Source organism: Chroicocephalus ridibundus, chromosome 5, assembly GCF_963924245.1.
Source record: "Chroicocephalus ridibundus chromosome 5, bChrRid1.1, whole genome shotgun sequence".
In the NCBI taxonomy this organism is placed as follows: Eukaryota; Metazoa; Chordata; class Aves; order Charadriiformes; family Laridae; genus Chroicocephalus; species Chroicocephalus ridibundus.
In genome coordinates this window covers 38,368,034-38,440,122 of record NC_086288.1, presented here as the reverse complement: position 1 = coordinate 38,440,122, position 72,089 = coordinate 38,368,034, and positions in this window count along the sequence as shown.

Sequence of the window (72,089 nt, the reverse complement as noted above, 5' to 3'; positions counted from 1 at the left end):
AAACTATTGAGAAACCTCTGAATTATTGCCAAATTCATATCAAACTCAGTGTTGCTTAATTATATTTTATTGTACTATGAAAACTGTTTTAATGTTACAGAAAGTACCCGTTGTATAGTGCCTGGGAAGGGTTTAGAGTTTAATGGCGTTTTAGCAAACATGGGGCAATCTATCAGTACTATGGTTACTTACATCTGATTGCGTTAGCCCTTCTGTGTGTACAGAAGTTCTCTCACTCTGCTTGGCTTCTCAAATGTCCCACGAAAGGATCTGAAGTGATAGCAACTTCTACATTCATGTCTGATGCTCTCAACGGCTGGAAAAAACAGCAATTCCACCTACGAATTTTGAATGACGAAGAGCACGTAGTGAGAATAGCTACTCCCTCACTGTAGCTCCCTTTGGAGAACAAATGCTCTGGACCTGTCCCTAGGTCGAACAGCATTACTACCTGTATCTAAATATTGCTAAGCCAGTCCACTTCACCTTTTCTCAGTTATTATACCTGGCTTCCTGAAGAAACCACAAGCATTCCTTTATAGCACAATTGAAGTTTTGTCAGTGCTGGCACTAAAACTAAGGAAAGTTCTATATTGCTGAGTGGCTTCTTGCTTTTGAGAACAAGTTCCTGCATTTACTGTTGCTCTGGCTCACCTCTCATCTGAGGAACATGAAGGTGCAGAAGTCCATGGGACCAGATGAAACCCATCCACAGGTCTTGAGGGAGCTGGCAGATGAAGTCGCCAAGCCACTTTCCATTATATTTGAAAAGTCATGGCAGTCTGGTGAAGTTCTGGCTGAGTGGAAAAGGGGAAACGTAACCCCCAGTTTCGAAAAGGGAAATCGGGATGACCCAGGGAACTACAGACTGGTCAGTATCACCTCTGTGCCTGGCAAGATCATGGAGCAGATCCTCCTGGAAACTCTGCTAAGGCACATGGAAAATAAGGAGGTGATTGGCGATAGCCAACATGGCTTCACCAAAGGCAAATCATGCCTGACAAATTTGGTGGCCTTCTATGATGTTGCCACAGCATTGGCAGATAAGGGGAGAGCAACTGACGTCATCTACGCTTATCCAAAGCGTTTGACAATGTCCCGCACGACATCCTGGTCTCTAAATTGGAAAAGCATGGATTTGATGGATGGACCACTCGGTGGATAAGGAACTGTCTAGATGACCACACTCAAAGGGTTGCAGTCAATAGCTCAATGTACACATGGAAACCGGTGACGAGGGGTCAGTACTGGGACCAGTGCTGTTTAACATCTTTGTTGGTGACATGGATAGTGGGATTGAGTGCACCCTCAGCAAATTTACTGACAACACCAAGCTGTGTGGAACAGTCGACACACTGGAGGGAAGGGATGCCATCCAGAGGGACCTTGACAGGCTTGAGAGGTGAGCCTGTGCGAACCTCATGAAGTTCAACCAGGCCAAGTGCAAGGTCCTGCACCTGGGTCATGGCAATCCCAGGCACAAATACAGGTTGGGCAGAGAAAGGCTTAAGAGCAGCCCTGAGGAGAAGGACTTGGGAGTGTTGGTGGATGAGAAGCTCAACATGAGCAGGCAATGCACACTTGCAGCCCAGAAAGCCAACCGCATCCTGGGCTGCATCAAAAGAAGCGTGGCCAGTAGGTCGAGGCAGGCGATTCTGCCCCTCTACTCTGCTCTGGTGAGAACCCACCTGGAGTACCGTATCCAGCTCTGGAGTCCTCACCACAAGAAGGACACGGACCTGTTGGAACGTGTCCAGCAGAGGGCCACAAAGATGATCAGAGGGCTGGAGCATCTGTCCTATGAGGACAGGCTGAGAGAGTTGGGGTTGTTCAGCCTGGAGAAGGAAAGGCTCTGAGGATACCTTATAGTGGCCTTTCAGTACCTAAAAGGGGCCTACAGGAAGGATGGGGAGGGTCTCTATCAGGGAGTGTAATGATAGGACACTTGGTAACGACCTCAAACTGATAGAGGGTAGATTTAGATAGGATATCATGAAGAAATTCTTTACTGTGAGGGTGGCGAGGCACTGGAACAGGTTGCCCAGGGAAGCTGTGGATGCCCCATCCCTGGAAGTGTTCAAGGCCAAGCTGGATGGGGCTTTGAGCAACCTGGTCTAGTGGGAAGTGTCCCTGCCCATGGCAGAGGGGTTGGAACTAGATGGTCTTTAAGGTCCCTTCCAACCCGAACCATTCTGTGATTCTGTGATAATGCACCAGTATATTGTATTATTTAAACAACAACATATTCCCTTCACGTGTCCAGAAGAGATGATAAAGTAAACTTACGATATACTAAGGTGGTTCCGCATAAATTTTCAGTATTTGTCATGAACACCAGACTCACGGACTTCAGTACAATTTATCTTTCCTGTTCTCTGAAGTCTGTCTTTTAACAATGAAGTAATTGGTTCGAAGTCTTGTTGCAATGAAAATCTGGAGGGGGAAAAAAGAAATCACAAAAAACCTCAAAGGTCATAAAATCTATAAAATCAGACCATTATGATGGTCACCTTTAGGTCACAGTTCTACACAGTGCTCAGGTGAACAACTAAATATAGAGGCTCGCTTTTCATTACTTTGTCAGGAGCACAAATACTGAACCTACCAGAAACTCTAATGGCAAGAGCTATGCTGCACCAGATACAGCAGCATACTTGGTATCAACATCTTATTTTACTGCAAAGTCAATACAGTGCCCACTATATTAAAATGTTGTCCCAGCCATCTACTTTTGGGCAATCAGTATTCATGGTGAGGAGTGAAGTTTTACACAATATTTCAACTACTTAGTGTCAAGGAGTGCTTCTATTAGCATCAATGTCTAAGTTCGAATCTACTTCAAAGACAGATGGAGCCACGATATGTTAACAAGAATAAAGGAACCTAAATATATATATTGGGGGGGGGGGGGCACTTCGAGCTTCATTCCTTGTTTTCTGTCACTCTGGTAGCACTCAAGGCCACAAGACATGTAAAATGATGTTACATTCATGGAATTTTGTCTCCCCACCACCTGCATGGCATGAACAGATTTTTCCATTTTTTTTCCATTTTTTAATGAAATGTTAACATTTAAAATAATGAGTTAGAATAGAATAAAGTTTTTAATATAGTGGTACTGTATGTTACCAGTAGAGAACGTACTCAGTATGAAAAAATCAGGGTAGCTCTCTATTCCTCAGTGATAACCACTTTGGGTTTTGGTGGGGTTTATTTGAACATTTCCTCATTTGGGAGCAATCCAGATACCCACTTTGTTATATTCAGATATTATTTATTATGAAGTTGCTAAAAATACAGTAGAGAACAATGACAGCAGGGTCTACTACAATGACAAATAACATCCCATTTCTCATTAAAAAGACAGCGGCTGCTAATCAGTGTGTATAAATACTTCTTGGTGCCTGTGGCAAAATGACATTTTAAAGGCTATTCCCCTTTCTCCACTTGTAAGCGAGGTCTTTGCCACTCCATCTCAAATTACAGCAAAGGAAAACTCCCTAGACACTAGAATGTGAGTCTGTATGGCCTAAGAAAAGTGAAAGTGCTTTTTTTTAAAAAAAGAAAAAAAAAAAGTTTTATTTGCTTTTGCTATCCCCCTTTCGATTATTCTCTGCCCAGGTCACACCTTCCTTGGTACAGAACGGGTTAATACACCTCTCTGGTTTTGATCAGGTATCTTGAAAGTCTGACATTCTGCTCATATTTGAGATTATGTGTACCCATTCCTGCCCTCAGCCCTTTCCTTCTCCAGACCTAACCTGTTGCTGAATAAACAATACAGTTCCCTTCTGTTTAACCACAAAGAGTTATTTTGACGCTGTAATAAGGCAGGGAGAAGAGAACCACTGCAGAGTTACAAAGAACATCTAGGAATTTGCTAGGTGAAGCTAGCAGTTCACTTACTCTGGTGATGGGTTGCTGCATATAACAGAGGCAGCAGTTCATGCAGAGGGGCACACAGAGGGGGCCAGAAACCCTGCTGAGGACAGCGTATGAGCTGCCCGGCAGTGGTGGAGACACGCTCCAGGGCACAGTCCCCAGCAGCCACCGGAGCATTTCCCACAGTACATCTGAGGTCTCGGCTCAAGTGCATACGCGTCTCTTCAAGTCTGGGACTGCAGGGACGCCTGGGCTCTCTCGCTGAGGCCAGGGTAGCAGGATGTGGGCTCCTTGCCTGCCGGAGGAGTGCACCGGTGGTGTGAACTCATCACAGAGGCATGGTAAGATAACTCACACAACTGAAGTGCTGCAATGGATGGATTTCAATGTAGAACTGACAGGCCACGATGGCACGAAGGGAGAGTCATTCTTTATGAGGGAGGAGCTAGAATGCACAGAGCTCTGCCGTCAGATGGATGATGAGCTAGCTGAGACCTTATGGGTCAGAATTAGAGGGCGGACCAAAGTAGGTGATATTGGTGGATGTGTGTCTGCTGCAGAACACCTGATCTAAAAAGCAGATGAAGTCTTCAGATAACTTCACTTTTGCAGGCCATGATCCTCACGGGGAACTTGAACAACCCCAGTATCTCCTGGAGAAACAACACAGAAGGACACCAGCAATCCAAGACACACCAGTGGTGTACCCCAAGGGTCAATACGGGGACAAATACCATTTAACGTCTTTATTAATGACGTGGGTGATGGGACAGAGTGCACCCTCAGCAAATTTAGACATGACACAAAAACTGGGAGAAGTGAATGATAAATCATATCACTGTGCTATTATTCCAAGGGACCTCAACAGGCTGGAAAAATGGTCTGAAAGGAATCTCATGAAGTACAGCAAAGAGAAAAACAAACTCCTGCACATGCATGGGAATAAATTTATGCACCAGTACAGGCTGCAAACTGGTTGAAAACAGCTTTTCCAAAAAGGACTTGGGGGTCCTGGTAGACAAGCTGAACATCAGCTGAGGCCCAAGTGCTCTTGTGGCACAAGAAGGCCAAGAACCTCCTGGACTGTATTTGGAAGAACATTGCAGGAAGGTTGAGGAAGATGATACTTCCCCTCTGCTCAGTCCTGGTGAGACACCTCTGGAGGATTGTGTCTCACTTTGGTCTCTCCAGTACAAGATAGGGACATACTGCAGTGGGTCCAGCAAAGGGCCACAAAGATGATTAAGGGACTGGAGCATCTGTCATACAAGGAGAGGCTGAAAGTGCTGGGACTTTATCCTGAAAAAGAAATGGCTCAGGGGAGATATTTTCAGTGTTTATAAATATCTGATGGGGGAAGTAAAGAAGAGGGACCCAGACTTTTTTCCATGGGACCCAATGACTAGAGAAGACAGCACAAACTATAATACTGCTTAACAGTATAATAGGAAATATAGAACAGGAAATTCTGTTTAAACACAAGAAAAATCTTTTTTTTTTACTGTGAGGGTGACAGCACTGCACAGATTGCACAGAGAGCTTGTGGAGTTTCCTTCCTTGGCAATATTCAAAACCTGACGAGACACAACCCTAAGCATCCTGCTCTAGGTGACCCTGCTTTGAGTGGGAGTTTAGACTAGATCTTCAGAGGTGCCTGTCGGCCTCAACTGTTCTGTGATTCTGTGATACAGTAGCAATGGTGATATACATAGGCTGCCACATCTGTGAATCTATAGGTATGAATAGAATATATCTGAAAATAAACATGGTGAGAAATTGTCACATGGATTGTAGCAGTAATCTGTTTAAATTATTCTTAGAGGCGGGGGGAAAAGGGAAAGGGAAGAGCAAGGCGAAGAAAGAGAAACAGTTACAGGTTGTCATTGAACCAGACGCAATCAGCAGTTTGAGTTTATCAGGTGTCATGACAGCAATAAAAATGAAAGGTTATAATAGGCTATATTTCCCTTGTATAAGCTATGCTATGTAGAAGAGATGCTGACTGCCAAAAAAAGATGCTGATTTCTCCCTTTGTCCTTCAGCATGCCTCTATTTTATGAATTTTCAGTTGTTGTGTCACCAGTCCCAAGGCTTCTCTTATGCTCCTTATTACTATGCATAGTTCAAGGAAGATGCCAAAAAACTCTCAGGGTTTTTTGTGAGGGAATATATATGAGTATGTATATCTATCTGCGTGTGTGCACACGGGCATGTATATATATATGACAAGTGTCATCATAAATCTTATTAGTCAGTAGCTAGCTAAATTTCTACAAGATACAGACATATATTTTCATATACAAAAATAAAAAAAAATCTATAGATAAAGATAATATATATTTATATAACATCTAACAGACTTCTGGATGTTTTCACCATCAGACTAAGCATCTGATTCTTTTCTGAATCTTTTTCTGAACTCTCCTGACTGTAGAAATACTTAATGACAGAAAGTTCCACAGGATAATTGCAATGTGTACAAAGTAGAGTTTTCCCTAATTTTAAATATATCCCTTTTGTCTTACTGAACTATAGCCTGGTACTGTAAAACAAAAGGTACATGAAAACAGCCTTTTCCTTCTCCTTATCCTTTTGCAGCCTCTACCGTATAGTCATTACTGAAGCTTCTCCCTGTCTCTTTTTCCATATAGTTAACTTTTTAATATCTCTGTCATATTCTTATGGTATTTCATCATACAGCACTCATCATCTTACTTAATCTTTTTAGAGACAGAAAAATCAGAACTGAACATGGTATTCAAAACAACTGGGTAGCATTATATGTTGGCATTGTACCCCTTTTCTCAGGAACACTAGCAGGATATGAGTTTGGGATCACTGTTACGCATTGTGTCAATATTTAACGAGCTGCCCAGGTGGTTTTTATGCATAGATCCAGTGTTAAAGCTAGGAATTTCTATGATCTGGGATCAGCAACTGTAAGCCTGCCAGTGGCCTTAGAGTCACATCACATGCAACCAGCTCGCTGTGTACAGGCACTGCTAATTTACTTTGGAAAGTGGAAACCTCAGCAGAGTGACACTTGTCCTCCCTTTGTCCTTTGTATCTCTAATCTGTGAATTTGCAGTTGTCACGCTAGCAACGCCAAAGCTCCCCTTAAACTCTTTACCTTGTTCAGACTTGGAGAAACTCACATAAAGATGTCCACGGCTTTCCTCCAGGTTCCTGAGCCTCCATTTTGTTGCTTGCACATCCTAGGAGCACTCTGCTTGAATAGAGAAGCGCACACATATTTATGCTTAGAGGGTGCGTATGAGCACTCATAAGTTGGCTGAAATTGCACATCTTGGATCTGCATATGTGTTGCCTACCTTATCATTAATGGACAAAGCTACAGCATTGATCAACACACAAGGAAATTAATGCTTTCACATTTCCAACAATCTAGGAAATCATCACATAATAATATATTCTCTCAGCAATAAGTGGATGTTTGATGGAAAGCTATGAACAGAGACAGAAAATGTTGCAGGAATAGGAAACTAATTAAGTAAGGTCCATATGGATTACACCGTGAGCACAGTGGGATGCAGAGCAGAGGGACTGAGCGCCATATGGAGTGTAGATGGGGAGCCCATCTGGGTGTTTTCTCTACAAAGGAGACCCACAATGTTATTATACCCATTCTGATCTTCAAATTACAAACATCTTAAAAATGTTTGAATAATTTTTATTTTTACTCTGATTCATTTACGGGTACACACAATACATGTCAGTTGGAAGTATGTGGTTTTCAGTTACAAAGAATAAATCTCTGTTACCGAGATTCACTAATGTAGGGTCAGATTTGAAAGTTCCCTGGCAATCAGTAGCAAGAGACAGCAAAAAGCTGTACTGCCATGGGAATGGAACAGGAAGAAAATGATATAAGGGCACAGTTATGCCCCTGGTTCTTTTTAAACTCCAGGGTGGGGGTGGGGGATTGCGGGGGGGGGGAATTAATCTGCAATTTTCCTCAACTTGTTACCATTTTTTACTCTATTACTTTTCTAGTTCCAGTATTTCAGCTTGGTTTGTTGGAATTAATTCTCCATTCAGGTGTGTAGTAAGGGGGAGAAGAAGATTTGATGACTCGATCATCAAATTCCCTGCAATGTCTCTCTTAGGTTGCCTGCCCAGAGGAATAATGAATCTCCTTACACCTGTTTACACAGGAGAAGCCACATTCTTTATCAGGGACTGTAGTGATAGGATGTGGGGCAACCATTGTAGACTGAAAGAAGGTAGATTTAGATTAGATATTAGGAAGAAATTCTTTACTGTGAGGGTGGTGAGACACTGGAACAGGTTGCCCAGGGAAGCTGTGGATGCCCCATCCCTGGAAGTGTTCAAGGCCAGGCTGGATGGGGCTTTGAGAAACCTGGTCTAGGGTCTGGGGGTCGGAACTAGATGATCTTCAAGGTCCCTTCCAACCCAAACCATTCTATCATTCTATGATAACCTTAAATAAAGAAGAGGAATCCTGTGTCTCCAAAATCTGGAACGTACTTTTTGTACATAGAGGACATTTGTTGTGAGCCCATGTCATTTTGCACTGCAGCAGAATCACGTAATCAATTACATGTCTCAGTTGAACTTTTAAAATCAGCATATCACACTCTCAAGCACTTACCTGCTTGTGCAGAGTCTTCTTTTCTTATTTGTTGCTTTTCTTATTGTGGAGCTGGATGTTTTTTCAATTATAAATAGGTGTATTGCCTTTAGACAGTTCATTAATATAGGGTCTGAAAAACATACATTTTCTCTTTCAGCCCAGAATGTATACAGCCTGTTTTAGAACATTCAGTGCTTTTAGCTTTATCTGTTTTTACATGCCCGATCCATCATCAAAAGGAACACAGACACTGAAACAACCTGGCAAGGATCATACTTATTTGCTTCTATGGCTAACCACAGAAACCTCTTCCCATACCTGACTAGCTCACCTTCAAGGAATTAGTCAGTGATTGCTCAGAGACCCAAAGACATGACAAAAAGAGATAAAGTGGTATTTGTGGAGTTTTCACCACTAACGATACTTGTGTCTGATTGATAGATACAGTGTGCTGAATTAAACACGTTTATCTTCATTCAGAATATATTAGGACCTTTCTTCATTTTCCAGCATAAGTCTGGTTTCTCTGCTTATGGATCAAAATAGATGCAAAACAATTCACTGCTTAAAAACAACATCACCAAATGAAACTCTATTATCCAGCTACAAACCTTAGTTTGAAATTCAGATGACCGGACCAGTTTTTGCCAGCTCAAGGGCAACAAGAACTTTTTGTCTTGCACTTGTCATTTCAGTGTGCTTGATAAATTGGACTGGACAGTAATAAGAAACTAGAGCCTTTGGAATCTGGCACCATGATAACTTCAAATACGGTAGGAGAGGCAAGTACTGGGCACTTTTGCAGATATGTATCAGAAGGAAAAAATCTGTCTAGGTTCAACACGACACCAACTGCATCAGTGTTGCTTTGTATAAACACAACTGCAAGAACAGTGATATGACTGCAAGCTTGAGGCATTATAAGTTTTGCTTATACAAAAAACCAAAACACTTACTTTCAGTTCCATAGAAGAAATAATGAGTTTCTAAATGGAAAATAAATTTGTATTGCATTAAGAATATGGAGACCATTCTTTAGTATATATTTTATGTACCAGAAAAGAGACATGAAGCAATTTAGGAGATGTATGTGGGAATGTGCATGTTATTTTTATTCTGTTACAAGAGTGACCGGAATACCACCGTAAATCATTTATAGATGTGTGAACCCATCGGAAACGTCTGTCATTCTCAAAACGTGGAAAGAAAATTATTTTTAACATCTTTAAGTATTGTGACTGTTTTTGAAGAACACTTGGTATTCATCTTTTTTAGGCTTTCAGCAGGTTTCATTGGGCCAGGATGTCTCTCTCATCTGTGTCTTTATCCTCAAGAAGTGATCTACCTAGGATAAGTTTTTCCTTTACCAGTGTAGGTCTGATGTAGACCAGAGGCCTCCAGATTAGCCTGAATCCTTTGAAGTAACCAGAAATAAACTCTCACAGGATTTGCATCAAACACTAAGCATATCCTCCCTACTACTATTAATAAGCCCCGATGACACAGAACACATTTATATGGTACTGTATTTGTACTTCAAGTTAAAATCTGCATGTTTTATATTCTCCTATAATTTTCATTTCAACTACATTATTTAATAATTTCTCATATAAAATCTCTTCCAGAAGGCCTCTTCCAGTTTTATTAGTTTTCTTTACCATTTGAAATGTCAAGTGATTCCATCTTTTTCTAAAATTTATTGTCATATATAAAATTTTATTTATGAATTTCCAAGAAAAAGTAGCAAATGTAGTTACCATACATCAGTGTAGTATTCCCAACAGGGTAACAAATATTTTCTATGAAAACATCCCATTCTTTGTTCTGTATGCTATTTTTTCTGCTACTTCAATCCAGTATTTTATGCTTGCTATTGATTGTTCTATTTATTTCATATTCCCTGAGTCTGGCTGCCTGGTTGCTTTTTGATTTTGGAAACTACAAAATAAAAAGAAAGTTCACTCTTTAGCAAGTACAGCCAAACAAGAAATCAGCTGGAGCATTTTTATATCAACTCTATGATTATGGAAAGCCAAGCCTACAAAGAAACTGGAGCACTGCCTTCAGAGCCAAAGCTAGAGGAGGAGAAGAAACACTCAAAACAGAGGGAACAGAAATTTTAAAATGTACAAGCTCTTTATCAGTGACTATGAACAAAGATTCCTATCATAATTTGGAAAGTAGAAATGACTCAACTAAACTAAAAGAAAGGCATTTTCGCTCTGGAAAAGAGTATATGCTCAGAAATAAACCATGATTTAATAATTAATTTCAAAATTAATAAGGATTGAATTTCTGGTGGACAAGCTCTGTAAGTATCGTTCCTCAGAATGACCTCTCTCAATGACAGACATTTTTTCTGTCACTTTAAATAGTTATAGTAAGGGGGTTTTATTCACCTGTACTAATTATAAAATATCTATTAAAATCTGAGTACCAGACTGTATGCAATACTTCACTCTTGATTTTACCAGTGTTGCAGACAGATGGATAATGGCTTCTCAGTCCTACTCACTGATAACATGTAAAAATGATATTAACCCTCTTAGCCACAGACCTGTATTGTGGTTTTCTTTCATTCACTTACCTTTATAGTTCCTAGAGTTTTCTTAGAGTTACAGCATTCCTTATTCTAAACTCTTCAGCGATTCTTATTCTTAAATGTTTTGCTTCCTATTTGTGCCTATTACAACTTTTTTTTTTTTTTAATGGGTCGAAGTGGATCTAGAGTGAGGCAACTTCACAGGATCCAGCTCATCTTCAAAGTATTGTTTTCAAAAATTATCACTGAAATTTCCTTGGTATTCCAAGAGTTTCTGAAAAGACTATTAGGATGATAAATATAACTTCATTAAGTTAGGAAGTCACAGAATCACAGAGTAGCAGGGTTTGGAAGGGACCTCTGGAGATCATCTAATGCAATCCTGTTGCTAAAGCAGGTTCACCTAAAGCAGGTTGCACAGGATCATGTCCAGGTGGATTTTGAGTATCTCCAGAGAAGGAAACTCCACAACCTCTCTGGGCAGCCTATTCCAGTGCTCTGTCACTTTCAAGGTAAAGGAGTTTTTCCTCATGGTCAGATGGAACTTCCTGTGTTCCAGTTTATGCCCGTTGCCCCTTTTTCTGTTGCTGGGCACCACTGAAAAGACCCTGATCCCATGCTCTTGACACCCGCCCTTTAGATATTTATAAGCATCGGTGAGATCCCCTCTCTGTCTCTTCTCCAGGCTAAACAGACCCAGGTCTCCCAGCCTTTCCTCATAAGAGAGATGCTCCAGTCTCCTGATCACCTTTGTAGCCCTCTGCTGGACTCTCTCCAGTAGTTCCTTGTCTTTCTTGAACTGGGAAGCCTAGAACTGGACACAGGACTCCAGATGTGGCCTCACCAGGGCAGAGTGGAGGGGGAGGACAACCTCCCTCGACCTGCTGGCCACGCTCTTTTAAATGCACTCTGGGATACCATTGGCCTTGTTGGCCACAAGGACATATTCAAGGGCTCATGGTCAACTTATTGTCCACCAGGATTCATGGCTCCCTCTCTGCAGAGCTGCTTTCCAGCAGGTCAACCCCTAACCTGTACCAGTACATGGGGTTATTCTTCCCTAGGTGCAGGACCCTACACTTGCCCTTGTTGAACTTCATTAGGTTCCTCTCCACCCAACTCTCTACACCGTCCAGCTCTTGTTGAATGGCAGCACAGCCTTCTGCTGTGTCAGCCACTCCTCCCAGTTTTGTGTCATCAGCAAATTTGCTCAAAGTACACTCTGTCCCCTCATCTAGGTTGTTGATGAATATATTGATCAAGACTGGATCCAGTACTGACCCCTGGGGAACACCGGTATTTACAGGCCTCCAACTGGTCTCCGCGCTGCTGATCACAACCCTCTGCCATTCAGCCAGTTCTCAATCCACCTCACTGTCCACTCATCGAACCTACACTTCCTAAGCTTACCTATGAGGATGTTATGGGAGGCAGTGTCAAAAGCCTTGCTGAATTGGAGGTAGACAACATCCACTGCTCTCCCTTCATCTACCACGCGAGTCAGGCCATCACAGAAGGCTATTAGATTGGTCAAGGATGATTTCCGCTTGGTGAATCCATGTTGACCACTCCTGATAACCTTCTTTTCCACCACATGCTTAGAGATGACATCCAGAATGAGCTGTTCCGTCACCTTTCCAGGGATGGAGGTGAGGCTGACTGGCCTCAAGTAATGTAATTTTCTGAGGAGAAGGCCTGAAAGACCCGCACAATACTTCAATTCATCATTTCAGACTGCTTCCAATAACTTGTTTTCTGCTGGGCAGATGGCATATGAGTCAGCTGTGTTGTCCTTTCAATTTTGAGCACTTGTGTTCCATGCACTACTGAGACAAAGAAAATAAGTTTTCAACCCCATTCCTCTCCCAAATACACAGTGTCTTTCTCCTCCTTCCTCAGGGTGTATTCCTTCTGCTCTCTGTTATTCAAGTCTTCTGCATGTTGAGGAACTGGTTGTCTGGGTTTTGATTTTTTGTTTGGAGTTTCTTTCCCAAATTTGCTTTTGTTTATTTAGCACAGATCTCATTTGTCTCTCTCCATGCATTGTTAGGTGTATTTACTGTCAGAGCCAAATTAACCTTAACATGAATCTGATCCTACCACCTGGAATAAACATCAGCTTGAATTTATGAAGACTTCACATCTTTTCATATTACTTTAAGAAAAAAGTTATCTTGGAATCTCTTTTGAAGGAAAGGATTTTGCTCAAAAGATTGAATGCCAAGAACTTCTACTAAGACTACTTCAATCAAATCACAGAGATCTAAATGTGAATGCCATGAAAGCTTCTTTAGAGTAGACACAGCTTCAACACTGTAGCCATTCTCCCTAAAATAAGAATAACCATTAGTTACCTTCTAAAGTTGTTGCACTATTAAATCAATAACTACAAGTTAGACAAAGTATTCATTAAATAACTGTTCTACAACAAAGGTGAGTTGATTAAAATATATATGTCGTAATTGGAACGAATAGCAGTCTTTTCCTTCCTAGACTAAATGCAACTTTCAGGCTTTTCTATCTGCACTTTCTTGAACTTCATAATGCTGGGTTATTTATGAAGTGAAAAACAGATAACTGAAGAAAAGAAGGGAAAAAAAAATCCAAAAGAATGTGGACTTTGAAATTTGACTTGATTTCTTGGCTACCCTTCACCATCCACACTCCAAAACGAAACTGAAGTATTTCACTTAAGGCCAGAAAACACGATATAATCCCAAATTACAGACTTTACATACATTCATTTTGATGACTTTGAAATGAAGTTTGAACTTTACCTAAGGCGTTTCTACCAATTTCCACTTCATATGCCAAACAAACAAACAAACAAATAAAAAAACAACAAAAAAACCCACCTCACTTACTATGTAACTGTACAAACAACACAGTAAGCTAAAAATATACTTACTTTTTCCTAGCTTTTTCTTTCTTTCTTTCTAGTATTCTTTACCATGAAATTGTTCCAGCTGTGGTAAATATTGTTCAGGCCTGGATCTGCAATACATTTTGCACTTTGATATTCATAAGTATACGTTTCCTTCCAAGCTGAAGACTTTTATTGCAGTTTGACTGGCAGTTAGAGACACATTTTCTAGAAGAAATATACTATATGTTTAGCTTTCTTTCCCACTTTTCACTTTTGTTTGTAACTAGATTATATTCCTTTTTTATTTATGGGGTTTTTTTCCAATTATTTGTTCATCCTTAGACATATCTACTGCAAACTACCAGTCCGATTCTTTCACTTATTTTCTGCGGATGAAAATGTGAATCAAATTCTCTATCTTTATTCCAATAATTCAGTAGTTCTTCAAAAAGCATCAAAGCACTCTTTGATCAAATGGGAAATGATCAAAGACTAAGCTTGTTAGAAAAAAAAACACCACACAGTGGAGATTCTACTGCCTTTTTTCACTTTTATCTTAGCTCCTTGCTTTGATTATGTGTTTTATTGTACGAAGAAGGTTGATGACAGAATAAAGTAAAACAGAAATTGAGGGCTACTGGAAGTATAAGTATTACTGAAGTGCTTGACTGTTTTGTGCTCTTGTTTTCAGTGCAACGCTAGCTTGTGGAACAAGAAGAGTTATACCTCATTGAGAACTCCATTCTCATGTACATACATAAACTTCCACCTCAGGTTAAATAGGACTTTAAATTCAAATAGTATCTACCAGTATGAAAATAATGTCAGCTGCGTGTTTCTGATTAACCTAGTAGTGCACTGGCGTACAAAGTACTCTGAGAGGCTGATGCAACTCTTTTATTCTACTAATCCAGCTCTCCTGTATAGTTCTAACTCTATTTTTTCAATGTGACTGCTTGCCTTACAGCTAAGGTGACTTGAAATGTTAATTCAAATATAGATAGCTTGAGTTATCACTGCACCAGAAATAAAGTGTGAAATTGATAACGAATAAGAAGTTGGGGAGGGAAAGGGAGTGTTGTTATTTTCATTAATTTCTTAATATGTACCTGGTCCTGAATTAGGGCCCCATGTTTTTTCTAAATATGCCTGAAATCAAAGTTTTCATCATATGATCTGTACGCAATACCTAAACATATATGCTACAAGGAATGTTTTAGGAAGGCATTAAAGGAATCCCTTTAAAATCATAATATCATATTTTTCAATTGTGGGAACTTACCTTTCAGGCTTTGTTTATGCTATTTTAGATGCTTGACATCTATATCTCTATGCTTGCTTACTATATCTTTTATTAATTAAACCACAAATACAGAAATTGAGGATGATTATATTTCAGGGATATGTGTCAAAACAAAGTGTTCAGACAAGCTCATTCACCTTCTGAAAATTAACCAAACCCAAGAAAATCATTAAATTGTAAATCTTTGGGATGTTAACGAAATCTAAATTTTTTGAACAAGTATGTCCTAGTTTGAGGTCAGAACAAAACCAATTTTCTTTTCACTAATTTTACTTTTCAGTTAAGTCTTCTCTAACTGGCTGCAATCTCTGAAATTAACGGTATGTTTTTCAGATAGTGTCTTCCTCTGGCTGTGATAATGTCTGATGTTTATAGTTAATACTAAGGAATGGTATGCAGAGAGGCTCCTGCTTATACTTATTGTTGTAACAACCAAGGTCAGCTAATTTTGTTGTATGCCCTATTGGAGGGTCAGAAGCAGAAAAGCGTAGTGGGGTTGTGCAGACAGGACAGGTGACCCAAAACTGACCAACAGGGTATTCCATCCCATATGCATCATGCTCAGTATAAAGCTGAGGGATCAAACGGTGAAGCTCCTTTCTTCAATGGGTGGTGTCCGAGGAGGACTTCCTGAATCCAGTTCCTGTCTGACAGAGTCCAGTGCCACTGCCTGCTGGTGATGTGACTGTCATCCTGTGAGCTCGATATGGTTTTATATAAATTTAGATATATTTCATTATTTTCTTATTAATATTATCTTTTCTTTTTATTGTTAGTATTTCATTAAAGCTTTTTTTAGGGTTTTTTTCAATCCATAAGTCTCTCTCCCTCTGATTCTCTCTCTCTCTTTCCCTTCTGGGAAGGGAGAGGGAGACTTTGTCATTCTTTTAGTGGCCAGCCCACCCTAAACTTTGACAAAGTATTACCTACTTAATCCAAAATTGAGGCTGTCCCAATAGTCAAAACGAAAAGGTTGGTGGTGGGAAGGGAGAAGGCAGAAAAAGGTTGAAATTATCTTTACACTCTTTATTTAGTCCCAGCACAGGAACTACCATTGCCTCAATCCTTTCCTAGCTTTCCCTCTCACATTTTTAGCACCACTTATCTCCAAACCTCATACCTTAACAATTAAGCTCTTTTTTTTACTCCTTCCACTCATATTTCGCTACCTTGAGAACCCACTTAACAGCCATCATAGAACTGGATTAATCTTATCCTAGGACATGCATTAATAGGAAACAGTGAATAAAACCAGGTAGGTTTACAGATGTATTGTTGGATGCATATATATTTGTATTGATGTACGTATTTACCTTTGCAAGGAGAATTCAGAATTCAGAGATGAAATGCAGATGAAAGATGACTTGATCATAGTTTACAAGAGCATTCACACAAAGAAAAGACGGGCAGTTAATCTAGCAAAGGAAACGTACCAAAGAGAAGATTAATGACTGGAGGCTTAAATCAGAAAAAGGAATTAAAAGGCAAATTATTAATGATGTTTTGTGTGATCCACCACTGTAATGAGTTATCAGGAAAATGTATTATTTTCCAGTTCTTAATATTTTCACATTATATCCCCTAACTACTTTTTGAGAAAATAGCCTCAATCTAGTCATATCAGTTACTGGTAAAATGCAGGTATAACTGGTTGATATGTAAAATACTGTGATATGCAGAAGCCAACTAAATGCATTCATAGTTAGAAAAAGAACAGAGAAAGTGTAATGTTAATTTTGTAATGAGTGGAGGAAAAAAAGTTAGTAAGTGGTAAAGTGATGTGGTAAGTGATAGGTGATGTTGAGAAAGCTGAAATATTTCACTTTTTTGCATCAGTCTTCATTAAAACAATAACTTTGAAGCATTTTATAGTATATTAATAACAGTAATTAGTATAAGGAAGCACCTTATACTAATTAATAGTAAAAAAAAAAGTGGTAAGGTACCAGCCTAGAACAGAGAAGGAAATGTTTATAGAATAACATCTTCATTATGTATTTTCAAAACTTTGGAAGTTGGTGAACTTCTTCCTGAGATATTTAAAGGAACATAGAATCATTCTCTTTGTGCAATCATCAAGGAGGAGTTAGGCACCAAAAGACTGGAAAAGCATAAATATAATATTAGTAAATGCAGTTAAGTGTAGTGCTAATGGAAAAAACTAAAAAGCATGCAAAGGGGAACCAAAGAAATACGGTTAGCTTGTGCTTAGTTCTGAGAAAACTGTGAGAGAACTATTCCAGCAAACTATTTGCAAACGTTCTGCAGAAGAAGGGCACATCATATACTTCAATGTCATAATATACGCTCGTAAGAAGCGAGGAAGCTGAAGTCGATGTAATTGCTACACGATAGTTGCAAAACTAGTTGGATAACTGTAGCCAGAGAGCAGTTAACATGATGAAATTAAAAGAGTGTTTTGGGGGACATATAGAAGTCTATACTGAGGTAGGATCTATTCAGTGACTTCATTAATGACATAGATGGTGAGGCAGAGGATGCTTAGTGAAGCTGCACTAAGGTAAGGGAAGGGAGGTGGCATCCAAATTGCACAACAATGTGCAGATGACAAACTGGAAATTGGTGTAAGAGATTACCCTTGGCCAACAGCAGCCAAATATATATAAAGGGGACAGGATGGGAAGAAACTGCCTAAGTAGCAGATCTGCAGAAAAGGGTACGAGAATTATAGGACATCAGAGTCTAAATGCCTGTTCATGGCTCTAATTATCATGGGTGCAGCCATCATGAATAGAGCAGATTTGGTTACTGCAGTCCAAGAAAGATAGGAATTAACTGGATACAGCTTAGAGAAGGTCAGCAGGTGGTCAGAGGTCCAGCAAACACAGGAAGACAAGACTGGACGTCTTTTTAACCTAAAGACAAAACTGAATGGAGACATAGGATAGGTTTTAATTACCATCCCTGGAGGTGTTTAAAAAAAGGGTAGATGGGGCACTTAGGGACATGGTTTAGAAGTGGCTTTTGTCAGGGTAGGTTAAAGGTTGGACTTGATGATCTTAAAGGTCCCTTCCAACCTCAGCAATTCTATGATTCTATGATTCTACATTAAGTGCTGTGGAACAAGGGGAAAATAATTTATTCCTGCGTTACAGTGGTGTACGGGACAAGAAGTAACAGGTTTCAGTTGCAGCAAAAAGTACAGGATATTAGGAAGGAACTGAGATGATAAGGATTGAGCTGATGGAACAGTAAACTAATGACCAGTAAACTAATGGAATCCTTGCTATTGGAGTGATTCACAGGCTAGGCAACACCCAGGCCTGGGTAAAGCAGAAACTAATACTGTTGATATAAGTGATACTGGTATAGCCAATGTAGCAATCCATGAAAAAGCCCACAGTACCTTGGAAGGTGATGTTATATAGCTAGAGTCCCCTCACCTGCATTTGAGTTTATATAACAAGTGAAGGCTGTAGCCTCCTTTGGAAGGTCAAGTGGTATTTTGTCAAACTTCTATAGCAGGTAAAGGATCATGCCTGATATTCATATGACATTTCCAAAGAACAGGAACTTAAAAAAAAAAATTAAAAAAAATCATAGAATCATAGAATCTTCATGGTTGGAAAGGACTTTTAAGATCATCAAGTCCAACCAAACAACCTACAATCTATGAAATCATATTAAAAGACCTTGAAGAAAAGACACTTACAGAGATCAGTTTTCAGCCACATTTGCTAAAGCACTGGATTCACTCATCTGTATTTTATTAACTGAAGATAACTTAATTTAAAACCTGCCACTTCATTAAAGTGCTGTCTTAGAATTACTATTCAATAACGCAAGATTTCACAATTCTATTATTATAGAATCACAGAATCTTTTAGGTTGGAAAAGACCTTTAAGATCGAGTCCAACCGCATGGTATGCTTTCCTCTAAGTTTTTTGCTGAAGAATTAGAAGACAAAGTTGTCTATGCACTAACTATTTGACACAAACCAATTCAGTATGATTGAAGAGATATTCCGTGGGTTTTTGCATTAAAAATGCAAATAAGATGAAAAAGGTGTGCAAAGGAGATTAAATGATGACCAAGTGATTTTTTTTCCAAGTACATACTTGACAATATAGCAAACTCAATTATTCCTCCCAATCCACATTTCAGGCTTATATACACATAAAATCCACTGTCTAGTGCCCTCAGCGGTTTTCAAAGTTGTTATTTACAGATTTTCAAGATGACAGCAGCGTAGCTATAACTTTTGCTGGACTTCAGTTCATCAGTCTGTTCCTCCCTATGGTAATTTCATTATGTCTTCAACCTGTGTTCTAACTCCCACTGCTACAATTAGACATGAAATTTAAAGCTACCAGATTGTAAAGTTATGCTACCTACTATGTACTACCCAAGGGTAATTTAACCATTAATTAGTGGAGCACCAGCTAACATTCCTCCCTTCTAGTGAACAAGATCCTCGGCACTCACAAACTTTCCTTCATCCCTGGGTGTATACTTTGTTGATCTGAGGCTGAATGTCCTCATTAATCTCACAATGAACAACAGGCCTTAAAAGCACTCTTTAAATTACTGGGTAATTTAAATGGAAATAAAATAAAATTTGGAGAGCCAGAATGAAAAACACCATGGAAAACTGCCATGGAGAGCAAGACCTCTGTGATTCTGGATGCTTTTATTTGGCTGCATCTGTCCATGGATGAAAAGCCTGAAGGGGCCGTATATTGAATAAACACAAACATAAATTCTGCTCTTGAATTCAGTGGGACTATATTAATGGAGCATAAATCTTTGAGGATTTTATCCTTTAACAGTCAAAGGTAGGGGAAATGAAAGGGAAGACCACTCGCTCATTCTGTTCTGATGCTGCTGTAAATCATCAATATGTTACACACATAAAGCTTGTGGAGAGGGGGGTTGAGGGGTGCTAGGAGCTTGGTTTTAACTACTTTGTCATCTTGTGGGGTTCAAAATCCCACCTGATCTGTCTTAACCCTTTTGTTTGGTTTATAGAGAGAAAGTCTAGGAACAGGTATCAGAAAACCCAGTGTCAGGGTGATCTGGAAGAAGCGATGAGGCAGAAAGGGAGGAACCTAAGTCTTACATCTCTTAGGTGAGGTGCCTAAGTCAGGACACTGATCACTAGTAACTGGTTTCTATGCAAGATTCACAAGTGTAAACCTTCTCCTGGATTTAGTCATTTCAGCATCCGTAAAGAAATCTAGGCTATTTTACAGGCACTGAAGTACTACTTAAATAAAGAACCTAACACATTGCTTAGGCTTCTTTCCTTCTGAGGTATTCTTTCATGAAGAGTCTTTTCTTTTAAAGGATTTCTTGTGTGTGTATATGTATATATTTATATATACATAGTTTTGTCAGTTTTGTTTTGTTTATTTTGCACTACCACATTGGGCATCAGAGGACCCAGTGGAGCCCTTCTTTTACAGCATCCAGTAGTTCAGGGGAGAGAGAGGAGGAGACACGCACTCTTTTCAAGCTCACAGAATATCATGGTGAGCAGGGTTCAGCAATAGCTAAAACACCGGGGTGTGACCATTATAGTCACAAATCTAAAACCACAGTATGATATGAGCTGCTATGAAGAAAATGAACTCCATACCAGCCAAACCCAGTACAACCAGTCATGAAATTTTAGATTAGCTACTCCTGCTGTAATCACTGGCAGGGCAACACAGATATTTCCTACTTCAAGCATTACACTGATGCAAAATTTCTGGACTCTTACTTTCTCTTTCTCTTTCTCCCCCTTTCTCCCTTTTTTTTTTTTGGGTTTTTTTTTTTTTTTTTTTTTAATATCCTCGCAACTTAGCTTGGCATCTGAAGCCAGCAGAGGCACATAATATATGGTTTGGATGTTGATGATGATGCTGTAAACATGCTACTAAACCCATAGAGACATAAAGCCTAGCGCCGTGTTATCTTGCCATTTTTTTCTGTGGCAATAACATTAGATCTAATGTCTTCTATCTGAGGTGGATTCTTTGCTTTTTGGTAGAAACAAAATCTTCCATTCGTTTCAAGGTAATACATCTACCAAAATCCCCCTTTACCTACATCTTTTTTCCTTCCCTCTACTGTATACAATGTATACATAGTATATTTATTAAAACCCAAAACTATCCCCAGGTCAATAGATTATGGATGTTTCATCATTTATATTAATAGGTCTTGATCTCATACAAAGGACAAAAACGTCAGGAAGTGGTAGTGAGGACACTTCACCCCTGAACACATGAGAGGGGTGTCTGAAAAAAAGGTGAGGGTGAAAATCATTAGGCAGAGGAGAATGGAAAGCAAGTTTCACGCTCTCCAGGTACTTGAGCTCAGGATGCCTTCTGTATTTATGGACTGAACCGATTTGCCAAAGAAGGACTAAAGCATTTAACTGCAGGAAAGATAAATGCTTCTTTTCTTTAGAAAAAGACTTAGAAAAGTACTAAGCACATAAGTTGCACTGCACAGAACAACTCACTGATAGACTACCACAGAGCATCTCATTTTTCATAACGCAATTTACTACCTTGTGTTCCAATTCAAAAATTTTGTTCTGTCTAAATTTGGAGACTCCTGTACAAGGTCATTCATTCAGGTCAGTCTGTAGTGGGATGTTACTTGTGAGAAATTTATTTTTCATTCTGTCCCAATAGGGCTGTTTTCTGTTTGACTGTCTATTAGCATTGACATTTTCTCTCTAAGGCTTTTTTCTTCTTTTAGCACTTTATTGGGAGAGTTTCATGGAGTTTGTACAGCTTTTATCTCAAGGAAAATGTTCTCTTTCATTTTGTGGTTATTCTGCTGCTGACATTTGGTGACACTTTCTCTTCTTGTTGACAGTTTTGTATTTAGTTAAAGAGTAAGCTAGTCTAGTGAAGGTGTTTAATTTGCTTTGTCCAGCCTTTATCATATCCAGCAGATACACTACTCTTCTTATTTTGTTCCTGCATTAGCTTTCCTCTCTGATTGCTTCTTTTCTGCACACTGGTTTCCTCTATGCCCTCTGTGTGAAGTATCTTTCCTTTTGGGCAGCAGCTGAATATCTCTTTGCTGATAGCTTTATTTTTTTCTTTTCTTTTCTTTTCTTTTTTTTTATTAAATCATTCAGCATTATAGCAGAACATTTTGTAGATACTTACTTTAAAACTGTAAGTAAGAAAATCTTGTAATGTTAAGATTTGGAAGTTTCTGTTGGAAAAGGTCAAACGCAGAGTCTTTTTGTTTCTCCTGCTCCATGCGAGAGCTGAGTGATTACTAATCTTTATAGGATACTTAATATGCTGACTGAAATTCAAGAAATTTTTTTCTGATAGCTGTTGCAAAGGTGAACTAGAAGAACAGAGTCCTGTCCCAAAATGGATGTGATTGTACCTAAAGCTTCACTGCTAATGGCAGGAAATATAAAATACTACTGAAGAGATTTCAAGCAGAGATATATGATCTATCTCACAGTCACCAGAGATGAAATATCTGCCAAGCTGCAAATAACATTGTGTCTTACAGCCACAGGATCATAAACAGCTGATGTTTATAACAGCATTTTTAAAAGCTGTTAAAGTCTGAGCACTAAACAATAAAAGTAATTGGTTAATTGCAGCTCAACTATTGAAAATTAGAAGCTTTAAGGTTAAGTCTTCCAGAGGTGATATACTCTCTCTTCTTAATCAGTGTTAGATTTCAGAATGACTTTGGTGGGGAGAGAGAAGATGGCAATTCCAATTAGCAGTGCTAAGGAATAAAAGAAATGATGTTTTCTGAAAACAAAGCCTGTTTATACACACAGCTGTATTCTGGATCACGTCATTTAATTTTTAACCAATGGTATCATGGATTTGCAGTTTCAGCTTTCACATTGAAGGCAGAGCAAGAGGTTCACCAGAGAGAAACAAAAAAAATCAGGAAGGAACTGCATTTCCCATATGATTAAAATTTTACAAAATTTTCTGTCTCTAACTTAGGCCGAAGCCAAACATTTTCAATTTTTTCATAACTCTTTCCCATGTGTGTTTTGGGTGTAGATGGCAAGGTGGTAGCCAGGGGGGCTGCAGGGGTGGCCTCTGTGGGAGGTGGCCAGGGTCTGTCCCATGCCACACACAGCCAGGTCCAACGGGCTCCAATGGACCCATCACAGGACACAGCTGAGCACATCAGCAAAGCTGGTGGCACCTCCATGAAAACGTATTTTTAAAAAGGCATAAAATGCCAGACAGAGAGAGGAGGAAGGAAGAAAAAGTGCAAGAACCAGCAGGGGGAAGACCAATGTCAGAGGAGGAGGAGATGCTCCATGTCAGAGAAGATATCCCCTGCAGCTTGTGGAGGATCCATGCTGGAGCAGAGAAGTGTGAGGAGGAAGGAGCAATAGAGAGAAACTTCTATGTACTGACCGTAACCCCCTTATCCCCTGCATCACTTGTGGCGGGGGTAGAAGATTCAGGAACAAAAGAATGATGGTGAGCATGGGAAAGGGGGCCCGGTGGGGAAAGGTGTTGCTTTAATATTTGTCTTTTTATTCCTTCTACCCAAATTAGTAACTACATATTTATTTCAATTAGCAATAGGTTAGGTTGATTTTTCCAAGTTGAGTCTGTTTTGCTCGTGACAGTAATCGGTAAGCAATCTCCCTGCCTTTATCCCAATCCATGAGCTTTCTTCTACCTTTTTTCTCCACTGTCCTGCTGAGAGAGCAGCCAGGTAGCTGTTTGGCTGTCAGCCAGGGCCAACCCAACGCAATGTGCTGTGAGAAACTCAGAATGCATTGCCTAGACTCACACAAAGTGTGATTTGAATGTTGGTTTCATACAAAAGTAAAACAAACTGAGCTATTTGTCTTTCTGATACATATGCACGCACAAATACTTTCACTCACATGTTGCCTTCACCCATGGATCTGACAATCATTTCTCAGTGAAGTCTCAAATCTTCATTTGAGCAACCAATTTTTCTATATTTAATCAGAATTCTTCAATTTCCTAAAATTGTGTAGTAGTTACACAGCATCTTTCCATGCTTTTACATGGAAACTCAGGTAATTTTCCTTTACAACTCAGTTTACAACTCAGATAATAACAATGAAAACTGCAACATTTCTGGTTTTATCCATTTTGTGAAATACTGCAGTTTTAACCAAGTGTAACTAAATTTTAAAATGTGTGTGTGTGTCTTTCTCTCCTACTGTGGATTTGCAGGCCTTAATAGGCTATGAAAATGGATTAGGAAATTTAGCTTGTTGGTCAATACTTGGTCTCTGTTTCTTATTTCTATTGTTTGCGTGTTTTTTAAAGTAATTTCCCGAATTTTAATAATGTCTAATTTTTTTACATATTTGGGGTTATTTTCCATGCTTTCTCAGTTCCTGGAATTCTAATAGCTCTGAAAATGACAGCACCCATCTGCCTTGTGCTCCTGTCTGTAGCACCAGTGGTAATACTGCATGGTTATCAGCATTGAAATAAACCTCACAGTAACCTTGTTCGATCAGATTTTGACACAGAAAACTGACAATGAAACCACATGCAGTTTGGTTTCGACTTAAACAATAATTTCCAACAGAATGGATATTTTCTTACTTGTGTGATTTCACCTTTTGAGCAATAGCTTACCTTGCATGAAGCCACTAGCAACTGGAGAAGATAGAGGTACCATCTCAGTCTCGTCTGCTGGTTGCCACCATTTCTGGCATACATAAAAGAAAACAACCTCTGTGCCATTGCTGAATACCCTTCTCATTCCAGCAAGGTGAAAGTACAGGTTGAAGACTTCATTTCTTGGGCCTTCCAGAACTGAAGCTACGCTGCCATCCGACAGGAGGCTGAAAGCACCAGGAGATAAAAAAATCTCACTCTGAAGATCACCTCTGAAATAATGCTGTTTCCTATTTTTTTACTAGCCTGTGATACAAAGCTGCTCTCAGATACGTGATCCCGTGAAGTTCAGCGACGCCAGAGATACCATGAAATGTCCAATGCTAGTATAAAAAAACCAAACTGCAGTAAAAAGGGACTTTGTAGAGATATTGTGAGGACGAATTGATGACTGGAATGTGCAATGTGCTATACACTCTCTTTAGCTTTAACTTTCTTCCTGTTTTCTTATGGGAAGTACAAATTATATCCCTGGCTACCATTTAAGTGACATTTTGCAGATCATATAGAGCTAGATTAAAAACTTATAAAGTGCACTTTTGGAGCAGGTTTAATTCAGGCTTGATCCATTTCAAGAAATTGCATTCTCTCACTACAAATCGTAATTTATAGTTTTTCCCATTAAATATTAAGGTTTCCACAACAGCTGCCTGCTCTTAATTGCACTTTTTCCAAATTAAAGCATTATAACTTGCTTGTTTTCTATTAATGTATGTCTAAATTGATCTTCAATTCACCTTATTATATTTTTTAATATCAAATAAAAGCAGAAATACCGAAAAACTATCCAATATTTACATATTTATCATGCTAAGGGTGGTCCTAGAAACAATCACAAGAATTTTCACCTTAAGGTACTGCTTAAAGTCTTTGTGCAGCTGTCAGAATTCAATTGCCACAGGTAGTGGAATTAAAAAAATTACGTACAGAATTAATTTCTGTGATAATTCCAATAAAACTGGTGATGTTAGACTGGATGTAAGCTTAACTTTTTTGAAATATAGAATTAAATCTTTCCAAAATTACTTGCAATCTGGAGTAAAATCCTTTGAAGACAAGTTGGTAGTTCAAAAGAGTAAAAGGTTTAAATCTTTGCTGATTTACACTCTTACTACTTTACTCCTACTCTTTACACCAGTACTAATGTCTGACTCAATCCTGAGTGAGTTTACATCACTGCAATCTGAGGAATAAGTTTATAACATCAGTTATATTGTTAGGGTTAAATGAGCTTAAAAAAGTCAGATTCACACCGTAAAAAGAGTATAAATTTCATCCAGAGCTTCTTAACTTTGGAGATTTATTATTAAAAAGACATAAAACTACCATTTGCTACATCTCCTATAGAATAATATTTCCTAGCCCAGAGCTTCAACAGATTTATATTGCTTCTGTGGCACAAGAGAACTCATTTAAATTTCAATTCATGTCTAAAATCATCTATAAACTGTCATTAATTACAAGCATCAAATTTACATGTGTCTCCTCTATCTCCTTGGTGTTCCTCAATAGTAATACAAAATAGCTCTATCACATTGATCAGATATGCTGGCCATCCAAAGCTTCTGATTCTTTTTTTTTTTTTTTTTTGGTCTTTTTCTTGACCACCAAACTTCAAGTGGAGCAACAGTATGTTACAGTGAAGCTTATGTCAATAACTTGCTCACGTGTTATTGTATTAAGTGGGCATCTCATGGTCCAGCTGGAATTACTGTGCTTAAATGCAGAGTATAAGAATATCCTTGGGGTCATGTAAGACAACGGTCTGACATGCTTTTTTTGGCGGCAGCTGAGCTGGGTTAAGCCCATCCTGTTCTCTGCTCACATTAGCATAAGCTAATAGTAGGGGTGTTTTCTAACCCAGATAATTTTACAGAAGCAAGTCAGTAATGACGGAGTGGGCTCTTAGGTTGGCAAACAGAAGTGATGATAACTCTCAGAGGTGATGACATCCTGGGAGAAGCAATGAACTAACTTTTTCAATCCGTTGAGCTGCATCAGGAACAACACGTCTGACCGCAAACTCAGAAAGACTGTGAGTTTGAGAATAACTGGTAGCTGTATCTAAAGATTGTAAAGGGTTAGATATGTCCCTTATAGATAACACATGACTGTGCCACTAGATAATGTAGTTGTTTATCTTTCATTTTTAATTATTTATTTGTTGGGGATTAATTACTAAGTGAACTTAGCTTTTTTGTTTTTACGCTGCTCAGGTAAAAGGGTCAGTCCTGAGAGTTGTGTATATTTTTTCTGAATATTCACACTGCAAACATGAGACCAGTCATTTCTGAAACATTCATATCGATAAATTATTTTACGACATGAGTGTCAATAATAAAGAGTTACCTTAAACTAAATAGTCATTTATGACCAGAATGAAAGCCTTTAAATTCTCTTTTTTATGGTATTTGACCTTCTGTCATTAACAACTCTGGTACTAAATGTCACAGATGCTCTAAGTTGTATATTATTTTTGTATTTCAGTCTAGACAGATGGCTGGAAAATGAAACAGCTGCATGTGTTCCGAGAGCCTGGAGGCACTGCTTCTTGAACAGCAAAAATTCTTATAATGGACAGGTTCAGATTTTAGGGACAGCCCTACAAACTCTTGCTGCAATAAATGAGCTTGGATTCACCTATAGACTCTGCTAATGTCAAAGAAGATAAAGACATGGGAATCATTTTGTGCCGGAATGAGACTTTTCAACTTCCTCTCAGTGTAAGGGCTCCTTGTTGTAAACATTTTATTAAATCAGATAAGGTTCCAAGGTAACCAAAAGTAATTTGAGACCAACATGAAATTTTTTTTATCTAGTCTGAACTTACAGATATTATGAAAGATTGAAATGTTTGCAAAATGACGTGGATGCACTCTCGCCGTTCCAGAAGGTCTGATCTCTATGTGCTATTGGATTATTTTAAAATATCTTGTTCTGTGAGGCCATTTGCCAATGAAAAAACACAGAGCTATTTACGTTTGACCTTAATATGACTTTTCTTCAGGTCTACGTACAAAGAATTTGATTGCTACAGAAATGTCATTCTGAGAAATTTATGAATTACAGGCAATAGGAGTGAAAGGGATTAGAACCTTTCTGGGAAAAAAGGGTAACAAGAACCTACAGAGCAAGTCAGAAAGAAAAAATATAGAAGTACAAAGTCTCTTTTCTATTGTTATGAAGTGGCCACCATGATGGAAAAAATACAGGGGTTCTAAAATGTCTTTAGGAAAATTTAATGAGAAAAACAGCAGCACTAATGCTTTGTTAAGGCTGTAACTGCATGGTGTAACGAGCTCTTGGTGAAGTGCTAAGATTTAAATTGAATACATTGATTAAGATCAACATAGTGAAATAATTGTTATACTGTGTAAGAGGGAAAAACGGGAATTTCAGAATACCACAACTGGTAAAAATCATGGTGTCGTAAAGGAATCAATGCAGAACTTAAAGATAATCAGAGTCATAAACGTATCATTGCTGTGAACATCTAGATTACATATTGATGCAATGACAGAATGACTCAATATTCTGGCTTTTAATGAGAAAATATATGAAATCATACAAAATTCCAGCTGCCCAACCAGAAAAGTTATTCTCCAAGATTCATTCTGGACTTTCATTATTGCATGGACATCTTAAATTGTAAATCTGTGCTTGAAAGAGGTCATATCAAAATAATTTTCTTCTAACCCAGCCCTTAAATATCAATCTCATGTAGAGATCGGTAGAATGAATGATATGCAATTGGGCATTTGGGGCTATTCAAAATGCAATTGGAGAAATGCAAAAATCCCATGCATCTTCTGAAGTGCACGTTGTGTAGGCCATTTGTGAAGTTAGGCATAGTTACCCAAACTGTTTAAGCACCTTTCTTAGTGATCCTTCTAATTTGTACAAGCATAAGTTCTGCATGACTAGATAAAAAGAAATGAACAGTTGAATCTGTGTATGAACAGATGGAAGAAGAGTCTAGAAAGGTAGTACTTGGCCTAGTTATAAACTCAAAGATGATAAAGCTGCAGTGGGGAGGATATCACAAGATGAGATACAGACAAAATTCAAAGGAATGGAATGAGACACAGTAAAATTTTAGATTATAAATGAAAAGGCAAAGTATGAGAACATGATGAGAGGACAAAACAAAGACAGAAAAAAAGGTTAAAGCCCTGGTGCTTTTTAGGAATAGCAGATGTACATTTGTTCTACCTTAAGAAAATTTTGCTAAATAAAACTTCGCAGTAGGATCATGTTGTCCAGAATAATGTGTCTGATACTGGCCGAACTCACAAAACCACCATCAAAAAAATTTCTGTCACACACACGGAGTCAGAGTATTTGCAACATATTTAAGGGTGACTGCAAATAAAACATCAGCAAAATATAAGACCTGAGTTCACTAGAGTGAGATAGAAAAGAAAGCGTAGAAGATTATTTAATCATTTCACTTACTGGAGTTACGCATGTAAGCTTGCATAGCAGAAGAGGGATTGTACTCTTATCCAAAATCTGCTTTGCAATGAGAAGTAGGTCTTTCTTTTTTCATCATAATTTAAAAAAATTATAATTCCGTTGTCTTGCTATGCACACACAGTGGGTATCTACCCTAAAATCCTATCATGTACTTAAAGATGATTCCCTTATATCTTCTAAATACTAATTCAAACCAATGTAAAATGCCTGCCAATATGAGACTTCTGAATTATTATTTTCTCCGTAATATACCTATATATCCTCTCAGAACACAAGATGAAAATTAATAGTAGTTATTCATATATATAAGTAAAATCTAGAATAAGCTGCACAAGTGAGAAAAAGCTTGAAAATAAATAAAGCATTACCTCTCTGGTTTTGTTTTCTTACCATGTTAAATACAGAGGTGTGGAAAGAGAGTGGCATTTAAAAAAAGAAAGAAAAACACAATCATTGCCTACAAGTATCTTTCCTGGAAGGTACACTGAGTACTAAGAATGCAGCAATCCCATGTTTAAAATAAGTCAGAAGCACGCACTCTTATGAAAATAAAATTCCCACACATAAGTGTAGCAGTAGAGCATCTAATTCCTTATGTTTGAGAAGTGTTTCCCAGTATATATGATTAGGGTTCTCAATATTATATTAAATATGTAAGGTAAATTATAATGTAATGTTCTGGGCACACTTGTACCGCTGTGTTTTTCTCCCATGATGTTGTCACATGTATAGTATAATAATAGTAACACATGCTAAACACGACAACAAAATCAGTATGATATTACAGAATCCACGTTTCATCTAAGTTTTAAACCTTTTTTAAACGTATGAAAAAAGGAAATCCAAATCCTGCTGTTGTAAGTTAAATTTTCCCTGAACACTTAGGCTGGTAATCAGTTATCATGTGAGAGATTAGGCCTGAAAAAATAATGCAGTGTAGCTGTGACCTTTCTTTTCAATAAAAAAAGCCAATCCCTTTCTATGAAGACAATTTGCTACTCTTTGTTCTTTATATTAAATTCTGTATGTAATTTGATATATTTTAGTGGTGTTTTTTGCAGTGTTAGGTTGATGGTTGGACTAGATGATATGAAAGGTTCCTTCCAGCCTAGGCGAGTCTATGATTCTGCTGTTCATAAGACTGAAGAAAGAAAAAGATTTCAGTACCCTTATGCTATAAATTTTCATGTATACATGGTTGTATATGAACTTCTGTCTTGTGGATGATTTATAGGCCGGCCAGGGACTAGAAACAATTTTGTGATAAAAGCAATCATTAAATATCACAAATGGTGGATGTCAAATACTAAAATACTAATGAATACTAAAACCAATTGTAGACTCGCATTGTATAAGAACAAGAGTTTGGCTGAAAGAAATTTCCTTCTACTGATTGTTTAATATGATTGTTTCAAGCACCAAACTGATTCATACAAATCGACCCATTCATGAACAGAAGAAAAGAGAATTCACTGAATAAAATACTTTTCAATGAACGTTTAACCCACTTACATTCAAGATCATTTTCCTCGATTTCATATTTGGAAATGTTATCTAATGAAGCTTTATCGTTACCACTTTGTGCTGATTAAATACCATAATCCTCTTATTTGTGCAGATCCCTAGTGTTCCCCACTTTTATTAAAAGCAGGGTTCTAATGAAGCTCATGAGGTGTCACTAGGTAATTACCACTTACACTCCAAAATGAAGCTCAGTTCCAAGCCATTTGCATTTATGTGCTAAAACTAAATGATTAATGTGGATTTTTACACATTTTTAGGTTTAATTTTTCAGTCTAATGAAACCATAAATTTCAAGCTTTCAAAAATATTCCTATCTCTTATTTAATTCAATATGTAATTGAGAACATGCTTTTCCTACAGATGGAGAGTCCTTTTCAAATTTGAATTAATTTGGTGTTTTGCTGAGCTAGTAGATTAAGTACTACAGATTGCCTGATGTTCACTATGCTAAATCTTAGCTTTCAAATTAATGGAATAAAATTTTGGAAATCCACAAGGTCAAAAATATTTTCTGCAAAGGTGATCGATAGCAATATTTTCTGCCCACGCTGTGTGCACAGAATGACACCCACAAAGTGGTGACAGCTGGAAACAGTCAAAAGTAGAATTCTACTACACCAAAGTGAATAAAGTCCAAGTTCAGTTGAATATTTACTATATACAATGCATTCAGAAATTACACCTCATTTTAAGGAAGTGGAGATAATTATATTTAGCTCGTAGTACAAACACTCAATGCAAAATGATTACAAAACTACTATCCCTAAAGTTCAGGGAAGTATATCAAATTCTGAACACCAGGCTGATGCAGTGGCTTCAGTGAGAGACTTCTGGGATGGAATAAAAGAATGCCAAACCAAAATGAACTTTAAAATGGTCGCATGGATAAAAATTGGGAAAAAAAATAGTCCAGCATAGCTGCCTCAAAACCTGCACAAGTAATTGCGCCACTGATATATCATAGAATCATAGAATCATAGAATTGTTGAGGTTGGAAGGGACCTTTAAGATCATCGAGTCCAACCTTTAGCCTACCCTGACAAGAGCCACTTCTAAACCATGTCCCTCAGTGCCCCATCTACCCTTTTTTTAAACACTTCCAGAGATGGTGAATCCACCACCTCCCTGGGCAGCCTATTCCAATGTTTAATAACCCTTTCAGTGAAAAAATGTCTCCTAATATCTAATCTAAACCTCCCCTGACGTAACTTGAACCCGTTTCCCCTCGTCCTATCACTTGTCACCAGGGAGAAGAGGTCAGCCCCCATCTCTCTACAACCTCCTTTCAGGTAGTTGTAGAGGGTGATAAGGTCTCCCCTCAGCCTCCTCTTCTCCAGGCTAAACAACCCCAGCTCCCTCAGTCGTTCTTCATAAGGTTTGTCCTCCAGACCCCTCACCAGCTTTGTAGCCCTTCTCTGGACACGCTCCAACACCTCAATGTCCCTCTTGTAGCGAGGGGCCCAAAACTGAACACAGTACTCGAGGTGGGGCCTCACCAGTGCCGAGTACAGGGGGATGATCACTTCCCTAGTCCGGCTCACCACACTATTCCTGATACAGGCTAAGATGCTGTTGGCCTTCTTGGCCACCTGGGCACACTGCTGGCTCATATTCAGCCGGCTGTCAACCAACACCCCCAGGTCCTTTTCTGTCGAGCTGCTTTCAAGCCATTCTGCCCCAATCCTGTAGCGCTGCATGGGGTTGTTGTGTCCCAAGTGCAGGACCCGGCATTTGGCCTTGTTGAACCTCATGCCATTGGTCTCAGCCCATCGGTCCAGCCTGTCCAGATCCCTCTGCAGAGCCAACCTACCCTCAAGCAGATCAACACGCCCGCCCAGCTTAGTGTCATCTGCGAACTTACTGAGGGTGCATTCAATCCCTTCATCCAGATCATTGATAAAAATATTAAAGAGAACTGGCCCCAGCACCGAACCCTGGGGGACACCACTTGTGACCGGACACCAACTGGATTTAACTCCATTTACCACCACTCTCTGGGCACGGCCATCCAGCCAGTTTTTTACCCAGCGAAGAGTATACCTGTCCAGGCCATGAGCAGCCAGTTTCTCCAGGAGAATGCTGTGGGAAACAGTGTCAAAAGCTTTGCAAAAATCCAGGTAGATGACATCCACAGCTTTTCCCTCATCCACTAAGTGGGTCACCTTATCATAGAAGGAGATCAGGTTTGATAGGCATGACCTGCCCTTCACAAACCCATGCTGACTGGGCCTGATCACCCTGTTCTCCTGCATGTGCCGTGTAATGGCACTGAGGAGGATCTGTTCCATGACCTTCCCAGGCACCGAGGTCAGACTGACTGGCCTGTAGTTCCCCGGATCCTCCTTCCGGCCCTTCTTGTGGATGGGTGTCACATTTGCTAACCTCCAGTCAGCTGGGACCTCCCCGGTTGTCCAGGACTGCTCATAAATGATACCAAGTGGCCTGGCGAGCACCTCCGCCAGCTCTTTCAATACCCTTCGGTGGATCCCATCCGGCCCCATAGATTTGTGCACCTCCAGGTGCTGAAGCAGGTCCCTCACCATTTCCCTTTGGATTAGAGGGGCTTCATTCTGCTCCCCATCCCTGTCTTCTAGTTCAGGGGTCTGGGTGCTCAGGGAACAACTGGTCCTACTGCTGAAGACTGAGGCAAAGACTTCATTAAGTACCTCAGCCTTTTCCTCATCCTTGGTCACTATGTTGCCGGCCCCATCTACTAGAGGACAGAGATAATCCTTAGTCCTCTTCTTATTGCTAATATATTTATAGAAGCTTTTTTTGTTGTCCTTGACAACAGAAGCCAGGTTTAGCTCCAGCTGGGCTTTGGCCCTCCTGATTTTTTCCCTACATAGCTTAACTACCTCTTTGTAGTCCTCTTGAGTGGCCTGCCCTTTCTTCCAGAGGCCATAGATCCTCTTTTTTTCCCTAAGTTGCAACACTAGCTCCCTGTTTAGCCAGGCCGGCCTTTTTCCCCGACGGCTTGTCTTCTGGCACATGGGGACAGCCTGCTCCTGCGCCTTTAAGACTTCCTTCTTGAAAATCATCCAGGCTTCCTGGGCTCCTTTGCCCTGGAGGACTGCCTCCCAGGGGACTTTGTCAACCAGGCTCCTGAAAAGCCCAAAGTCCGCCCTCCGGAAGTCTAAGGTAGCAGTTCTGCTGACCCCTCTCCTTGCTTCTTGCAGAATTGAAAACTCTATCATTTCATGGTCATTGTTCCCAAGACAGCCTCCAACCTTCACATCTCCCACAAGACCTTCCCTGTTTACAAACAACAGATCCAGCAGGGCACCTTCCCTAGTTGGCTCTCTCACTAGCTGTGTCAGGAAGTTATCCCCAGCACATTCCAGGAACCTTCTAGACTGTTCCCTCCCTGCTGTATTGTATTCCCAGCAGATGTCCGGCAAATTGAAGTCCCCCACGAGGACAAGAGCTCGCGATCTTGAGACTTCTCCCAGCCGTTTATAGAATATTTCATCTGCCTCCTCATCCTGATTGGGCGGTCTATAACAGATTCCTACTACGATATCCGCCTTGTTAGCCCTGCCCCTGATTCTTACCCATAAACATTCAGTCTCATTATCACCATCATTAAGTTCAAAGCATTCATAACACTCCTTAACATACAGGGCCACACCCCCGCCTCTCCTTGCTTGCCTATCCTTCCTGAAGAGCCTATAGGCATCCATGGCAGCACTATAGCTATGTGAGTCATCCCACCACGTTTCTGTGATGGCGACTACATCATAGTTTCCCTGCTGCACGATGGCCTCCAGCTCGTCCTGCTTATTCCCCATGCTGCGTGCATTAGTGTAGATGCACTTCAGTTGGGTTAATTGTCCTACCACTTTCTTGGGGGGACAGGCCCTGATTTGCACCTGGTCATTCTCGGACACTACTGTAGTTACCAAATTATCACTACTCCTTGTGTCTATGCTGCCACACAATTCACTATCCCCCACCATCGCTGAGGCAGGCTGCAAGACCTTGCTATCACTTATACCCATGAGCACTGCTATGTTGCTCCCAGGCACCACTTTTGTGATCCTGGTTTCGTCCCCATCCCCCGTCAAACCTAGTTTAAAGCCTTATGGATAAGCCCTGCTAATTCTTGTCCCAGTCTCTTTCTTCCCCTTCGGGTTAGGCTTCCCCCGCCTGATGCCAGCATGCCTGGTTTCCTGTAGATCAGCCCATGTTCAAAAAAGCCAAAGTCCTGCCGGACGCACCAGTCGCGGAGCCAGGAGTTAATTTGCTGGCTCCTCCTATTTATCCCCTCGTCTACCCCTGCAAATGGTGGGATAGAGGAGAACACTATTTGTGCTCCCGATCCCTTAACCAGCCGTCCCAGGGCCCTAAAGTCATTCTTCATTGCCCTCAGACTTCTGGTACCTACTTCGTCACTGCCTACCTGAAATATCAGTAGCGGATAGTAATCTGATGACTGGACCAGGGAAGGGAGTTTCCTCCGTATGTCCTTAATTCTGGCCCCAGGGAGGCAGCTGACTTCCCTATGGGATGGGTCCGGTCTACAGATAGGACCCTCGGTTCCTCTCAGAAGGGAGTCACCTACTACAATAACCCTTCTTTCTTTCTTTGTTGAGGACGTCCTGAGGTGTGGGGGTGAGTGACGAGCACTGTGCATTTCACTGGATGGATCAGCTCCTCCATCCTCAATCGCCTGGTCCTCAATTTCCAGAGCCTCATACCTATTATGTAAGGGCAGTTGGGATGGTGAGGGGGGCCGTGAGAGGTTTCGCTTACCTCTCCGAGGAGGGATCTGACACCACTCCCCCTTATCCCTTGAGTCCTCTCCTTCTGCCTGGTGACAGGAGGGAAGTGGGTCATCCACTTCTGATAGAGCCTCTTCCTGCTGCCTTTGCCTCAGGGTATGGCTCCACCAATCTATTTCGTTTTCACAGTTCCTAATACTTCTTAACCTTTCTACCTCTTCCTTCAGTTCAACCACCTTCCTGAGCAGATCATTTACTTGATCGCACCATATGCACACAGTGTCTCTGGATCCCTGTGGGAGCAGTGCCAGACTCAGGCATTCATTATCATATCATAGATATTTATTATCATTATCATATCATAGCATTCATTATCATTATCATATCATAGAATCATAGAATGTTTTGGATTGGAAGGACCTTTAAAGGTCATCTAATCCAACGCCCCTGCAGTGAGCAGGGACATCTTCAGCTAGATCAGGTTACTCAGAGCCCTATCCAACCTGACCTGGAATGTTTCCAGTTAACAGGGAAGGGGCATCTACCGCCTCTCTGGGCAACCTGCACCAGGGTTTCACCACTCTCATTGTAAAAAATTTCTTTCTTCTATCATCTAGTCTAAATCTTCCCTGTAACTTTAAAGCCATTACCCCTTGTCTTATTGCAACAGGCCTTGCTAAAATTTGTCTTTCTTTTAAAACCCGTTTAAGTACTGGAAGGCTGCAATAACATCTCCCCGGAGCCTTCTTTTCTCCAGACTGAACAAGCCCAACTCTCTCAGCCTATCCTCACAGGAGAGGTGCTCCAGCCCTCTATCATCCTCGTGGGCCTCCTCTGAACCCTCTCTAACAGGTCCAGGTACTTCCAGTGCTGAGGGCTCCAGAGCTGGACCAGGTGTGGTGTCACCAGAATGGAGCAGAGGGGCAGAATCACCTCCCTTGACCTGCTGGCCAAGCTTCTTTTGGTGCAGCCCAGGATACAGTTGGCCTTCTGGGCTGCAAGTGTACATTGTCAGCTCATATCCAGCTTTTCATCCACCAGTATCCCCAGTTCTTTCTTGGCAAGGCTGCTCTCAACCCCTTCATTCCCCAGCCTATATCGATACTGGGGGTTGCCCCACCACAAGCGCAGGGCCCTGCACTTGCCCGTGTTGAACCTTATGAGGTTTGCACAGGCTCACTTCCCGAGCTTGTCCAGGTCCCTCTGGATGGCATCCCCTCCCTCAGGCGTGTCAACTACATCACTGCAAACTTACTGAGGGTGCACTCAATCCACTGTCTACATAATTGATGAAGATATTAAATAGTACTGGTGAATGGGAATTGAACCAAGATGGTAAAAAAACCCAAACACCAACAACCTAACACTCTTTCCATATCAGCACCATTGAAGAATGCTATTTTCTTTGCCTTACATAAGCATTCATGTATTCTTTTGTTCCTCTGAGATAGGAAGGGTAAGGTTATGTCATTACCTTGGTTATCTCAGATTTCGCTACCATTTTCTACTGAGCAATCAGGGCATTTTTCCTTGGGCATGATGAGAGGCACCCAAGTGTTATCTGACTCATACTGTCACTAATAAAGTAATGCCCAACTCTCTAGTATACCTACTACTACACAGTGTATATCTAAGGGCTGCTTTATCTATCATTATACAGAGACTAACAAATCTTTCTGTATTTGTTCCATGAATAACACAATTGCTTGTTATTCTGAACTATCATATTTTACCTTTGACAGAAGACAGTAGTTATCATTAGGAATGTGTTAAAGGGTTAATGACTACATTCAGTTACAAAGTCTATTAAGAAAAAGTGTCTCCAAAATTCTCACAGTAATAATAGTAGTTAACAAAATTGCCATGGAATATTACAGCTAAGTCACCCAACTTACAAATCCCCAGGTTCAAATCTTCCAGTCATGGGGGTATAAAATTCAGGGCAATACCTCATTTTCGCTCCATAACATCTGTGACAAGATGTAATGCATCACTGACAATCTAGTGATTCATGAAATGATAACTCCTTCCTGTTTATATCAACGCAGACATTCCCCAGGGGTTCTTCACAAAACACCTGTCCAGTTCCACAGCATGTAAAGCATGAGGCATTAGCTATCTTATAAACATCTCTTATTTCTTTTTTTTTTTTTTTGGAAGTGCTAGCCTTAGAGAAACCGCAGTATCTATTTCACTTTCTGTCACTAGAATTTAAAGACACTCTCAGTGGCTGGAAGCAGCAGACTGATAACCTCAGCACTGGTGTTCTCTACAAGTCTTTGAAAGACACGTGCAGCATCACACATAATTCAAATGGTTGCTTTGAATTTATTTCCCTGACCTCTTCAGATTCCCTCTTAAAAACAAACAAACAAACAAACAAACAAACAAAAAATAAACCTTTTACCTTAGGCAGAACTATACTTCTAAGCATTGCTCACAGCTATGAAACCAAGAGTGCACTAGTTGCTCCTAACTCAGAGAATACAAAGACCTACTTGGCTTCCTGGAGAGAGCATGGAAAGAAATTAGCCACCTGCTGAGGATAATCCTAATGCCCCAGCTGTGAGGAGAAAGCATTCTGGAGCAAGTCAATAGAGAATTCCTACCCTGCCATAAAGCGTGGTACCTCTGCCCGATTTGAATCCAGCCTGGAGCCTGTTCTTTAGAGCGAAGGTCTGCAGACGCTGGTTTTTTCCCTTTTTGCAAAAAGGGTAATAACGTTACCGCTCCATGCTGCATGGTTGCTGAATTCCTTCTGACTAAGGAGATAAGGCAGCCCTCCGGTATCACGCAGTCCTTCCGGGCACACTCAGCAGGTGGGACTGTACAGGCAGCACTGCATCAGTCACAGATTGTGTGGCTGTTGCTGGTGCATCCATTGTGTTTGGAGAACACTTATTAGATAGAGTTTCTCAAGTGACTGCAGTCCTTCCTCTGACCCGTTTTGGGATTATTGTCAGGCCTAATTTCGCAGAGCACAGCGGCTCTGGGCATGCACATAGGGTAAGGAGGGGCTTTTGCAAATTTCAAGTCAGAAAGGCAAATATCTCACAAATACAGGCATTAGTGAGCAATTTTAATTTTAGGAGGTTAGCATCTGCATAAACCCCTTTAGACATTTTGTGCTGGTTCTGTACTGTCTAGAGCTCCTCAAGCATTGCTCTAGCTCCCCCTTTCAGACCATTCTCAAGATGGCAAAACTGTGCATATCTTTCCAAAGCTTCTTTGCCTCACAAGTCAGCCAAATATAATGACATCAAATCTTGCCTGATCAACATTAAGCAATGTTGGTCATGCATAAGATTTTAGGGCACAAAATATCAGCACTTTAGTAACTATTTCCACTCAGAGGTTGCCTTTGGGATTTAGATGCTGGTTTCACCTTAACCATAATCCAATATTCTCCTCTTGTCACCCATAAATTTTTGTGCTTATATTCCAGGTGTTTCTCAAAAGAAAATTCAAAGCCACAGTCCTTCCACTAGCAACCATCGAGGTAAGATGCCTGTGGAACCGACACTTCTCTTATTGCTTGCTATTATTGGTACAGTGGAACAATTTAGTACTATACACACTGTAAAAATTGTGCTTTACATATGCTGTATAGCTGACTGACTTGCATAGCTCATAAAACAATAGAAAGAACTCATTAAAGTTTTTGCCCACTTCTCACTTCTAAGAGTGTTCACTCAACAATGCTTGAAAAACAGACTGAAATTGAGAGCAGTTTTGATTCTGAAACCTGCAGATGTGCAGATTGCAGATTGCAAATAAATATTAGACACCATCATTTTGATCCAGTTCAAGAGCTCTTGCATTTCTTCACAGATCTGAAACCATCGAGAATTAATTCTTCAGTGTAATGGGACTACTCTTCATAATTGTGGCATTGCTTGGCCCAGAAGGACAACTTTCTGGTGAAAACATGCTTTCCCTGAAAACTAAAATTTATGCTTCTTTAACATAGAAAGCAGTATCATCATGTTTATACCATAACAGTCTGCCTCTGGGCTACCTATATTCCATGGACAGTAAATGAAAATATTAGGAATTTAGTCTAAGACACATTACTTTCTCTACCACATTTGTAATCATGCCCAGCATGGAAGATGACCAATAATGTAGCATGAATTGCACTCTTTAGCCCTCACACAGAGACACATTTGAACATTTTCTTTCATCTTTTTCATTCCTCAAAGCGCAAAACCACTCTGCTCCCAAAGCATCAGCTGTACATCAGCTTCATGGTGAGAAGTATCCCTAAATCGACTATAACATTAAAACCAAAGTTGTAAGTGGGGTTAGGATTTGGGCCAGCAATTATATCTAGATTCAAAATTATGTGACAACTTTCTTACTCTAAGAAAAAGAAGCTAATTTTGGTTTTCCATTCCTTTCGTAGTCTCATAGAAAAGATTTTACAAGGAACTGTACTGAAGTCTTTTGTCATAACTGAAAACTTGTTCTTGCAAAGACCTTAAGAGCAGGTAAAACGCTAATGGGACTGAGAAGAGTAACACTTAAAGCAGATGCTATGTTCTCAGTTTAAAACATAATTTCCAAATTTATTAAATAACTTTCAGTTACATCAAATCTATTGAAATTTTCTGTGTTATACCTAGCCACAAATTCATCTGGGCTTTTTGAAAAAAATGTAGTAATTAACATATTTTTCAGAGTTTTGTACACAGGAATATGCTAGGCTTCGTCTGTGAGCTTGCTTTGACTCTTGTAAGTATGTTAGCCATATCCTGGGAAAGGAAAATGGTTTCTTGTTGGTTTTAGTGAGAAAGGTGCTATTCAGTTTTCTCTTTCTTGTGATTTTGGGAAGGTCTAATAAAATACATTGATTCAATCTGCAGATAGTGGCTGTCACAGGAACATTATTTTTCACCTAAATTGTTATTCTTTTACAGGTTACAGAAATCTCCACTTGTAACCTTATCTTAGAGATAATATATGTTAAAAAAATTCAGCAAGCATGAGATTAAGCTAAAAAGAGCTCTGATGAAGGATTGTCATTAAGAGTTGATGCAAGAAGATTTCGTCACACATGCAATGCAATGTTTCTAAATCTTGTGATGTTTTTTGATAGTGCTGCTTCTGTAGCTCTCTCAAAATGAGTCACTTTGTAGAAGCTAATTCATTCCTCTTGGTCACAGCAGTACCTCTTTGTCACCTTGAATCAGTGTTTTTCTGATCCTGTTCCTGCAAATTACAGTGTTCCCATGAGCTTTTCAAAGGATTTCTTGCTGTTATGGCTTAAGTTATTTTTCTAAACAGAAAGACATTATTTATTTATTTTAAAGTTGCCCTCTAACAAAACCATGTCTCAACTCTTCAGAGAGGTTACCAAAATCAATGGCATAGAACATTTTTTAAATAAAATTACATTGAAAGTTTATAAAGCGCTGTATTTGAAATGATATTTCAACATAAAGGATTCAGAATCCTACACTAAGCTTTTTTCCCTTAGGTTTGGATTATATCAAATCAAATTCAGCTAGTAAATAAATATGTAGAACTCAGTAATACTTTCAATGAGAATTTCACTTCCATCCTGGCTAGACGTGGCTTATTATCTTTAATTATTAGCAGATATCTACCACATCTATAAGCAGCCAGCTCAGATAATTCTCAATTTTGTTTTTCCTTTAAACTATCCAGCTTCTAAAGACAAAACTATCTTAATATCCCTAGAAGAGAAGTCAAATTCAAATTATTTATGATTCGTATTACTATTATTATTATACATATCTCACCTCCTGATGCATTTCTGTTCAGAATCTCCTTGTTCCCTATTTTAAGAGTTAGGATTATACCAACATCTATACAGATGTGTTTAAAATCAGGAGATTGTTATTTACTGCGGACAAAGGTGTTGAGCTCAATATGAATCAATATTACGTCTGTGAATGTTGTAACACTACAGTATGTACAATGATAGCATTAAATATTACTGTTTCGGAAACCTTAACAGCATAATTATTCATAGACCTATTGAAAAGATATTTGGCAAACATTTTTTTATAACCAAAGTATTATTGGAGTACTCAAAACAGCTCCACCTAGAAAAGGTGGTGACTCCTTAGAGACCTCACCTTGGACCTTCCATCTTTTGCAAACTGTAGTTTCTCATGTGGCATACCACGTGAATTCTTGTATAGGGCCAACATTTAGATTTTTTTTTTCTAAGTTAGCATCAAGACTGGCCAAGACCAATATCCTAAAATATCTATGAATTTCAGTTCCAGATGAGACAAACCTTACTGGTGCGGACTAACAAGTTGTAGCATCAAATGCAGAAACGTTCATCATCTTATACAGTCAAGGATGGAAAACAGTGCCAGCATACTGCACATCTGTCTACTGAGCAGAAGTTTTCTATTTATAAATCATCACTATAAACCATCAAACAGATACTCTCTGCATTTATGACTAGCCCATTCTAGACTTAGCCCTTTTGCAGTTTCAGTTGTATGTTACATCAGACACAGATGGCCGTTTTATTGTGATGGAATCATACTGCAGTTTCTTTGCTAACTCCACCTTTTTATTTTTTTTATCAGTTTAGGAATACAACTGTGGCAGCATGTATTTTACATAGCACAGCACAACTACATAGCACTAAATGTAATTCGGGGTATATGATTTTTGTGTTACACTCAAATAATGGTGCTACCATACTGGCTACAAAAACATACTTTATACGGACATCAATAAATGTGCTTTTCTGAGCATGTGTGTAAGACAGAGAATGTTACTTTATTTGAGGGATTTCATAAAGAACTGCCCTTGAATGATTTTCTTAATCTATCTCAAAGAATTTGCAAAGTTTATCCTCCTCTTTCTTCTGCCCTCCATTTCAGAATAACCCACAGTCATGCCTTTAAGGCTCCTAACTATTCAGCTTTGACACCGCTTTGCACTCTCTTTTCCAGAAACATCATATGCTACAGCTCAAATGGAGTTATTTGGGTTTTTTCAACTGATGAGAGCATTTGTAGAGAGCCCAGACATAGTGCAATGTGGAACGAGCAAAATATTGACAGTGGGGTTTTTGTGGTTTTTTGTAAAGCAATTGAGAAATAATTGAGCACCTTGTCACCTGGAACAAGAAGCTACAAGTGCCTGCCTCGTACCCTGCTCCTGCCTGACTGGGAGCGCTCTGCAAGTGCTTCTTAGAATATGGTACAACACGTTTACAAATATAACCAGCAAAAGCACAGTAACAGAAGGCTTGGCTCAAAACACTTGGGAGTCAGTGGAAAGACCCCCAGCAACTACAACAGATTTTGTGCCGCAGAAGAGCGGTCTGTACCAGGCAATGTATTTATCTAGCATCTGGCACAGTCACATTTGCAGCAGCTACAATTCAAATAAACACTTAAATATTTAAACCGAAATTCATGCTTCAAAATTTTTCATTTTAATTAATTAAAATGAAAATTATGTTTTATGCTGTAGTATAATTTAATAAGCCTTAATATGCATTTCTGTCACTGTAAAAGCCTTCAGATCATATATTGCTTTTGAACAGAGAATGTCCAATACAAAATGGCAGATAATCTTTTCCGTGTCTCATCCCATTAATTTTATATCAATAACTGTGTACAGAAAGAGGGAGAGATGAGAGTAAACCTTGCCATGCGATAAGATAGAATTGTATCGCTTGACATCTGAATATTTGATTTTGAGTTCTTTTATTGCTGATTTCCTCTTATTGTTGAGGAAGTGTGACGACGAGCAGCACTCAATACACAAAAGCATCGCCTTCCTTATTATCAAAGGACACACAGGGGACAGAGGAGGTATGAATGACCTCTTGCCACTCTTGTTCTCTGCTCGTTATTTTCTAGCACCAGCAATTTTTGTTTAGTTTTAGCTTTATGTCGCTAGTAGGGTAAAATGCAACTGGCAAACCCACATTTTGCTGGATGCTTTTATTTCTGTTCCTTTTTCCCCATTTACGTGCATGTGCCAGGAAGGGTGCCTGCAAATTAGAGCACAAACAAAACAAATCACTTTCTTTCATGTTTGGGTTGTTTTATTTTCCTTTTCAGATGAAACCATGTTCCTACTTTTTGCTTTCTGTCTCCATTTATTTAAGAAACAATTATTGTCCCTTTTGAAACTGTAAAATGTCAAGATTTCTAACTTCATTGGATTTTGAAGTGCACTCTACTTGTTTAGTAGAAAAGTGTGTTTTAAAAATATCTATATCTATTTTGTTTAGCTGTGCAGCCAGGTGACTGTAGTGCCTTTGCAGAAAGTCCACATATTTTCTGATGCACAGTGTCAGACTTATGCCTCTGGAAAAGTCAAAGAGTATTTGAAGGTGGTGATTTTAATCTATTGCATACTTATAAACAAGGATAAAATCAAATTATTTTCTTAAAATAATGTAACTCAATAATTTTAAAAAAATTACATGCAAAAATATTACAGGTAGCTCGTAGCAGCCTGCACAGAGGCAACCAGTGAAGGTGCCTCCTTAGAGGTTGTAATGCCCAAGCAGATGCAGATATCGAAAGCCTGGTAACCTTGATGGCACCAGTTTTGTGGCAGCTTTTTCATGCGTGAGCTGCTGAGGGACCTGGCTTGCTGCTGCTCCTCTGCTTACCCGCTACCTGCCTACACCAGCGTCTGAGAAAAGGTAGAGAGGAAGCGTTCGGACAATTAGCTCTGAAAACTAAACCTCATGCCTGTATCTTACGAATGGTCTGCACTAAAAGCAAACCAGAAATTGCCGATATGGTTATATGTATGCTTAGTGAACCAGCTTTATGAGATTAGAGCAATAAAGTGTTATAACAGGTGAAAATGTTGCGACCAGCAAGAAATTCACTTCAGCTAGAAAAAATCTGTTAAGGAAGACAGAGAAACTTTAAGCACAGGGAAGTCCTTCGGGAAGGTATTGCAAAAGGACATCAGTGATCTCAGCCACAGCTGTATCTGCACTATGGCTAGATGAAAAGTTTTGAATAAAAGCAGAACAGGAAGTATGACAGTCTTGAACAAAAGAAAAAGTCCCTCAGAAGCCTGCTGTGCTTATTTCTGAAAGCCGGCATTCAGGAGACAGGGTGCTATTAGGTAGTTATCTCAGCTGCAAGTGATATTTTAAAGGTCAGTATAACTAGACATTAGGCATCCAGGGCAAAGTTCTTCTGACAAGTATTAATTAACTGGATTTTGGGGTTGGTGGCTGAGTGCCCTTTAGCAGTTATTTCCAAACAAGTCAACTGGTCAGTGTCTTAGCAAGAAATATCCAAAGCAAGCCCTAGGGGCCAGCTTGTTTTAGATGCCCGACTCCTTGGCTAATTGGTTCTTGGTGCTCTCAGGCAGCCTAGTAGCCCTGCAGTTTATGGCACAAGCTGTTGTCATTCTCTGGAGGTATTTCCAGCAAGCTGAAAAATTGCACATCAGTTGTTACAATATATGGAAAGCTCATGGAAGACACTGTGTGAGCTGACCTTTTGTTCAGATTTGTAAATTCAAAAACCAAAACCAACAAAAAACTCCGAACTAAAACACAGGCTTCTTAACATTAACTAAAGATTTGCAGTTTTCAGTTAGCTCTATTGTCCATCACTTCAGAAAGTTACATCAACACTTAAAGCAATATTTAGTTCACTCCACATGCAAGTGATAAGTCCTTCAAATATGAAGGTTATAGGGAAATCTGGAGTGTATAAATTCACAGAACACATTTCACAATTGTATCATGTTTCAGTGCTCGCTTGTTGCAAAACAAGATGGTGATTAGATAAGGGACAGCATCTACAGCTTCTGACCCCAAATGGATACATCTTGAATGAAAAGCTTATCATCATTCATTATTTGTCAATGTATCTCAAGACCCCGTGGCCAACCACTCCTGGGGAGGCTAATCCAAAGCCACAGAGAGAACATATAATATCAATTTCTGCTTGATTTTCCACAAAGCTTTTTGTAGTGTATAGTGAGCAGAAACCCACAGCGCTTTCACAGACTCAGGAAATAGAAGGAGATACAATTTGAGGAGCAGAGTAGGACATAACGAGACCTGAGCTTGGGAGCCATTCCACAGTCTGCAGAGACCTAACTGTCTAGCAAATATGATAAATTACTTGCCAAGTTTGTGTTCAACATTTCTTAGAAGAACAATTCCTGCTGACAAGCACGTTCTCTTCCTCTCCTCCTCACCATGTATGCCTATGCGTAAATAAAGCCCTGGCAATCTCTGGTAGAAGCTGGGATCAGAGGACCGATATTACTTTCATACGGGAGGTACACAGGTAGCTAATGTATAATTCGTTTACATTTCAACACAGATGACGGAGAAAAAAAAAAGAGAATGGCACACTGATATTTAGGAAAGTAATATGTAGCCAGAATGTGTCCCTGTGCTACCTGTCTACACATCAACATGATTAATCCAGCACACATAGCTGCCTGTCGTTCCCATTTTCAGTACTCACAGACAATAGCAAGGACTCCTCTGCTCCATGTATCCCTATTCTCCTCAGCAGTGATTTTTTCAGAAAGCTACTGAACTCGCTCTATAAATATATCTTACACAGCCTGTAATAACAAAATAACATAAAATCTAAGCACACTAGTTACAAATTTTCTGCAGTTCCATTAGTAAAAAATATATTAATGTCAATATGACTTTGAGCAGGGTAAATGTTGGATATGCATACTTTATCTCTTTACTCTGTTTCTGACCTGTAGCTCACAAGCAAACTGAGGAGCAAACAACCTCTTCCACATCATGGGTCAGTACTTTGCACAGACCACCATCCATGCTTGCTTTCTCTCCTGCCTCCCGGGTGATAGTGTTAACGCAGAAAATATAACTTGGTCACCTTTTCTGGCAATTGCAAGTGCTTACCTCTGGCTTCTTCCACCTTTATAGCACAGCGAGTGATGACTTCCGAGTCGCCACTCTGGATCACATTGCACTGCTTTTATATTCAGTAACTTGACATGTACGTCACCTCCAGCATATTTTCAAAGTTGTTTGGAAGCCCTTCAAGCCTCCTGTCTTCTAGTTAGAATTAAGAATGAAAAATTTTCTGTTCCAGGAATTTTTTCTGAAAGTTCCAATGTTATTTTCCATTCTTCTCATGGACAAAGGCAAGGTATTTCAAAGTGTGTCACTGTGGAAAAGTAGAAAAAGAGACAGTTACACTTTAAGGCTGCTGACAGCTCATAGGTAAATCAATTCACATCTTCAGTGGACTAAGGAGGCTTAAGTATGGTCAAATGGGCAACCAGCCCATTCATATGGTCAAATGGGCAACCAGCTATTCCAGAAGTTCAATGCTGTCCTCAATCAACCAAACACCTTAATTCTGTACCTGCTATGAGCCTAATGAAATGTTATGGTGTTATATACATAAATACTTAATATATAAAATATTTTTTTTAAAAAATCAGTCTTCGTTATAATTGTAATACATCATGTGAATCCATAGCACAACACTTAAGAAATCAAGAACCCTTGTACTTGCCCTAAATTTGGAAGTGGTTCCTGCACTCAGCTAAGGACTGAATTTGGCCTTCAGATTTAATTACTGCTTTAGAATTTGCTATTGAAAACAACTACATAAAACAAGCCATTAGCAATTTAAAAGCTCCAGGATTATATGCTTTTACGTGTGAAGATTTTAAACACTTTCAAGGCTTCCTTGCTTAAAAGTTTGAAACCTAGATTTAAAGACCTTGAATCTAAGATAACTTCAGGAGAAGTATTACAGAAAGAATTATTAATTGATCCTCAGCCCTTTCAAGACCTATTTCTTTCTTCCAGTTCATTTTCCTTTTTTCCATCAGTTCTTGTTCAAAGATGTTACCAAGTTACTATAGGCAATTGTTCACTGCATTATATGACTGCTGCTCACACAATACATCCAGGACCAGGATTTGGTCCAGTGCTTTTAAGACTGAAGGAGAAAAGCCTCTTCCTATCTGTTCTGCATTTTCTTTATTAAATATAGATTTCATCTGGGTACTACATAATGCCTGGTGTTGAGCATTATTGTGCAGCAAATACCACAAGGAGGAAAGTGGTTAAGGGGAACAATCGAGATGGGTGCAAGCATTGAAGCTACAAAAAGATATTAGAAAGCTTTTAGTTAGGAGGAGATGAAGAAACTTTTAATCTGAATCAAATTGTGTTTATTACTTCATTATACCACTAAATGGAAATTAAACCTTAACACTGGCTTATTTCCAACACTTCAAAGTCTATCAATTCAATACAAAAGAAGAAACAATAATGAAGCGAGGAACCTCTGTCAATTTGACAACTTGTCTAATATTAGCAGCATGGTTTCACTATGATGACTTCAAAGATGTTTCAAAATAGTAGGTCTGCCAGTTTTCAGTAACAAGGTAAGTGAAATGTCTTCATCTTTCTAAAACCTGCTAAAGACATTTAATCATAAGCTAAATGTGTTATTTTACTTTTTTTACTGTATAACAATCTTGAAAGCAAATCGTGCTTGGCTAGCTAAAAGTGGTATAAATTTCCCAGTTTGTTACGCTTTTCATTGCCCAATCTGAGCCACTTCTTTACTCTTGGCTTTCTACTAACACTCACAGTTTACAGAATATAATTGTTTGAATTACAACAAACTGTAAAACAGCCACTAACTCCATTTATTGTGAGAGAACAGTAGAGCGTTAATGTGACCAAATTAAAGCTTCTATGTAGAGGGAAAACATTTGTACAACAGAACAAAAGAAGAATTAATACTGACCAGAAGGTCTATTTCTAAGAACAATGTAGGTCTTATCCTCATAAAAATCCCAAAGAAAAGCAGTCCTCAAATCCTGTACTCTGTCAAAACCAGACTTCAGTGTTGCACTTACAAAACCTCACAAGAGTCTAACTTGAAAAGATCCTTTGATGTCGCTACTGTTCTAAAACAAATTATATGTACATTTTTGCATAACGAATGGGATACTCTTGAATTTTTAAAATACGTGACTTTATTCTCCCTTATATCTGCATCAAACTCCTAATCTAGTTTCTCATTTTGACATCCTACAGATTTAAGCTTCGTCTGGCTTTCGCTTGGCTCCTGCTTGCTTAATACCACCAGAAATAAAGTACTCATGGGAGACTTCTGCCTTAAGAAAGAGCTCAGTGGTGACACAAAATTATCTCCTGAGCTGCAAGAATAAAGTATATTTCAGTTTTATAGAAACATGAAAATAAAGCCCTCATCTTTCATCACCTTGCTACCTTAAAAAGAACATCAGACATGATAAGGAACTAAACTGTTATAAATGGTCAATTATATTTTGGTACTTATTAGAACTATAACACAAAGCGTGGCCTGTTTCTCAATATAACCTGGTTTGCTTCTTAGCCGGGCTAAGACCGCATGCAGACAGATAGGCTAGCCTGATGTGACTTGCCTTTGAAAAACCATTTCAATGGGGTACAATTTCCACAGCCGCCTTTGCACCCTACATTAATCTCCTCTACACAGTATTATGAAACAATGGACTAGTCTTCTTTTACAAGGATATAAAAATAGTATAAAGATAACAAGGGCCAAATATGTTGTGACTGATACATTAGAGAATCTATTTTGAACTGTATTGGTTTTGTTACAAGCCACTTGGATATGTTTTCACCTTCGATTTATGGCTACTTTTTTAGAGACTGTCACTTGTCTTGGATCAGTCCTTAAAAGCAGAAGATTTCAGGCTCGTTTATTTATCTTCCTAGCCAATTTTCTATACCTGTGGAAACCTTCAATACATCCTACAGAGTAAGCTGACATTCCATGAGCTAAAACCAAAATTACTTGTGTCTGCCCTTTACCTAATTAATCACCAATCTCTTTATTTTCTCTCAGGTAATCACATCAGTCCAAAATACCATGTGGCTTAAACAAAGCCAGCATGTTGCAATAATACTTCAATTTGAAACTCATGCCCATTTATCTGATTTGGAAACAGAAATGTGAATCTATACTGGATGTTTAACATCAAGACTAAACCTTTTTATCTTTAGAGCTGAGCGAAAATGGAAAAAATGAAAGCAAGCAAATAGTTTTTGGTGGAAACAAAGTCAGAAAAATAAGAAACCACCTTGGGGGTCTTCGCAACCATGCTAGATGTCTTTTCTTAAGATTTGTGGAGGCATCAGTTGAAAAACAAACTTCAAGAGAGGAAAATAAGTACAAATTTTCATGTATGTAGAAATTCTTGTGAGAATAAACAGTCACAGTTGGTTCACAGACAAAGAGTGGGAAAGCACATGTCTATACAGACACATACAAACATCTCTTCTTATGAAAGCAGACATTTGCAGACATTTACAGACATTTAAAGACCATAAACATATATTCTTCAAACTTTGACACTATATTAAGGCATTCACTTATTTTTCTTGGTTTCTTTTTCTGTAACTCTGGAGAAGCCATTTCCAAAGAGGTGGGTGGTCCAAACATAGCAAGAATTGTTAAAATATACATTCTCTTGGCAAACTTTATTTTCCACTACTCTAAAACTGTTCCCTGTTTTTTTTTACCAACACTGCTTAATCCAGCAATGCTTCCTAGCAGTAAAAGTTATCCCTTAATTTATATTAAGCATTCTTTTTCCATCTTCTAGATGCTGTACCACATGAACATATGGCTCAAATAATTTGCATCACTTACATTCAGCATAAAAAGGCTTATGCTTCTTCAACAATTTCTTATGTTTAGCCTACCATACACATGCCCCTGAAGTCATAGAACATCAGATTTTTAACAGCCTTGTCTGTGAAGGCTGACAGTACTTACGTTCTGGAACTGATGCTACCAGGTCCTTGAAACAACACAGCCTCCAATAACTGGAGCAGAAGTCCCCATCCCCTAAAAGTCAGATATTCATTACACCAGTCAAGCAGCCACAGGCACGTAGGCTAAAATATGCTTTTCCACCCCCATCTTATGACCTCAAGTTTTGGAGAAAAATACAAATAGGTCATTTTGAAGAACGTACAGTGCTTTTACCTTCAGCTTTTTCAATGTTTTCAATGTATACCTACTTCAGTGGATACTGGATTCTAGTTCCTTCTTTAAAAGGAGACACCTTGCTTTTAAAAAAGGTACTTGCTCATCCCAGGCTGGGTATAATCAGCCATTATTGTGGAAGGATGGGAAGGGCTAATGATAATGATTCTTTATTTCTACACAGCTTCCCCCATTACCTGTAGAAAGGCTTAAGGCTGTGGTGAATAAGAAGTTACTCATCAGATTGGAGCTCCTGCAACATTTCCCAGTGATAATCTTAAGAAAAATATAACTTTGCAGATGAGGACATGTTGAACCTTGACAAATACTGTGTTATCCATAATAGACCATGAGGTTTCTAGAGTAATAACTTACAAAGATTAGAATGGCAGCAGATAAAAACACACAACATTGAAAAGCAAAAAAAAACCCCGGCTGTTTTATATGATCTTATATATAAAAATCCTTACCTACTAAGGAGATTTCTTTTCAAAGGAGAAAAGATCATACCAGTTTCATGACAATAAATTAGTCTTTCTGTGTATGTAATATTTGACTGAAATTTATGAATTTTCAACTATAAGTAATATTACAAGTTTGGTGCATGGATGGAATGATTATGGTTAACTAAAAGCACACAAATTTGTCTCTAAGAAATGTGGCACTTACAGATATTTAATTTCTGAAGCAAGAAGTCATTTCTTGTGAGTGAAGAGAAGAATGTGAACATAATGAGAAAAAAAATCAATAGTCAGCAGAATTATTTCAAGTAACAGAGTAAGTAGGTTTTATTTCAAAAAAAAAGGTATTTTTTTGAAGTGTAATTCACTTTGAAGGTTTTAAATGAACTGCAAAAGGTCAAGATTTTTATTATGGTTACTTACAGTATGTTGCTAGAAAGTCAATAATCTTTAGTACTCACACCTATTACACTAGAGCAGAAAGCTACCTTTCTTCATCTGTAGTTCTGACTATAATCTGTACTATTTCTTTTCAAAAGGTTTAACTATTAAAAAAAACCCCACAACCAAAACATAAAGAAATCTCAGAAATCTGGTACCATTACAGAATGTTTTACAGTGTTTAAGATATTGTCAGCACTTACACTATAAACCCTTGCTTTCAAAGGTTTATGACTGAGTCATAAAAATCAGTCCATTGTATAACTTCACTTATTAACTCTCATTTTAGGAGCCTGATTCCACCCCCCTCCACCATCTCCCCATCCTGCTATTTCGCCCTCACTAAATATACAGAATAATTTTCTTTACCTAATTTATAGAAATATATTTTTAGAAAAACTCTTTTATGAGTTATTTCATTCCAGTTCCTTTCCCTTCACAATTACACAGCATGACATTTTAGAGTTTCATGTAACAAAAACTTGCAATATAAACGTTAAGATGATCTCTCAGCTTTCAAAGGCATAGATTATTAATAACTCAATAATTCTAATACGTTTAATCCCATAATCCTGAACTTCTATTTTAGCTCACCACATTTGTTACTGAGAAATAGGTCCCTTAGCTGTTGCTTCTCGTTGCTGTTGCCACAAGCCTCAGCAGCATCCCCATCTGATTCTGTATCAGTCTGCCAACACATTTAGAGAGCTGTGAAACAGAATCACGTTTTCATGAAATATTTGCAGAAATCCCACATCTTGGTGCTTGCCTTGTCTTTGTATGTCTGTGACACAGACACAGGCCATAACACTATCTTAGCAGACTTTGGTGTTAGATTAGCACCGGCATGTCCAGTAAGAGTGATCCCCTCTATATTGTGAAGAAATTTCATTAGATTTCGTATGGTATCAGAAATTCTTAGCATTTCAACTCCTCAGCTGCAAGCTACAAGCCACGGGAATGGCTGGCAGCCGTCACTGCAATAATCTCCCACGTGTACATTCCTGCAGGTGTGTGGTCCACATCGTACAATACTGCTGAGCACTCAGATTCACATTATCCAGAAGTCCCCAGAAACTCTCTTTGGCTACTCTACTACAATCAATCATCGCTGCCAGCCAGAGATAGACCTGATTGCTGCTGGCTCAGTTGGGAGCAGCCCTACAGGTTAGTGCTAGTAAAACAACAGGGTACCCACTGCCTGGCCTGTATCACCTCACTCTTTGCAGAAGATCTGCAAGGGATTCACTTGACAGCAGCAGTCACAATCTGATTTTCTGAAAGAGGCAAAACAAAGTGAACAGCCCTAAAATGCACAAAAAGCTGCCTGAGATGGAGTTATTGGTGGGGCAGGGAAAGGGTGGGAGGAGAAAAATGTTCTCATATAAATAGGTCTCATCAAAGGTGGCTGCTTGTCCATCTTCTTTTAGGTACTGTGCAGCGGCTTCAGGAACTACAAAGAGGAGAGAATAAACATCTATGAGGTATGAGAGCAAGAGACCCTCCCTTTACTCTAGAATATATTTTATTCCCCTTCCTTTTCTCACAATAGATGCTTCTCCCTGATTTATTGTAGGCATTATGTCCCCTGTCCAAGGATCTCTTAGACTCACCATCTCATCCTGCTGGAAAGAAAGATTCTTGTCCTCCCTTGCCTTAGCACTCTAGATGCCCATCCAGAGGAATGGAGGAGGCACAGACTCTTAAGAGGAGCTCTTGGCCCTCATGAGAATCCACGGCATTCTTCCTCCTGGTGTTAGTTTGTTCAAAAACTCTTTGGAATGGCTAAACGAACTCCACTGCATTCAGCCCTGGTATCCAGAGGAGGTGAGTTTCTTGTTTTGTGCAAGCTATTGAATGCCTAGCCTCATTTGACAGATCTGGTACGTTCCTGGTCTGACTTTTAATCCATTTTTTCTCCCCATCACCCTTTTCCTGTTGAATAACAGCCAAAGACTGGTGGGCCTCCTTTTGACCAGCAGCAGCAAGGGCCGCATACGAAATCTGACCAAGGGGGCAATGTGCAGGCTCTAGGTGAGTCAAGCATTTTCATGTGTGCTGCTGGGTGAGAGCTGCAGAGAGACCCTGAGGGTCTGAAGGAGGACATGGCTGAGCATTACTACACCTTCACTCCCATTGCTGCATTCCTGAGGAGCCATCTAACAGAGCTCCAGTTCTTTCTCAAGGAGCACGTTGATGTAGTATAATAAAAAAAGATTGTATTGATTTGGCTATCAAACACAAAGATAAAGTCACTACCATTCCCAGAAATAAGACAGAGTTCTCTAGTCCCTTTCTGTCTGAAGGAAAAACACATCACAATTACACACAGTGAAACTTCCTGTTTTCATTCTTTCTTATTTATTTACTTCATTTCTTCTTTTTTTTTACTGTTTTCTTCATGTTGCCTCAACTTTCTCCCCTGAGACATGATGCTTTCAGTTGCCCTGTTGAACCTAGTTCTTTTCTCAAGAAAGTGATAACTGAAAGCACATAAAATTAGACTGTCTACTTAGTTGTTTATGATATATTGGCACTCTCCTAGATTAAGTCCTCTTAGGAAAAAGAGATTCATATGTCTATATATATCTCAATCTTTCTAAATAACTATCTGGGGAACTGACATAAAATCAAATAGACTGATTGCTTTTAGTTTCTTTACCCTCTTCTCTTCATGTAATCCACTGAAGAGTTTAAACTCCACTGGGAAGGGTATCCGATTTGTATATAGTATTTGTAATAGCACACATATGGCTCAATGAAAAACAGAAATAACAAGATGTTCTAGACTCTAATTACTTTCCACTTAGTGTGACCTACAGAGGCTGCACAGCTTGGATTCTTTTTGTAAGAGTATCACTAACTTTCAGAGTAACCTTCGGTAAATCACTCCACCACATTTTTCCTTAATTATGAAATGGTGATAGTAATATTCCATAAACCACAAAGCACTTTAAGTCCTAAGTGTGATCATTATTATTTAATTAACTTCAGATTTTGTCATTTCTCTCCCAGAAATATATATATATTAAAATTAAAAAACAAAACAAAACAAAACACACACCAAATCTGCAATACTTACGACCTTCTTCAAGGCTTTTATCCAGCAAGTGACAGACACCAATCCACTGGTCTTTATCATGTGGAACAAGGATTCTGCATTTACAAGTCATCATCAAATGGCAGGGGAGGAATCTGATGAAAGTTACTCATTTCAGAAGTCCTTCGATGAGGCCACATATTTTTATTTAACTACTTAACAGGACACAGGAGATAGTTTCCATTAGATTATAGAGTAAGAATATTTGGTCTTCAACTGCATCTCCCATTCTGAGACATTAAAATTACTTTGCCTCTATGGGAAGATACTCAGCTATATCTGCAAGGTTACATTCTTTCTAAGAGCACAAGGAACGTGAACCTGGGCCTTTCTATAGATAGATGTGTGCAGTAGATATGTCATGACTGGGAAAAAAGGAAAATCAAAATTGAAGCTGATGCTAAATTTTCATATTAACACTTACACTGAACAATCAGATTTCAGGATAAAATGCAAGCCAAATAATTTTCTCTTAATTTTCTCATCAAGTTTAAAGTTCAAAGGTAGTTTTCCATAGATAAAAACTGCATCCACTCTTTGGAAATGATAAAATTATGATCAGTATTTCTGGATAATTTATTAACGGCAGTCACTTTTCTAAAAATAATGTTATCTGGACCCTAGCAAAACAGGAACTTGGTAATAATAGACTTGAAGTACACGTCAGTTGGCTGGGATACAAGAAAGCATACAAAACAACTGTTTAATTTTTGAAACATTTTCCTAATTGCAGAGAGAAGTAAAGAAACAAAGGAATCAAGTTTCACAGCTAAAATTTTCCTGCACTAGCATCAATAGACATTTTTCTTTTAGCAAGTCAACGAAAAGAAGCTGGTTCTGTTCTGAACCATCTGCTTTATTGTATATAAAATTACATATAATGATTATGAATTTGAACATTTAACATTCTGGCTACTTTGAGAGAAAAAATGCAATTTCATAGCCCAACTTTTCATTTACGGTTTGGCTCACGCACTCACAAGAGAAGAAAAGTTGCTCTATAGCAGTTGTTCAGGTCTCCTATCATAAAGTTAGTCAAGATTTTGGATAATTACATAGAAGAATTTCATGAATGCTTCAGTCTACACTGAATTGCCAATAGCACCAAATGAACACACAGATAGCCACAATCGAGACAATTTTGTCCCCTTTGACAGTGAAATGGCTCAGCACCAGTGCCCGATTCAATCAGATAGACTAAATTTATGGTAGCCATCATTAGGGACTTAGTGTAGGCAACAGTGTGATTTTCAAATATTGATTTCTACAGAGAAATCATTGCTTTGAAGTCTAGCCAAGTCCAAAGCTGTGTCTGAAAACAGTATCAGGGATTATATGTGAGTCTTCCTTGTCTTTATTTTCTTGATTTCCATTTTTCTGTGTTTCCTTCTCATCCTCTCTGCTCTAAATATCAGCAAAAGCAACGAGGGAAAGTAGCTGAATAAAGGACATTGTCAAAAGAAATTTATTCAAGTGCACAGGCAGGAATGATGTCAGTAAAGTAATTACTAGCCATTTTACTCCAAATTTTTTATTTCAGCAATCCTAAAAGTACAGCAAATAAAAAAAACTTTTTTTCTTTTTTTAATTGAAATTTCTCTGTGGACACCTTTGTTTTTTAATTTTACTTTGAGTAATGTAGATAAATCAATTATTGGTTAGGTGTCCTAACATTTCTTTGGATCTGACCAAAGGTATTCTTACTTTGAACTCTATAACGAGCTTGTTGAGGTGCTACTGCAGATTAATAAATTTACTGTGAATAAAGGAAGTGAAACACAGCACAAGGGCATTCACTGCATGGATGTCTTGCTAGCCAGTAACTTATTTAAACTCTGGTTTAACAAATTTTGTTGGTGAGTCAAAAGCAGGCAGAAGGTATTTTGGGCACTAATAAAAGCCTGCTAAGAAGACCCATAGATTATGCCTAGTCATTTGCTGAGACTGTGAGAAAAGTTTGGTGCAAGTGTTGATGCAATCAGGGGACTGTTTCCTGAGAAACCTTCTCATAAACTCAGGGCAGGGCTGTTCCATAGAATACTGCCAGCTTTTTGGATAAGGGGAGATTTCTATCCATGTATATGTGTTACATATCATTCCCATATTTTTCATATTTTTATGATTACATTTAAATTTCCTGTTAAAGATTTCCTTGTCTTTGTATGATTAGAGTGTATTTCCAAGTGAGGAAGTTTTTCCTGCTGCAAGGAGGTTACAGGGTGCAGTTACTTTTGCTGGGATTGTGAGGCACAAGGATGTTTATTTATTGATTAGGAGACAGATTAAACATGTTGAACTAGGGTATTTTTTTCTGCTTCTATGTGGCAAAAGAGCTACGTATGTGAGCTTTTCTCATAAAATATTTATTGGTAGAATGTTGTGGATATTATATTTATTATGAAATAATATTACAATACAATAGTGAAACTACAATATTGTTTGAGAGAAGAGTAGATAACGACTAGAGGAAATATATCCATTGCCCATTTTAGATTGCTTAAGCACTGTTTTGGAAAAAACATTATGATCTTTACCTTGATATGGTGCACTGTATGAATGTGCAAAGGAGTTATAAAACTTCTCTGGATTAGCAGCTAAGGGGATCCCTTAATGATGGCACAGATGTTACTACAACACCCGCTTTTTGTGGCAATGAAACATAAGTGAAGGCTTGATGGCAGAGGCATGCCAGAGTGCCACTTCACTCTAGCTGACTTCCAGCCTGTGCAATGGCACTCGGATGCACTTAGAGACTGACATAATTTATGACGATGAGGCTAACAGAAGGTTGGCATGAAACCACCTTTGCCCCCAGTTGCATAAAGCCAAAATGTGTTGAAGCTCTTTCTGAATTTATTTTGAGATTTTGTAATACAAACACAGTGAAACTGAATTACAGTTCTAAGCACCTCTCCGAACTTTTACCAAAATACCATTACTTAATCTTTATGCTTCAGACATCATGTTAAAAGTATCCAGTGCACATAAGAAAGAATTAGGATAGTGATGAACACATAATCTAAATGCAGGAACAGAGAGGAATCTAACAAACACAGATTAATCTAGAGGATTAATGGGGTTTTTCCTCACTATATTTTTGTAATCTGCTAATGTATGGTAACAACCAACTGTCTCAGGGAGGTTACTATTTCCTGTCTCATCTAACGGGAGTAGATGCAAAAGAGTCACTTGAAAGTGTTGCTTATAAAACAGAACTATTTTTCTCTTTCAGGGATCTTGTCAGTGCTTTTAAAATTGTTAATCTCCTACTGCATATTTTCACATTTGATACACAACTATTATTTACAAGCAATGTGAATTCATTAGCTTTATGAAACTGATAGTTATTATGCATGGGTGGCTTCCTGTCCCCCAGGACTGAAATGAAAGTGAGATACTGCATCTCTAAAGTCTTCCCTAAAAGGAACATTCATAAGTAAATAGCATAACTAAACATTTTTTAAATTGGCACTAATGTACATTGAATCATGTCTTACCTAATTCAAAGAAAATCTTAGCAGGATTTGAAAGAAAGGATAACTCATCTCCTTAATTTCCAGCATCAGTCTAGAAGACCTACATGTAGTGAAAAGTTTTTTCAGAATAATTTTTTTTTGGCCTGTGGCTACAGACTTGTTGACACCAGAAGTCCTTCTCATATAGCTTTTATGGCTACTAACATATTTCTTTTTATCAAAGCAACATGTTTCTCTGAGTTCTATCAACTTTGAAAGTTTCTAATGAAAGTTTCCGCAGTTAGATGTTTTCTGAGGAGAGTAATATAGAGAGATCTAAATACGAAACCTGTCTGTTTCTACACAGAATACATATTTTGACATGAATCTTTAACAAAAATAATTCATTATTTCTATCATTGAGCAAAAATAAATGTGAGCTATCACAAAAATTTTACAGCCACCTTTTCCAATGAATGGCCCTGTAATGACTGAGAAGGTAGTTAAAAATAAAACCTCGTAGAACAGCTGCCAATAAAATCACTGCTGTACTCTTTACACGTACAGGAAATAAAGTTCCATGTACAATGACTTAGTTTATATCTTAAAAAACAATATTCTCCCATTCTAGCTAAGATAAGTCATTACAGGCTGAGGAAACATATTACTTGATTGAGTCAAGGCTGGCTTCCAACTTTCAAAGCTGCTTGCTTCTTTTACATATTTTTCAATTTCCCTTAGCTTATGTTCAGCTACTGCAGCACAGGAATATATCTGCTGAGATAACATGAATCTCAAAAGCCAGTACTTCCCTCAGAAGGTTTAAGATGAAAAGCCATTTAGTCATGTTTTCAGAAGCTGCACAGATGACTTAAGAAAGTAGGGGAAACAGAGTGTTTCTGACTGCTCAGTTACATTAGCAAATTTAATTAGGCACACTAACCTGTTTCTCTTATGAAGAATGTCTTCTGGCCTCATAATTGAACAGTGTGAACAAGACAGGCAGGAATATTTGTCTAGCAGACCTTGAGAGCATCTGTCGGCTCCCTGTCACATTCGAGTAAGTACCAGCCGTATCTCCTAGACTACGTCCTCCTGTGCCAGAAAGGAAACTCAAATGCAAGGGCTTGATGAGATATAGCGCATACAACAGTTGGGTTCCCAACCTTGATAAGGAGTGAATGTGGACCTCTAGGTCATCCGCAGATGTCCTGAAATCTATATAAAGCGTTTTCCTACTTTCATTTTCTTTCTGATGTGTTTGCCTTACTCTTAGAGTAACACTCAGAATCATAAATATTAATGACTTACCATCATGGACACTTACTAACTCATTAATGATCACAATGCAACCATGTTCAACAATGCAGTGGAAGAGAGCACGCAAAACAAATTCAGCATACAAATAAACATGTATTTTCAAAAAAGCCTGATTAAAAAGACCAGGCCAAAAGCCAGCAAGACATCCAGATAAACTGGGTGCTGATAAATGATTTGCACAGATTGGCAACTGAATGGGTTGACAACCGACCCTTATTATATAAAACAGTGTTCTACAGCTAGTATTGCTAATCTTATTTCTAATGCTTCAATTACACACAAGCGGTATTAAAACTCAGGCTTACACTGGGGACACCGACAATCAGGCAGTCGCGCTAGCTGACCCATTCCTACAGCACTCATCACCTTCCTGGCCACCAACCACACCGCACAGCAACAGCAGGGAAGTCACACTCCTGCACACTGCCTGGTGGGTGGCTGGGAGAGGGTACGCATGCGCATGACACTAAGAACTACATCTGGTCCCCAGGGGACACTCATACTGATGTAGACCAGGGTCCATACACACAACTTCTCTGCCTCAGGCTCACTGCTACAGCAAGCTCTTCTCCCATCAGCAGTCCGTCCTGTCATCAGGTGTCCTCCAGGATCTTAAAAAGGTCTTCAGCCAAACATTTGCCATGGACTGTGCTTCTGGTCTAGGTATCCCATGAGTCACCCGATCAAGTAATTCCTTACTCATCTCACCGTGATTTTATAATGCCACCCTCAGTGCCTAGCAAACCGCACTCTTCTGCTGTTTCAACCAACCACCATTAAGAACAACAATTAATTTCCCTTTTTGTTACACCAAAACCTTACAGTGCTTTTTATTTCTATTACCATAATTTTAAAGCTGTGGTTTACACATTTGTCTCTGGCAGACTTCAGGCATCCATGGATGGCTAAGCAGCCTCTTCCACACAAACATCTTGAGTACTGTGAGCTGTCCTACACCTCAAGAAAAAAATCATGGAGTTAGAAAGGTACAGAGGAGTAATTCCTTTACAGGGCGAGATTAAAAAGGCTGGGATTCTTACGTATAGAGAGAAGGACGATGGGGTATGCTTCAGGGTCTGTAAAATCACAAGGTGACTGAATGCAGAACTATTTATTCAGTCAGCACTCAATGAATCTATTAAATCAGCCAAAAACAGTGAAAAGATGCCTGTACACAGCAGCAAGTGAACTCCTGAAATTTGTTGCCTTGGGAGGCTCTCGGAGGCAGCAGATTTAAAAAAGAATTAGACAAATTTAAAGACAACAGGTCTGTTAACAGGTACTAAAGTGAATAAGCAAAAATCTAGCCTCTAATATCCTTAATCTAATAATTTTGGATTTATAATTTCTTCAATATCAAGAACTTGAAAGTTCTTTCAAGTTCTTATCATTCTTATTCTGTTCTTATAAGTTTTTATAAGGCTTTCAAGACCTGCTTGGATAAAGCCCTGAGTAACCTGGTCTGACCTCATAGCTATGGATGCTTTGAGTAGGAAGTTGCACTTGAGGCTTCGCAAAGTCCCTTCCAGCCTGAAATATCATATGAATTTATGATTGAAAAAAGTTTAAGTATTCAGGAAAAATAAAACTGACAGCTTTCTAGTGCCAGTAATCTCTTCAACAGAAAGGCCTCATCATAGGAAAAAGCACAGCTATGTTGAAAAGCAGAAAAATAAAATTCTGCTACAATGTTCAGCACATACTAAAGTTAATGGGGCGTATGTTGAAACAGCTTAAAGTCCATGCATCCCCACTGTTGTAGTTAAAATGGGTCACAACTTTGATCGGTCGTAACTTGGTGAGATTTCAGGTGCCTACCTAGAGGGCAAATCTTAGCCACAGAACTGTTCCCTTTTTCATTTGGATGGAAAATAGTTGAGATTGCTTGCTTAACAATAGCTTCATTAATAAAGCTCTAAAGTGAGAAACTTGCTTGTGCACTGATCCAAGGGTAATGTAAATGGAGAAACCAGGCCGTCCATGAAATAACTCTCTCTTTCACATCTTGTGTAAGCAGGATTCATAAAGGATTATCACTCTTGTTATCCAGTGAAGGGATAAGATAATTTTGCTTTGCGTCATACTTGCTTTTTTTCCTCCCTGCTTATCTTGATAATAAAGAGGAAAGTTAAAGAAACATGTTTTATTCTTTTTTTAATTGCCAAGTAAAAGATAAAATCCCTATAAATTATTTCACCTTTGGCCAATCAGTACTTCTCATTATAATTACCATAGACAGGGATACGGTGATTGTTAAGTTAAAACTTCATTACAATATAGCTGTAACCAATATTGCAATGGTTGTAATAATTAAATCCTTTCAATTCAGTTACAAATTTTAATGAAAAATCTGTAGGGAAGATAGGCAGGATAATTTTGGCTCTCTTATAATTGAAAACTAATCAAAAGAGATAATTTTCAGAAAAAAATATATCTTAAGTAGACTATAAAATTTACGTTTTAAAATACATTGAATAACTTACTTTCAGACATAGAGCTACATTCTCATATTCAGTCATAAAAACCCCTACATAACAGCCTAGGTATCACTGAAAGTCAACAATAATCCACTTTGCCTATTTTGACAATGTTTTTTGCTATACTGTCACTTTACATTTGAAATGTCCACCTCGTGAAAAAACTACAGGCAACTCACATTACAAAAAACAAGACAGCATGTGTCAATAGCATGCTTTTTTTTTTTTTCGAATTAAATTACTCATGCTATTTAACTTCCTATATTATTCACAATGACTATAGTTTACTGACAGACATGAAACTCTTGAGTCTGTATAACAGCAACCTTTTAAAAAGTTCTAAATGTGGGCATTGTAGAGTTAGGAGTCCTTTCGAGTTGTTACTCTACTTACAACCCCTGTACCCGAGGAAGCAAAAGCCCATGGAAAAACTACAGATACATATTCATCACTACTAGCAGCTTATCCTCACGGCAAATTTAAGTAGTGTTCCAGAGACCACCATGCATGAGTACTTCACAAGAAACAGTGATACTCAAAACCACAGATAAAATAAATAAAGAAATAGTAGATGAGCAATATGTATTTTTATCTAACACATATAATGATGCACTGTTGACCTAAGATGATGATCTTTCACCCATACTGATGCAAAATTTGCATTGCTGGCAGACAAGCGCAGGGAAAAGTACATGTACCTGCAGGGAAAGACAAAAAACGGCCTCCCTGATTCCCGTAATTTCAGATAAATCAGCTATTTTTCTGCTTATTCTAGATTTTGTTTGCCTGGAGGCTTCCTGAGCTTGTAGTAGGAGTTTGTAAAATCTGAAAGAGGTTCTAGAAAAATCCAAGCTGCTTCCTCTTCTTTCCAAGCCCATTCAGGTATCCTCACATGTGGATTTGACTGCTGCTATTGCCACATTCAGTTTGGAAAATCGCATCCCATGCCTACCTTACAGTAAAATGACAGAAAGTGACATGCATATTATCAGCTTAAATGGTTTTACTGAACTTGGTAGTTATAGCATCCATCAATGGTCATACTGCTGACACGGACTCAGCAGCACTACTCAATATGCGTCTCGTGAGGAATGAAGGGGAAAAGATTTGATTTTCCCCTTCTGTGCCTCAATCTTTAAGAAAAGCTAGAGTTCATCCTAATGCTATGCAGTAGCCCACAACTTACTCCAGCCACAAGGAACTTCAAATTATTCAGCTACTTTCTACAAAGCTCTACTATGAGTCAGGGTCAAAGCAATAGTGGATGATAGAGAGAAAACCTATGGATTCTCTCAAATTCAAAATACAATATCTCAAATTGTCTCTGATTCTGAATACCAGCATCTGTCTTTACGAAGTCAATAGTTCAATGCAAAAGGTTCATGACTGAAACATTCATATCATCTATTTTATTTCTCCTGGGAGTGAGTCACAAGCTGGCAGTGAAAACTGGTGTCTTTCCATTGATTTTAATGGAGCTATGTCAGCTGGCACCACCTAAAAATTTCATGCCTTATCTGAAATTCCACAATTCATATGACTTAATTCATAAACAATGTGAAACCTTGTGGGAAGACCCATGCTTCTCTGCTGCACTGTCTCATTACTAACACTTACAGAAGATTAGATTTTAGAATTCATGACCTGCTTAGCACTTCAGAAAGAAATAAAGCTAAAACAGTAATGCAAAAAAAAAAATTAATGAAATAATAAAGCTGGTTTTATTACCTGTCTTGCGTATGTATTGCATGTACTGGCTTCTCAGTCCAAAAGTATAGAAATAAACAGATGGCAAATAAAATTCGTAAAGCATCTTTAAAATACTACTGTTACATCCAAAAAAGATATATTTCCCGAGGTGACCTATGTCATAAAACATTAAAGAGGAGTGAAGAAATAACTTGAAAGAACCTGTAACTAAGTTCTCAAAGTATAGCAGCCCAAATTTTACACTTCATCTTTAGATAATCTCCAAACTTGCAGGATCAGTCTGAACTAAATATTTTGCCTGGACTGTAATTGCTCTGATTTCTGTTGTTAATGAGGTAGAGAAATCTGGGCTATATGTGTGTATTTTTTTTATGTCTTTTTTTTCCAGTTATGACTATTCATGAAGAATTCATTATTATGGAAAGCCCTTATATTTGAGGCATATCTTAGATCCATATCTAAGAGGAATTTAAATTCCACAGCACTGAAACATCTAATATTACTTGCTTGCTCCCCTTAATGAAATCTACGCCTCTGACTTAGTTTCCCAAATTCAATTTAAGAAGTAAAAGGACAAAAAGTTGTCTCAAAACCACAAAAATCACAGAGTACAGCTGGAAGCCAACCCCATATAATGTTTATAAAGTCAGTGGACAAGACAGTGAAAAAGATATTCTGTAGGCCAGAGCATGGGCTACAAGGGTAAATTTCAGGCCATATTCTGACTGCTTGAAGTAGAATACATGGAGCCTTTGGAGTCAGCATTCTAGTCTAAGGCCACACTCTTCAATCCAGGTGTACTGGGTTTGCATGGCAAGGTTTTGGTAGCAGGGCAGCTACAGGGGTGGCTTCTGTGAGAAGCTGCTAGAAGCTTCCCCCATGTCTGATAGAGCCAATGCCAGCCGGCTCCAAGACAGACCCACCGCTGGCCCAGGGTGAGCCCATCAGTGACGGTGGTAGTGCTTCTGTGAAAACATATTTAAGAAGGGAAAAAAACCAACCCTGTGGTGGCAGCAGCTGGAGAGCGAAGTGAGAATATATGAGAGAAACAACTCTGCAGGCACCAAGGTCAGTGAAGAAGGCAAGGGAGGAGAAGCTCCAGGCACCAGTGCAGAGATTTCCCTGCAGCCCATGGTGAAGACCATGGTGAGGCAGGCTGTCCCCCTGCAGCCCACAGAGGTCCACAGTGGACCTCCACCTGCAACCTGTGGAGGACCCCACACCGGAGCAGCTGGATGCCCGAAGGAGGCTGTGACCCCATGGGAAGCCCATGCTGCAGCAGGCTCCTGACAGGACCTGTGGACCCGTGGACACAGAGGAGCTCATGCTGCAGTAAGTTTGCTGGCAGGACTTGTGTGGGGGACCCAGGCTGGAGCAGTCTGTTCCTGAAGGACTGCAGGCCATGGGAAGGACTCATGTTGGAGAAGTTAATGGAGGACTGTTTCTTGTGGTAGGGACCCCATGCTGGACCAGGGGAAGAGTATGAAGAGTCCTCCCCCTGAGGAGGAAGGAGCCACAGAGACAACATGTGATGAACTGACCACAACCACCTGTGCCGCTCAGGGGGAAGAGGTAGAGAAATCAGGAGTGAAGCTGAGTCTGGGAAGAAGGGAGGGGTGGGGGGAAGTTGTTTTAAGATTTGGTTTTATTTCTTATTACCCTACTCCGATTTAATTGGGAATAAATTAAATTAATTCCCCAAGTTAAGTCTGTTTTGCCTGTGACGGTAGTTGGTGAATGATCTCTCCCTCACCTTATCTCAACCCATGAGCCTTTCATTATATTTTCTCTCCCCTGTTCAGCTGAGGAGGGGATAGCGATAGAGTGGCTTTGGTGGGCACCTGGCATCCAGCCAGGGTCAACCCACCACAACAGCAAACACCCAACCTTAAGGATGAAGACTTACAGTCACATTCCCTTCAACTCTTTCCCTGTATCTTCTCTACATCCCTTCTGCTTATCCCTCTTCCCGTTCTACACACACTTAAGAACTCATGTTGCAAAGTAGTGATTATTTAAGGCCACTTCCAGCAAGTTAATCAGATAGATACAGAGCTGGTACACAGCCAGATACACAGCTGATTTAGAGAATGCAGAATTCTCCAGTGTCCGGTCCACAAGTTGTAAACCACCCCTAAATGCACAAAACATGCCTCGGCGTCTGACCAGATAATAGGACCTTTAATATTAAAGATCAAAAGCCTTTAAAACAAAAAAATGCCAGAGGAGGAAGCCTGCAGTGATTAAGGATACTGCCTATGTCTTCAGATTCTGCAACAGAATGGAACTTTTTGGTGAAAATACTCAGAGGATGCCTGAAACAAGATCATATAAAACACTACAGACTAAAACAGTCTGACATAAGGGAAAATTCCTTCTTTTCCCTAAATACGACCACAAGTTTAATCTGGGGCAGTGAATTGGAGACCAACACGCCAACCAGACACAGGCAACTAAAGGGTTTCTCACCATGACTGGAATGACAGGCTTTCCATGGCACCTGTCCTTGCCACCCTAGTGCAGCTCCGCTTTTCAGAGGAAAGCGGTGCAAGCCCTTGCCCCAGCCACCACCCCAGCACTTCTTACCAAACCAAATCCCATATCAAAGGAGAGGATATTCTTTCTAGCTGGGTCAGAAACCTTTAAAGACAACAGTAATTGAACGCAACACTGATAGGGAGCAGGAAAATAAAATAATAATTAAAAAAAAAAAGGTATCTCCTTTCACTTTGTGTTTGGTACTCAAATACAGGGTCTGGACCAGGTTGCACTGCACCTTCCAAAGTAACTGACAATGGATAAAGAGAAAAGGAGGGGACAAAAAACTTCAATTGCTCCATGTGCCATTACAGTCAAGAAATTACCATATATCCATCTAAAATACCATCTCCTCCAGAATAGTATGTGTAACACTCATCACTGTCTTTCAAAAAAGTGTTAAAGAACTGGCAGAGGTTCAGAAAAGAGAGCTCAAATCTCAGAGAAGGATTCAGAGAAATGATCAAAGGGATGGAAAAATGCTCCAAAAGGTTGGAAATTGTTTTATTTTAAAAGGTGATAGAAAAAGGTTACTATCACCTAAGGTTACTATTGGTATACATATTTCTTATGTATACCGATCACAATAAAACCGCGTGCACTGATAGTCTGGAAATGGTTCAGAGCTTCTGATCTCCATTTCTTGTAATAAGTGGATGGGAAAAAAATTCAATTAAAGGGTGGTAAATTAATCATAAATTTTTCTACATAACAGAACAAAAGTCACTGTTCCTGGAAGCTGCTGAGGCAAAAATCTTAGAGATCCAAAAAGAACATACATATCTGATGAACATCCTGAGTTCTTATAAGTATCAATAACCTTTATTTTGGAATACATATAAAACTTCAGGACCAAAGGCAAATGTTTTGTATCCAGGAGAAGTCAGTTTAAGACCTAGAGGAACAGATAGCAAAAAAAAAAAATAAAAAAATATTGTAAATTATTCTAGATTAACCAAGCCAGGAATTATCACACTTTTTTTTTTGTTTGTTTATAATGTAGCTACAGATACAGTAAGCAATAACCTTCCTAAGGTCAAAATTAAAACACTCAACTAGACAGACCTCTGGTGTAGTCCAATATGGCAATTCCTAAAACAAAGGAGATTAAAATTATCATGAAAATAAGAGCGACAATACATTTTTGGACAGAAATAGATTAATAGCAACAACAGTATCTTTCCAGAATTCCTACTGCCTAAACTTCCAGGTAAACTGAATGCTATTGTTTATACGACATGTTTAAATTTTTTTATTAAGCAATACTTTTTATATGATTTTATTCTTATATATTCAGGTATGATTTTTCTTTTTTGCATTTGATTTCAGCCATGCGTCATATACTCTCTCTTTACCTTAGCTCTACTTTGACGCAAACTTTATCCTAAAAAGCAGCTTGCTTTGTGATTAGGTAAATTATAATTCATGGCGCATACTTTATTGCACATACTCATCTATACATCGCAGATATTACGCATTTCATTGTTTTAATGGCTGTATAGCTATTGAATAAAAAACAAAGAGATGTCTTGTTGTAGGTAAAGGAAACATTTATGGGCTCACATCCAAAAGTTATATTCCAATAAAAATGAAGAATAGGAGAATAAAGTGTCATGAATTCCACAGTCATTTGCTGACATTACAGTATGCCTGTGATAAACAAAGGTAACCAGACTGCTGAAAACACTATTTTTGTACTCTTCAAAATTCTGTGCTTTTATACACTGATTCATTTTAATGAAATGTAAATTTAAAGTCTTAATTTTCCATTTGCCAGTACATTACTGGAACATTTTTCATGTCGTTTATAACCCTTTATTCCCTCTGTCATTAAAACATTCATTCTTCATCAATATATCTGTTTTTCCTCAACAAGTTTATTTTGCTTACATGTGTCCAGATTGGTTTTGCTATTAAAAAAAGACATCAAATAAGTTCAAATGCACCAAATTTCCCAACATTTTGCAAAAAAAAAAAAAAAAATTATTTTTCTTCAGTCACTTCAAAACATATACCGGCATCATTTCCTTTGGAGAATTAGAAAGTTCTAAGCCTGCCTGCTTAGAATCGCATAGGTAAATGGACTTTGGCATGAAAAACTTAACAGACACTATGTACAGTACTGTGGTCCCGATGTACCCCAATTAGACCTTATTATTCCTAAATTACAGTTCATTTCTTAAACGGCAAGAGGAAATATCAACAGTTGGTGAGATGTTTATATATTCTGCAAGAATTTATAGAATTTATAAAATGAAGCCTTTGATTATTTAAAAAGAAAAAAAAAAGGCTGCAAGATCATCGCTATGAAACTTTACAGATTCTGTTCGAAAGTAGCTAAAGTGAAACATCCTTCTTGCGCCGCTCTGTTGGCACACAATTGCAATCTTTCTTACGCTAACATTTAAGCAGGTACAGCTTTGACTTTGTATCATGCTGCATTTCTGAATGTTTGGTAAAGGGGCTTCAATGCTTTTTTTTTTCTTTAATGGAATATTATAAAGTTTTGATTTTAGGAACACAAATACAGAATGTTTAATGGCCTTTTATTTTTTAAGAAAGCAAAGCAGTCTCTCAGACCTGATATGGGATTAGAATGAGAGATGTTTTCTCACTTTTTCCCTTACAAATTAAAAAAATACCAATAACATTTACAAAATGTTATTGCATTGCTAATGCATTACGAAATGTTAATTTTTACAATTGTATATTTCAAATGGCTTAAATTTGAAAATTTTATGCATAGCCTCTGCTAGTCTTTAGAAAATTAAACCTGGGAAATCGTATTCAGAGGTATTTCTTTACTAATATTTTTAAGTGTTTTTATATACATGCAGTAACAATTCTGCATTATATTCACTGGATTTGTCTGGAATGCCACCACGCATAATCTCTGCACAAGCATGTGAGTTTCAATATGCTCTTCAAGTTTAATTTAGTCATGCTCACAGATGAGAGTTACAGAGTAGTGAAAGGATGAGAGCATCTGCTGACTCACAGTAGCTGTCAATGAGTCCAGATTGGACTACTGAAAAAATCTTGATCTTGCTTTAATCAGTGACAAAATTTCACTTTAAGGATGAGACCACAGAATCTTAATTTTGTAACATACACATCACACAGAGTGGCATAAAATGCAGTTTACATAAATTGGGTTTGCTTTATGTTTTGTTCAAATTATATTGAAATGTACTTTCTAAAGATCAATACCTCTCTTTTCCAAAGCATTTTTTTTAGTGGCCCCCTTTTTTCCCCCTGTGTGTTCTGCTTCTATTTGTTAAATAAAATTTCTGTCACTGAGTGGCAGTCTCCATTGGAAGACTTTCCCGAGACTTTATTTTTCACCCACATTAGCCCTTAAATGCACTATCCAAAGTATAACACAAACCGAGGCAGTTGATACGTTTCTGCAACTGTAAAAGAAGTAGGCCCAGCACAAGAATTAATAACTTGGAAATTAATTACAACCACTTCTGTTCTACTTCCATTCTCAAACATCCATTCTCCTGCAGGTAGATCACAAGTCAGCAATTCAGAATCACAGGTATCAATAGGGTTCAGGATGCTCCTATACTATCATGATTTTAAGTCAGAATACTCAGCATTGTGGTTTTTTTAAACTGAAGCCTTTACTATGCACTTGAGCCAGATTAGAAACACCCAAACTTGTCTGTTATTACATCGCAGGTAACCCAACAGAGGATGAGATGTTCTTTGCTGTTGGACTACACCAGTGTGGCTGCATTGCTCAGCACCAAAGCACCCCTGCACCGCCTTCAAAGAGAACAAGATCCCTCTGAGGAAGCCGGGCAAGGGTTTCTCAACATCTTCAGAGACAAAGAAGCATTTCTGCCACCACAGAAGGCTCAAAGGGCTTTCAAAATTCACAAACGCTTCTGATCACTCCTGCTACAGGTACAAAGAGGTATAGATCTGACAGAGAAATAGGTACTACGGGAGAGAAGAACTAGTCTTTTAGCCTACCAAAAGTCAAGTCCAAGGTTTGATACAATTGCTCTCTGCAGATATATCAAGAGGCAATGTATCAAAAAGAGAGAATCATTATTTGATATCAAGGGTAATGTGGCACAAGAACAAATGAGTATAAATTGGGCATGAAGAATTGAAATTGTTCTGGAAATTCAAAGCAAGTGCATTGTTACCCATCACTTCTGAAATACTGGGAAGCCCAACTATCAAACTGCTTTTAATGTGGACTTCAATAACTTGATTAATGACATTGCACAATTCAATTTCTTCTAACATTAAAAAAAAAAAAAAAAAAAGAAAGGAAAAAAGGAAGTCATGCTTATCTAACTAGGATATAAATAGGAACATCTGATATTTCATTGTTTGCCTCACAAACCGCAGTGATTAAAGTCACTGATTCAGGCACCTTTACAGCCAAGTTGATCATCCTACTTGCTGAAGACACCAGTGCTGCAATTCGTCAGTGTTCAGATTCTGATATGCATCATCTCCACCTTTTCAAGGAATAAATATGCAGCACAAGAAGAAGGATTCATATTTCCATTATGCTATCAATAACTGCCAAGTAATATAAGAAACTACCCGTACCTTACTCTATAGTTATGAAGGCCTATAGAGGTAAAAAACATAGCACTAGGTCACTCATCTTCTATGCTTAAGTGGATTTTTCCCGCCCTTCAGTAGAAATGCAAGATCTCACCGTCTTTGATGGTAATGCAGTAGAGATTTGCAGTCTTGAGGAATTCAATTTAAAACAGCAAAAGTTTTTTACAGGAAGATTTTTTTTTTAAGTGTATCACTCTAACCCTCGTCTTCTAATGTGATCTTTGAAATTGTCTTTTCAACTGAATATGAAGTAATTATATTTTGTCTTAGTTTTGTATGCTTACTATACAATAATAATACAAATTATACACCTTGCTTTCTAGTGTATATTTTTTATATGAAAAGCTCAATATCTTTATGAAAGACACTTGGATTCATTAGGAATTAAGTAAATAGGTTTTGCAGAAGTACAGGAGTCCTACAGACAACAGCCTAAAAACCAAACGGATTTTCTAGAGAATCATTGAGAGTATGCTGTAGAATACATAAAATTAACAACAAAATTTTATACAAAAGTTGAAACAATACCCTGGGAAAGGTGCCACTGTTCTCAAATTTCCTGGGACACTGCCACGAGGTAACTGCACAGTAGCATATTAAAATAATTATTCTTCAATTATTACATTTTGGTCCCATAGCAATTTGATTGCACTTCGTGATAAACATTCACTTCTTTATGACATTGGGTTTATTCATCATTTCAGATATATATATTTTTGACCATGGTGCATTATCAATATTGAAAAGACTACATTGATTTGGGGGTCAATAATTCTCAATCTGGATGAATGATCATAAAAGAAATTGGAGATAGTTTGGTGGTCAATGGGTAGATGGAACTAATTAAATGAGAAGGAAATTTTAGTAATAGATGTAAAATTGAGTTCAGAGGGGAAACATTTTTGAAGTTGTCTATAAAATGAAAGTATAGGCATATATCAAGCATTTTTGGAGACAGTCAGTTTATCGATTGTGCTAATCACATCCAGAAGAAAATGACCTATATAAGTAATTAAAGTATACTGGACACAGAGCATTGCAGTATGCTTATTGTCTCAGTACTCACAATCTTATTGGTCTTTAGCTATGAGACAACTTTTGCTTTCAGCACCCGTAAAATTGCCATTTTAGAAATCACAGCATACAGTCATAATGATCCAGAGAGAGGAAAACAAGCAAATGTATGATTAAATAAATAGGAAAAACTTACAGAGGGAAAATAATGGAAATATCTTTGTTCAGTAGCTGACGCCTATACAGATGCTCTGACCCAAAGGAATAATTACATTGACATAAGTTAAAGACAACAGGACAGGCATACAGAAGCAGAGAGTTTTAAAATTTTGTAATTATATAGAAAAAAAGCTTCTGAGAATAAAATTGATTTTCAAATCTGTGGACCAAATCTAGAAAGA